This window comes from Anguilla rostrata, chromosome 2, assembly GCF_018555375.3.
Source record: "Anguilla rostrata isolate EN2019 chromosome 2, ASM1855537v3, whole genome shotgun sequence".
In the NCBI taxonomy this organism is placed as follows: Eukaryota; Metazoa; Chordata; class Actinopteri; order Anguilliformes; family Anguillidae; genus Anguilla; species Anguilla rostrata.
This window is the reverse complement of record NC_057934.1, coordinates 14,448,553-14,509,500: the sequence shown is the minus strand read 5'-3', so window position 1 is coordinate 14,509,500 and position 60,948 is coordinate 14,448,553. Positions and strand designations below refer to the sequence as shown.

Here is a 60,948-nt window from a genome sequence, read left to right as displayed (position 1 = left end):
ACGTGCCATCCAATGAGTTTTGAGGCATTTGTTTGAATCTGAGCAGATTCTCCAGATTTTTTCCATTTTGGTACAGGTTAATGCTCATCTCATCTGTCCATAAAACTTTGTTCCAGAATCCTGTAGTTTTTTACTGTACTTTCTTTTTTTAGCAAACTAACCTGGCCAGTCTGTTCCTGATGCTTACTATTGGCTTGCATTTTGCGGTGAAGCCTTTGAGGTTATGCTGGTATAGTCTTCTCTTTACAGGAGACTTTGACGCATCTATGCCTACATTCTGGAGAGTGTTCTTGATCTATTCAACTGTTGGAAAGGGGTGTTTCACAGTCCTCTACAGTGGTTTTATGTGGACTATATGGTTGTTTGCTATTGTTCAGCTCACCAGTGCATTCTTGCTCTTTCAATGCACCAAGCTTTTGATTTTTACACACCAAATGTTCTGGCTACATCTCTGAATGATTTATTCCATGATGGTTTGCTTTGCTGGCATTCACACTTCTTTGGTCCTTGTGTTAAGAGACAGCTGCGACAGACTCCAAATGCAAATGCACACCTAGAATCAGCTCTTGACCTTTTATTAGCTTTCTTTTGCATGAACTAATAATGCAACTACACACAGTTGGCCAAGTCACAGCTGAGCAGCCAATTGTCCAATTTTTTTTTTGGTTCCCCAAAATGGGGGGATGTGCCTTAAAAGGGCTGGAATTCCTACGTTGCTCACCTGATATGGATGTAAATGTCCACAAATTAAAGCTGACAGTCTGCACTTTAACCTCATATTCATTGTTTCAGTAATCCATGTGCTGAAGTAGAGCCAAAACAAAAAATGTGTCACTGTCCAAATACTTAGACTAAACAGCACACACACTCACACCCATATATACATACACACCCATATGTACAGATGTTTTGACACAGATCAGTGACAGTCAAATGTGCCCCAGGGTTATTTTGCATTTGTATCATGTTTGCTGATCCTCACATTTTCTGATACTACATTGTTACGCATGAACTTGGATGAAACCAGGAAATCATCCATCTCATACTTCAAAGCCAGGTGAAAGCAATGCTGGAGAATCAGGTTTTTAGTGACTGGCTAAATGCAAAGGAAACTTCTATGGTCCAGTTCCTGCGTCTCAACTAAGTAGCTGGCTAGTTATGTGATTTTGTGGATAGAGCTTTTAATGTACAGATTACCTTCTACATTAAAAGCTTTTAATAAAGTGTATTTTTATACACGTTGGTTTCACCATATAGCAATAACAGCATTTTTTATACATAGTCCCCCCCATAATGTTTTGGACAAATTGCTTCACTGGCATTTCTGATGAGTCAGGTGTTCAGTTGCTTCCTTGGTGCAGGTATAAGACTGCTTTCATCATTATCTAGCCTTGATTCTAGGCTTTTGCTTGCCTTTAGAGTCTGTTACTGCAGTTTGTAAAAATAAGGACCAGAGTTCTGCCAATGAAAGTGAAGGAAGCTATTATGAGACAGAGAAGTAAGAAAAACAAGACCAGGTCGAAACCTAGTATGTGGCTGGACCTAACACACTTCGTCCGGCTGACCAATGGTGTAACTTCATAACTCGGCCGACCAATGGTGTAACTTCATCACTCAGTCACAGACAATCGCGTTTGTAGGGCTGGCCCCGCTGTTGTCAGAGGCATAGGCCAAGCCTTAGGCTTGCAGAAATCAACTGATTGGAACATCATTAAAGAGCACTGGTGAACTTGGTCATTGCAAAGAGCCTGGTAGGCCAAGGAAGACCACCGCAGCCCCTGAAACAAGCAGGAGCTGAAAATGGCCGCAGTACAGGCCTGGCAGAGCACAACCAGAGAACACACTCAGCATCTGGTGATGTCTATGGGTCACAGACTTGAAGCAGCCATTGCACGCAATGTGACACGTGACAAAATACTAAACAGGACTAATTTAATTTATATAACATTAATATGCCCCAAACATTATGGTGTCCTGAAATGGGTGACTACATATAAAAAGTGCTCAAATTCCTACATGGTGAAACTAAAGTGTATAAAAATATCCTTAAATAAAAGCAGAGAATATGCAATTAACCACATGAATTATTGATAACACATTTGATTACAAATTGTGGACTACACAGCCAATTCAAGAAAAACAAATGTTTATCCCAAGGGTTATGATCTCACTGTATACAGGGTTATACTACATTTCAATAAAAGGCAACAAAATATTCCTATTAATGTATAGCAGTTTTAATATTTTAATGTTAATTTAAAAATAACACTCCAAACGTCGTCATACTTAACTTTATTTCTCCTCACATAATCCATCCTCTGCACAAGCATTCACTCAAAACCCAAGTATTGATGTTACTTATGTGTCCCATTTTGTCAGATTTGCATCCACTTAATAAACACAGAGTGACAATTAGGTAGTGTTGAAACTATGTGTCCGTTTTAACTAAAGAATCCCATGGAAACAGTGCATGAACAGTACTTTCCATCTATGGTATTAACACCAATGCACGCTATTCAAATCTCATTATATATATATATATATATATATATATATATAATCCCACCCCACCATTGCTTTGGTTTTGGACTTTCCTCTTTAATAACTATGAATAAACATTGGTGAATGTTCGGACCTGTCAAACAGCAAAAACAAGATAAAACAACAGGTGTCCAAGAAAAGCTTGATAACCCACATAGATATTTTTTGTGAAAGAACAAGATGATCTGACTGGTCTGGTGTAGGTCTGTCACCCACACCTCAGTGATGGAATGGGAACCGGTGTAATGATTTCAAAACATTTGCTGATTAAACAACAAAAATAATAAGAGCCTTCTAGACTTTTCTAGAAGTATAGATCTCATGCTCATATCAGAAGACGGGTTAAATGGATTAATCTGACCACTAGAAAGAAATCAAAAGGACCAAAAAAAGAAACAGAAATATGAGAACAGGACAAGACGTGGGTGATTCTAATTTAATATTAATGCATTATTTTTGTCATGTCGACATGAATTGGTGACTTCTCTTTTGTCCCACAAAATAAGCACCTAAGTTGTAACATCAAAATGAGGTACTAAATCACACATGAATAAGTAAACTTTTACAGATTTTTTTTTCCTCACAGCAAGAGTATGTATTTTTTGTGCAACATAAAATTCTTCAAGATTGAATTAACAATCAACAAAACCACAAAAAGAAAAAACAAAAGTCCAAAAACAGGAGAGAATAGAGATCAGAACCTCTGCCCGCTAGCCCTCCCAGACAAATAAATAATCTGAAATTCTTTTTCTCAAAAAAAAGTTCTTTTCAGAAGGCTTGCAAAAGGGTAAACAAGGGACAGAAAACTAATTCAGATGATCCCCCATCCCTAAAGAGAAAAACAAACTACCTTAAATCTGAAATGGGATATTCCTTTCCTTACCTTACCTTTGCACATTTGCTTTCAAAACTGGGCAGGTATACCTATATACAAATACATTTGCGTGTATATATGTATATATAATTTATATACATACACTAATTTGCTTTAATTTAACTAAGTGTGCAGTGTTTGCTCTCCAATATACAATTTCCTAAATATATTTTTCTCCTTTTAGGAAGAATGTGACCAGGGGCTATGACATTGGCTAGCGCCCACCCCCCCCGATAACAAGTGAGCCAATCAGAACTCTTCGACTCCAAAGGGGGGTGGGGGAAAAAAAAGAAAACAATCTCTTAAGGAAAACATCATTTGAAAATGTGCTTTTGTAAGTGCCCATAATAAATTGATATAAAGTTTCCTTTCTTTATGCTGGTATTTTTCCTATTACATAATTTCTTAAACAACCACATGCATTACATTTACGGTTGGAAATTTACACCTGGGGAGAAAAAAAAAAGGAAAAAAGAAAGAAAATATTTCGGATAACATCTCCGTAAACTACAATCCTTTATTTCAATTCATCCCAGTTCTATTATGCAGCAAAGTAGAGGTCTGTCAGTCTTCCATTCGTCCGCTTGCGTGTTTTCGCTTGCGTTCGTGCTCCAAGGTTGTTTTTCGTCTGCGCGGTAACAGTAACAGCTGTCGTCTTGGGTGCTTCTGAAATGGCGGGCCGACCGTCCCTCTACGAGGGGGATTCCGAGTTTCGTGGCGGGGCGGTTACGGGTGCGCGGGGGGGGAGGGGTGGAGGGCGTCCCTCGGCCCTCGCTCCGCCCCCTGGCCTCACTCGTCCTCGTCGTCCTCGTCCTCCTCGCCGTCGGACAGCGAGGCGCAGGGCCGGATCTGCCGGTAGCCGTCCAGCCACTTCTCCACCATCTGGGTGACCAGGGGGTGGTTCCTCCGGCGGCAGCTCTTCTGCAGGGCCACCAGCATGCCGCCGTCCGTCACGCAGCAGTCCAGCCACTCCCGCAGCAGCTTCTCCTGCTGCTCCTCGTTCCCCATCTGAGGGAGGGGGACAGGGCCTCACGGTTACCACGACTGCCAGGGACCCGCACATACACCTGGACTGCGCCTCAGATGGTCCACTACTACCCTATAGGGCACTAGCTAGGGTGACAGTCATTAGCTGGACATTAGCTGACATCCTATTTGCTCTGCTATATAGGGTAGTGGTTATCAAACCTGGTATCACCCTGTGTATGTTGGTTTTTGTTCCAACCACAACTGCAATCCCAGAATTTTAACAAGCTGTTCATTTTTCTTAATTGGTTGTATTTCATGCTTTAGAGGGATTATTTACTGTCTTCAACCACATTATGCCAGAAATAGCCATGCGTGCCACGAAGAACAAAATTCTCATTCTCATATTATGTTATATCGAGCTATATTGCAAACAATTAACAAAGGAAAAATTAACAGCTTGTTAAAATTCGGGGATTGCAATTGTGGTTGGAACTAAAACCAGCACACACAGGGGCCTCCAGGACCGAGTTTGAGAACCACTGATATAGGGAACTAGTGGACAAAGCCTGGGCGGGCCGCAGGGTGTGAGCCAAGGGTACTCTGCATGCAGTCTCCACGCATGTCACTCAAACTCCAGCACGCTCATCCCCTGCTACTGGGAATCTCCGCTCATATCCATCAAAGGGCTAATGCAAGCACATCACTTCCGCTACAGCGAGTCTTCAGTCCTGTCCATCAACGGGCTAACGAACGAACGTGACCTACTGCTAAAGGGAGTCTTCACGCGCGTCTATCAAAGGCTAGCACACGCACATACAGTACCTTACCGACACAAGGAATCTTTACTCAAATCACTCAAGTACACCCTTAGTGCTAAAGTTCTGAGCAAAGAACATCACACATGGAAATAATGGATAGGAACAAAGCCTGTGCATTCCTGGCTCTAATTAATCTGTGCTCACAGAAAGCGGCTGACATGCAGTAAACACTGGTGTATACCGCTTAACCCGTTTTATATGCTGTGATAGATCTCTTATGGCATTTCTGCTGCATTACATTCTACCACTGCTTTACACCAGGCCGGCCAGTGGAGGATGGGCTATTGCCAGGTTTCACCCGAGATTTCTTTCAATAGGAGAGTTTTTTTTCTCGCCACCGTTTGACGGTCTCGCCCCACTGGGAGTTTTTTGGGGTTTTTTTTACCTCATACGCTTGCTATTTCAGGGTTCAGGCCTGGCATTTGCTCCATTTGCTCTGTTTCTTGCCCTTTATTTTTTTGCTACTCTGTAAAGCATCTTTTCTGCGACAGTTCTCTGTGATAAGTGCTATACAAATAAAACCGAACTGAATTTAATTGGATTGAATTGGCATGCATGCAAACGTTCTCACTTGTACGTGTGTACATAGTACCTCTGAAGGACTCAGGACAAGTAATGCGCACAGGGAAACAGGAGCACGTTTCCATGGACGCCACCATTTATGAATCCTACAGGGAGACGGCTACGGCCCTGCACGCCGGCAGGCGCGAACACGCGTGTGATGTCACACCTACGGGGCCCGCACCGGCGGGCGTGGCCGCGGCCCCTGGACGCTGGCGTTCCGGGGAGGGAACTGACCTCTTGTGCGGATAGAAAGTGTATGTGCAGCAGCTTCCGGTCGCTGTCCACTAGTGGCAGGAAGGTGACGGTGACGTCGTCGTCAGTGTTGAGGTTGGCGCCCGCGCCTCGATTGTCGTAGCCGTCGTTCTCCATGGCCACCAGTGCGGAGAAGTGGCCCCGGGTGTAGCCAAGGGCGATGGGGCTTTTCCAGCAAAAGCTCTGTTCCCACAGTAAAGGCAAATACACGCCTGGAGGGGACACAAGCAGTCAAACCCGAGCACACACCGACGGTAACGAAAAGGTTTCATCGAAATGATTTATTATTAAATAAAACATCCATAACCCCCCACCCCATAACCTGCCCCCAATGTTAAACCGCAACACTTCAAAATATGAGAACTAAACTAATTATTTCCACAAAAAATTGCCCTGTTGAAAAATATTTATTTCATATTATATGACTTCATTTTCCTTTTTTGTGAGGGTAATAGCAAGAGGTCTGCCGCGGACCCTTCAAGGAAACAGGTGGCAGAAGAACAGCCATTTAATTACACCGGCTCCTTCGGGGACTACAGTTTCATTGGGCTAAACTGACCCCCAGTGCGATGACTTAAGTGGAAATATCCACCTTGCGACCGGGTATAAACTGCATAGTGGTGGGCGGGTGGGTGGGACATGGGGGGGTCAGATAATGGAGGACGCGATGCCGCTGAGCCTTTTGGAACAGTCCCGCGTTGTCCCCTCCGCGCTCCCCCCGCAGAGCCCCGCCTCCCCGCCCCCTCCTCCGGCAGCGCTCGCTCGCGCGCCCCGCTAATCGCTCCTCCATTAGCCTGACATTAGCGCCGGGCGGGATCGCTACGGCGAGCATTTATCAGGCCGCCGCCGCCGCCGCCGCTCCCTGCCCCAAATGAAAAACAGCGGGTCGCCGTGGCGCCCGGCGGACTCAATGAAAAGCCCCGTTTTCGGCGGCGCGTTCCTGGGGACGGCGAGCCGGCCTTCGCCTGCTCAGCGGGGCTGTGTTTCATGGCCGCCGGACGAGAACACTTAAAACGGCTGAAACCTGCTTGGCTTCTTTGTAATGTTTTTCAAATCTATTTAACTTTATTCATTTTTATTTACGCGTTATGGTTAACTGATAGCTGTGCGAGGACGCTTTGCTACAGGGATGAAAATGGCGGCGTTGAGGTCGCAGGTGAGCTTTAACTTGCCATCTTTGTCGATTGTTCTGGCGGAGTAGGTCTCCTTCAGATCAGACCGGGGTCAATTTGTTTTGAATTCAAATACTTTTGTTTGCTTTACTGATCTTGTCTGGTCTACTGGAACCAATGAAATACTCTCAAAAAGTGCAAACCCCGCCTTCTGGTCATATTGGCAGGCTCAATTACACCGGGCAAGATCAACAGAGCACAGAAAAGAATCTGAATCCAAAACAAATGTGTATTTGACTCGGGTCTGCGTCAGACACGTTAAAAAAAAACTGGTCAGACCGCTCTGATGTGAGCCGAGCCACAATGGCGACAGTGTACGTGTGCGCCCTGCCTCGCTCACTGGCCTCCATCTTAGCTCAGGGACTGAGGCAGTAACTGTTTTCACACAGGCTATAATTTGTGGCCAGTGGGTTTCAAACCTCCGACTGCAGGCTCCAGTTAATAGGCTCCGCTCCTGCGACGGCCAGGTGCTTCTAGTTAAACCATCAAGGGAAACGCTAGAGCCGGGCTAAATCTGCCTCAGAGTCCACCAACTGATCGCTTATGCAGGTCTGAACCCACGCCGCATGTTGCAACTACTCGGGCCTGTTCATTTTTTTTTAATTTTAATTACATGTGACTTGGAAACAAGAAGGAGCATTATGATCTGAAAACCAAATTCGAATGATACTCCCAGGTCAAAATAAAACAGATACACATACAGCCAGTTTAGCACATACAGAAAATATGCAACACCACACCCTGGAGACTTGGGGTGTGGGGAGGGGGGGGTGGGGGGGTGGGGTCAGGGCTGCTCACCTTGAAAACGAGTGAACCCTAACGTTTCACCACGGAAACTCTTGTAATACTTCACTCCGTAAACTATGATTGGTCTACGAAGAATGTGTGCAAGAACAAAAATGTGAGTCTGCTCCAAACTGGCACCAGGCTGCAAGAGGAAGAGAAGAGAAATTCACGTTACCATGCCGCTCACTCAAACTTCCATACAAGGCCGTCTCCAGACTCCACTCGGACAACTCGCCCTAAAAGCCAATGAAGACGCCCACACTACAAAGTACCCTACTCTAAAAGCTATGTCTGAATTTAATCTTAAAGTGGCCTTGCCTACTTGTGAGAAACCATCAATAAAAATACAGACTGAAAAAAGGCCCATTTAGTGCTAGTCCACTGGAATGGAGTGGGCCTCTACGCCTGTCCCAATATTTTAAATTCAACTGTCATTCGGCTTCTAAAAAGAATTTCCCCATGCACAAAACCACATCTCTGTATACTTAGAAGTTTTTTCCAATTTGTTCTTCATTTCTTTCCAACTCATCAGAGAGCTACTGACAGAAAATGTTTTCATCGAGGACGGCTGGATTCATCTAGACTCACAGGGCGTGGCTTAATGAGTATTTAAGGTATGTGGTAGAACATGGACAGCTGGCACACCTGACCGAGCAGGACGAGACAGCGCCTCCTTAAAAAACACGGAGAGGCTCTTGATTGGCTGGTCGTACCTGACTGGCCAGGGAGAGGATGAAGGCCCAGTCCTCCTGCCACTGCTCCTCCCTCAGGGAGAAGTGCAGTCCGAAGCTCTGCGAGTACCACGACTCCCACTCCTTCCAGCGCGTGTAGAACCTGAAAACCGGGCCGCACACACACCCTTCAGAAACCGCACGCCCCGCCCGGCCGCAGCAGCCGGCGCCAAGCCTTTCATCGGAGCGGCACGCAAGGAGACGACGCAGCGTGCATGACCGGGCCTGCTCTCAAATCCCGCCCCTCAGCCGCCTATTCCTCCCCATGCCCAGTGAACACATCAAAACACACACTTAAAGAGCCCATTTAAAAACTCTCACATTCAGAATCTAAAAACTCCTTTTTTTTGCATTTGAAGTGATCATTAATGCACACACTCATATAATATCACAGCATTGGTTTTCTTTCAATCTTTACATATAACTACTCAAAAATTAATCTAGTTCATTTCACTTTCACCTTGTCTTTAATCAGGACAGGTAACCCTTAAAAAGTTTCACATTATCCATCTTGTAAAACACAATTTACACATGACGCATCCTGTAACACACAAACACACAACACATCCTGTACTGCAGCGATACACGACACATATCGCAGTGCAAAGATCACACGTATCACAATGCACAGGCACGCATTACCAGAGGTGGGTAACCCGGCTTCAAAGAGTAAAAAGACTGACCATGCATTTGCTCCACCACCATGCACTAAACCAGCTGATTCTAATTAGCATAACTCTTCACCATGGTAGGAGAACTAATTATTGTAATCAGCTGGTTTAGTGCATGTTGGTGGCGCAAATACATGGTCAGTCTATTTTACTCTTTGAAGCCGGGTTACCCACGTCTGCGCATTGCACATCCTGTTTTGCTCTTGTGAAGGTGCGACAGCCTTTACGCCCGGCAGACAGCTGCCCACGCCCTCACCAGTGCGAGCAGTCGTGCAGGCTGTCGTGCAGGGTCTTGCGCAGGACCGAGTCCTTGTCGTAGATGCCCCAGGTGGCCTGCAGCACCGAGTCCAGCAGGCAGTCCCCGGCGGTGCGGTTCCACAGCGCGTACAGCCTGCTGTCCAATCGCGTGCCCAGCTCCAGAGACCAGTTAATGATCGGGGACTCCTCCTCCAGCTCTGAAAGGGGGGGGGAGAAAGGGGCGTTCCCCAATCACGAAGCTCCGCCCTCCCTCCGACCTCTCCGTTTCACACTCACGGTTACATTTTCGGCTCTTTAAATGTTTTTATTCGCTGCAAAGCGCTTTGTAGCCTCATATAAGCGCTATATAAATAAAGATTTGTCATTTTTGTTAAGTCTCTCCGGGACACAAACAAAGCAGCTGAACGGGACGCGGGACACCCAGCGAACCCGGCAGGGGCGTGGTGCGCCTCATTCAATCCTAAAACTCACACAGGGCCCTAAAGCCCAATGACAACATCAGCAGCGGGAGGTTGCACGGAAACAGAATGTACAGTGGAGCACATTTGCTCTGAAAAAATACTAAAATAAATCACATTTGGTTGCTGCTGAGGCACAGCTGCAGATAGGCTGTTCATTTCAATATAAAGGGTGTTGCTGAACAGAGAAAATTTAAGGAGATGATGCTTCACCTTTCTGCACGTCACGGTCCAGCACCTCATCGAACAGCTTCTCCTGAACAGTTGGAGGCAAGTCCTCAATATCTGAAACCACAAAAAGAGTTAATAAATGGGAAAATGCAAAAAACACATTAATAAAATACTGGTACTCATTTTCAAAAATAGCTTCAATGAATCTAACCAATGTCCCAATCTGTTCTTCAGAGTCAAGGAATTAACACCTATAGGGTGGTCTTTTGTTAAAGGGCACTGTCTTTCCAAAAAAAGATTCATGGTTAGCACTGACATTTAAAAATGTGCACACTCACGCAAATGCACATAAGTGCACACATACACGCAGCCACATACACACACACACACACGCACAGCCGCCCGCACACGCACGCACCCGCAGACACGCACCCACACACACACACACGCACACACACACACACACACGTACGCACACGCACACACACGCTCACACACGCTCACACACACAAAACCCAGGTGGCCGTTCTCTGGCACAAAAACAAAAGAACGAAAGCACAACCTCTGTTCGACAGAGCGCTCAAAAAGCAGCCTTCAGCTACTTCCTACATGCAGAGAAATACTTGGCATAACAGAAAAAAGATTCAGATATTCCAAGGAAGCCCAGATCATCTTGTCTCTAATGGCGGCGCTGCCAAAAGAAACACACTCCTGCGAACTCTTAACCCGACTGCTTTTTAAAAGTAATTCGTTGTACAAACAAGCCAAGGGGCACCACGCAGCATTTTAAGGTCACGCGCTGCAAACACCGCCGCCTTCCCATCCCAAATGCCAACATAAAAAACGCAGAAGAACAGCCTGAGGAACACATTATGAATTCAGCATTAAACAATACGCCTTACAATCTCAATCATTCCACAGCAATCTTAAAGTATAAATGCAGGCACAGTTATTGAATGCATTCTAAAATATGCAATTTTACAATTTAAGCTACAATATATGCAGGCTAGCAAGCCAGAACATATGCATGCAATTAGCTACACATTAAAACGGCCCCTAAAATATTAGATATCTTCCATATCTTTCAAATGGTTACATATTACTTTGTGTAAGGGTGCACTACATATGTCAGTGAAATGTCTATCCCCTATATGTGGGCTAGCAGACAGTGCACTTCATAATAAAAATAAAAGCGGTTTGGGGAGGTAATCCCAGAGCAGTCGTGACGAGCGTGATGGAACTGAAATTCATTACGCACGCGGCGAGGGTGTCTTTCCGGGGGGGTTGGGGGCAATAAGGCGGGGCGCGGGCGGCTTGCGTACCCGCGGGCAGCGTGAACGTGACCAGGTCCGTGAGGAAGTAGCAGGCGAAGTCGCCCTTGCGCTGGTGCAGGGAGGCGGCGATCTCCCGCCGGATCTGCTCCGTCAGCTCGGGGCACACCATGGCCGGGATGCACTTGGTCGCCTGCTGGGAGACCTGGAGGCCGCAGGGACGAGCGGGGGGTTAGTCAAAACGGGACTCTCTCTGACGCCATCACTGCACATGGAGCTCTGTGTCATCTCCCACACCGTTATCACAGATGGGATTCAACCTCATATGGTCTCTCTTGAAAATACTACTACTACCAATACATTAGTACTAATGGGATTCAACCTCATTTGATCTCTCTTGAAAATACTACTACCACAACCAATACTACTACTATTACAACTACTATTACTAATACTAATATACTAATACCACTGCTACTACTAATACTATTAATACTACTACTAGTACTACTACTACAATAATACAATTATTAATATAATTATTATTTTAGTACGTATTATTATTATTTGTACTAAAATAATAATAATAATAATAATAACAAAGCAAACATATGAAACATTATTGGAGAAATCATTCAATCCTAATAGTATTATTTAAATAATACATTACTGGTATTATGTTGGTTATATTTAAAGAGTCAGGCATGTACCCCTCCAGGGGCTCCAGTGCTCAGCTGGCAGGGCTGCAGATGGCCCACAGGCTGCAGACAGAGCCACTGCTCTAATACAAAGCCTGTAAGGTCATCCAGCTCACAGTGACCTCCAATCAAGGTCAGGCGGCAGCAGCGCAATCTGGCACCGCTAATCTCATCCCATTAAAACTGACATCCGCGCCAGGATGAAATACATACAGCAGGAATCATTACCATGAGTGAGGAGAACAAAATTAGCATTTTTTGCATTTGAAATAAATAAAAAAGTAAAGAAAAAGAGAACGGATGTGTTGTCTTTCCTGCGCTTCCTAATCTTGTCCACAGCACCGGAACTCATTAGCTCTGTGACATCACCTCCAGCACAGACCAATGGCTGAGCTGCACTACGCGTAATCCTTTATTTAATCCCAAACCCGGAGCGAAGCCCATTCTGGCATAAAGGCCGGCGCCTCATTACCCAGCAGCGCCGGCAGTAAAACAGTCTCGCAAATCATCTGGACTGCACTTGCTTTTAAAGGACAGGCCTGCACGGCCGCCTCTCCACTTTACAATAGCGCCTTTCCCCTCCCGGTCGCCCCGGGACTTTACAGGGGAATAAAGACGAGATTTATCCCTTTGTAATCCTTAAAGCGTATGGGGTCCTTTGTTCTCTGCAGGAGAGCAGATTTAAAAGGTTGCTGCAGTGCTTGTCCTCGCATTTACTTCCTGCGTCGGGTTCAAGCTGGGAGCCTTTATTTCCCCTATACCCGATAAGGAGGAGAACTCGGCCCGAATTGATCCGCAGCCGTATACAAACGCAATGGTCCTGCAGGGACACTCCACGCCAGTGGGGGGCGCAGATTCAGATTCTGCCGTTGATAACCATGGGAAACGCAGAAGCGACAGCATTTGCCACCCCAAATGCAGAAAAGAACATGGGCTGCAGTAATGGAGCAGAACGGATGTCGATCGTTTCGTTTGAGCTTATTTAGCGCTGCAAAAAAAAGAAAAGAAGAAGAAGACGGTATGTTCACCCGCTCAATCAGAGAAGGAGACGCGATGCAGCCGATGCAGCCACCCAAGTGGACCAATCGCAGGCAACCTCCGCATTGAGGTCGACAGGCGAACGTAGCGGCTAGTTCGGGCAGCAGTGATGAGCACACCGTGGTGGCCAAAGCCAAAGTGCAGTTTCCTTTTCTCAAACTAGCCAATTGTGAACTACAGCCCCCACGCACCCCCATTACCTCAGTTAGCAGAATGGCCAGCATGTCCTGCCTCTGGAAGCGAATGGCCAGGTGCACCAGGGTGAAGCCGTCGTCGAAGGCCGAGGGGCGGTTCAAGAGGCGCACCTCGTCGGCCGTCATCTGTCGGGCGATGTCCCCCCCGGACGACTTGTACGCCTCCACCGCCGCCAGGTCCCCCTCCACCACACCTGCAATGAGAGCCGTTCGTCAGCTAGCCTGTCAGTCAGGGCGCCCGCCTCCATGCAAAGGCTCCACTGATCTATATCCACTCACATTTAGGTATGCGACACACTTTCTTTTTTCTTCCTTAGGCCAACAAAATAAAATGTCTGAACAGTAAGCACAGGAACAAATAAACGTACACAGAGCACTCCAGTGCTCCCCTTTTAGGGGCATTTGCTGCCGAAATCTCATGCATCAACTGGAAAAAATTATTTAGGAGCAATAATCTACAAAAATTGAAAAAATAATCAACTAATTGTGATGCATTAGTGTTCTCCTAAATTTTTCAACTTAGGAGCACATGTGCTCCTTAGAAAAAATGTTAGCATAGCGCCCCGCATACATATACACACAGGCATATAAAAGGGTACATATATTTTTATGAGTTAAGCATTTCTAACGGCTGTTTGCTTTATCCTCAGAGCAGGGAAAGCTCTGCTAAATGACTGGACTAATAGTCATGTTTCTCTTTAAATAAAAGCCTCATCTCCAGTGAGACCAGCAGCTTATCATCTTAAGCCTCCACGGTCACTAGACAACGCACTCATTATCCAGTAATTCAGAAACACCACCACCACCACCGCATCCCAGTCATTTGGAGGACTGCTCTAGCCTTTTGGCTAAGTTAAAGACTACAGTGAACGTTCTATCTATGGTATCAACAATATTACAACAGAGCATATTATATTAAGCAGCCAGGTTGTATTACAGGACTGTTGCACCATTATGTCTATTTCTGGAAGCTCAACGCGCAGGTCTACCATTTTACTGATGAATTTTGCCAAGTCATAGCAGAAGCGTAATTATTTGCATTTGAACAGGCACCGGGCCTGGTTCCCAGGCTCAGTGAGAACCTGTTATGACGGAGACAGGAAGGACGGGACGGCAGAGAGCGGGTCCCGTACGATGGCCGCGTCCGCCTTGCCCCCGCTCCATTCGTATTACTGCAGCGGAATCGAATTGCCGCCCACGGTATCCTGAAGGGCGCTCTCGCTGCACGCGCTCCTGGGGGCTCTGCCTAATGAACACAGGCGGTGTGAAGACGCGTTCCTCTGTGATACCGACCCTCGGTAAAGCAGCGTTCCCATCGTCAAACCAGCCACCTGTAGCCAAGGGCAGCCATGCACCGGCAGCGAACGGCTGAGGTGGTGATGCAACGACGGCCATCTGTGAGGACAGTGTGTTCTCGCTTCATTTGAAGAGCACGCTTGAGGCAAACTCCCCACGACTGCTCCGGACAGAAGCGCGGACGTCGAGGGGTCAGAATGCAGGAGGCGTTCGGCCACGTGCTCTGAGCGGGTTAACACTGGGAATGGCTCCAAGCAAACATCTCTGTTTTGAACCCGATACTCCAGGCAGCCTAGTACTTCATTTCAATTCTGGAACAGGCGTACGAGTACATGGTGAACCTCGAAATACAAAATACAGTAATTGAGACGCAGTACTTTATTTGCGTTTCCCCTTCACCGTCATCAACTACATAATATGTAGTGGAAAGATTCAGAACATTGGGTACATACAATACTCAGGCTTGAATGACCCTTACACTTGTGCCTACAGACCTTGGGATCCCCAGGGCAACACTGATTTACACTCGCACCATCAAAATATTATTCTAACTACATGGAAAGCTAGCACAAAAAAGAAAACAAAGCATACTGTGAAATAAGACAAGCCCTCTCAGACACTGTATAGCTTTGCCAAAGTCACAAATGTGAAAAGTTGAGAATTAAAAACATTTCTTTTTTTTTTTTTTTAAACTTTGCACAGTTTGTATAAATGGGTTTTACCAAGTAGTGGGACCAAAAATGCAGTGACACTGTTCTCCTTTTCTGTCATACAAACTGTTGTGTTTTAGGTGGCTACTTTGCTACCAGTGAGGTCAGCTGAACAGATCTAGAATGGCAGGGCGGTGAGCTTCCTCGGTCAAACACAAATAAGACGGATGTCAGTCGCTGTGATGGCTGCGCGTTAGCCGCAGCAGCGGCTAGCTTGCGACGGAAGAAAAAACCATGGATGACGAAGCCTTTCACTTAGGCTTCCTGTATCTTCCGCTAGTTAGTTAGCAAGATGTTTACCGTCATGTGGCCAAATATAGTCATACGGTTCCAAATACAGGGAAGTACAAAATGCAAATACCCTCAAAGCGGTCAGGCTAAAATGTGGTGAATCTGTTTAACGAGAGACCAAAGTAACTAGCGCTCTCTGAACAACCTTGGTCCGATACAGCATACATTTTTCATTATGGGCATTTTAAATATATTCAATATTTTACAGTGCAGCTTAATTTTAACATTTCATTTTCTGATTTAGCTTAGTCCATAATATATTTTGGTGTTCAGTTCAATTCTATGTAGGCCTAGTTCACGTAAGGAAATTCTTACTAGAATTTCCGTAATAGAGTTCTTAATTTCTAATTTGTTGCAAGTTATGTAATTTAGGAATCTCTACAATCTCTATACATCTGGTATTTTATTTCTTAATGTAATTAATGTAAATTGTTTATTGAATTTCTTGTATGCTGGCTAATTCATCCGAAGTTCCCCCAGGGGAAAAAAAAGTTATTCAATTCCACTTTATTCAAGTTGTTCTAAAACACAGTAAATCACATTCACTTAGTAGACATTCGTATCCAGAGTGGCCTAAAGTGTAAGAGAACTAACATGATTATACATGATCATGCATGTATAACATATATGTATATGTATGAATGTCAATGCATATATTATTTTCATATTTATCAAGAGCACAGCTTTTCCCAATGGCATCATCAGTAAAACTTTCACCAAGTAATTGGCACTTTATCAATAAGGGCATAACACTTTTGTTTTGGGTGAATTTCTTTTAATTAATTAGCGTGGTCACATTATTATCAAAGACCAGTGGCATTTCTGATATTACTATTACATTTCATTCATTTTTCTGGGCTGGCAGAACAGCTAGATTTTGCATCGAAAACCATGTAACTGCTGCGTTCTCTGAACTACCGTATGAAATCAAGAGCGATTTCTAAAGTTTTACACCTGGAATGCTGTTGGGACACAGAACCCAATGTCACAGCGAATGTGTTGGTGGAGGAATTCAGCCGAAATAACCCGGTAACTGCACAGTCCCCAATCTGTTCTGCCAACCTAAACAGGGTCCCCCACCGGCCTGTCACACAGCTCATAGAACAAAAATCACATTTATCCAGACATTCTAAAGCTGGACTGTTACCAAGACTGCCCCCCCCCCCCCCCTTTTACATGCTGACAGGTGATGCACGTAAACCGATCCAGGACCACCCCCACGACCGTTTCCCTGGCAACCCCCCCCTCCACCCCCCAGCCTCCCCATCTCATTTCGCTTGCGTGACAGATGTTGAGGTCGCAGGACTCCTCCGGAAGCGCTGGCTAATTTTAACGGGCACCGAGTGTAAGCAAGTCCTGTTGCCAGAGAGTAACGGGTTACCCTGATACGTCCCAGCTCAGGATCTGTCAGAGGGTCCAAAACATGTCTTTCAGGCTAATGCGCCGCGACAGTTTATAAACAGGGGTTCAAGACACGGGGATCGCTTCAGTGTTCACATGCGTTTTCCTCAGTTACTGTTACTCATGGCACCAACAACAGTAAAGCACCAGTCAAATACTACACAACACAGGCTTCTGGCTTTATACGCTGGTTTCCAAAATAAAGCTTATTTAGTTTGAACAGAATTATGTTCAACAAACTGCAGACACCAGTCTTATTTCATGTGTCGCACAGTGAATGCTTTGGAAGCAAGTGGACCGTAGCCACTGCCCTCCACACTTTTAACTTTTAGCCCGCAGAGATGGGAACAATTGTACACAAACATCGTCTTTCCTTCCACTGCAAAAAAACTAAACAAAACAAAACTGGCAAGATCTCGTCAATTGCGTGGGAATGACCAAACTGTGTGTAAAAACAATCGACACAATTTATGGCTTCCTGCTGAAGAAAGCACACCACACCAATAACGTCAGAGTAAAGGAGTGTATGTGCGTGCATGTGTGTGTGTGTGCATGTAGAATCTCTTATATGGTTTCCGAGTCAGCTTTTTGTAAGAGTCAAAAAAATTTGCAGAATTAACTTACAATCCTTTTTTATTTGTAAAATCTGAGGCATTCCCTACACACCAGATCAACCCTGTGGTACAATCCACCCACTGGATATTCAACACAATACAGCCTCTCACACACCCCTACTCTCTTTGTTTTTTATTTTATATATATATAAATATATAGTTTAACCTTTGCTATATGCACATTTTGATGAATCATGAACGGTAATTACTAACCTTTAGATTAATGGCACCGTCTCCGGCATTATAAAAGGACTACAGTATCCTGTCCAGTTGAAAGCATCCTATTTAATATCAATATCAACGCATCAGGTTCTTCCTGTGAATCAGGACTTTCCTTATTCAACCAGCCTCCCCATTGTACCATTTTCCCTTTAGGCAAACATATCCAATTATCCCAGGCATCACACGCATTTCCACAGCCACACATCCTGGTGTCACACCATTGTTGCTGGAAGCCCTTGAGGAAATCTCGCTCGGAGTGAAAATGACAGAATTAATTGCTTCCTCCAATACAGGCACACGGCCGGGTCACATGATACCCTGCCCTCCCCTTCGGGGTTCGGAGGAGGCCCCCGATACGCGAGCTTCGCAGGAAATGTATATTCCTGGCGCCTGGCGTTCGATGCGACCGACGGCCCAGCCACACGGCAGTTGTGAAATGTGCCTTAGCATAACAGAACACTAATAGACACCCGGAGGTATGGACGCAGTTTGGATGGATTGATGCGCCTTGGAATGACTGACAGTTTGAAAGCGGGAGGGGGGAAGGGGGGGGGGGTAACACACCGAGCGGTAACACACTGTCCCTCGCAGAGAGTGGGGCCAAGGTCGGGACCGTGTACACGGCTGTTTATTTTTGCCCGCCGCACAAGCTGGGGGTTATTTTGCTCCGCAGAATGCCTGTCTCAGCACACGAGCGCCGCTGTTTACAAGCTCCCTTGACCGGGGAGTCAGCCCCCCACCCCCCACCCCCTGGCGACACCCCCTGCCGACCTCTCGGGCCCGTCCGGGCGGCGGGGAGGGGGCGCCGGCCGGACCTTGGCCCCCGTCGCTCCGTCCCGCCCGGTCGCACGCTCGTAAAGCGTTAGCGTTAGCGCTAACGTTAGCCCGCGCGGTTCTCGTCGTGTTGATGCTCTCGGCCCCTCGAGGTGCTAGCGCAGCGCACGCGAGCGCCTCGAGGGGCCGGTTCACCGTCTAGCACGCCGCCTAGTCACACGCACTCGTTCACTCGCTCAGTCCGTCCATCGTCTCATTGGCCACAGTTTTGTGATGTAATCGGTTTCCACTCCACATTACAACTGCTCCAGTTGTGCTCTTGCACTCAAAATCAGATGTAAAAAAAAGGACTCAAGACACCATTATTATTAAAGATTTTTATGTTATGAAGCTAAATTCCATCAAAAACTGGGTTCTCCTTTCCATTGTATATAAAAAAAACTGTTTTCCTCCTTAGTATTCCCTAATGAGTAACAGCACTGGGCAGGACATGCTGGGTTATGGGTTAAATCAACACAGTCTACTCCAAGACAAAGGTCAGCTTCTTACTAAACGTGGAATCGAAACTACCGTCTGGAAGCCGATTGGCTACGCTCTGTCTAAACACACGCGCGCACACAAACAAAAATCCATCTTCAGAACATCTCCATTTACAGACAGTGAGATCATCTGCACGGAAAGGAAACCGAATCCCCCCGTTTCGATGCAAACACAATAAAACGATTGCCTCTGGAGCATCACCGTTGGCCATCGCAGGGCATGACATCACAGAAGCAGCCTGAGGTCGCACAATGGCCGGTTTTGTCAGCAGGAGAAACAGTGGAGCAGGACAGAGTACTCTCTGAGCACTGTAAACCAATTGTCCTTCAGGCACAGGGGTTATGGAATACCAGCCCACAAACGGCCACTGAATTTGTCGTATTCTCTCTTTTTAAAACCCGCCCTCAATTCAATCAATTAATAAATCAATCAAATTTTATTTATATAGTGTATTTCACAGCTATTGTCACAATACGCTTCACAGACAACCCTGGCCTAAACCCCCACAGGAGCAAGCCTAAAGAAATTCAACTGGTTAAAAGGGCACATGTACACAAATTGGCATTAACGACGGCAACTTCGACTGGACGTGAACTCGGACAGCATTTCCCACAACCCCACTCACCTGCGCACGCGTTCAGGAACAGCCAGTCCGTCTTCCTCATCCTGTTCTTGATCTGTTTGAGCTTTTTGAAGTCCACCTCCTGCTCCTCCTTGCTCCCGACCGCTCCGGCCGCCAGCTCGATCCTCTGGAAGTCCATCTTGACCTCGGACTCCCTCTTGGAGGTGGGGGGCGAGCGCCGCTGGCCCCCGCTGCAGCTGCTCCTCCAGCGGGCGCGGTCCTCCTCGTTGATGACGGCGGACGGGTCCCCCGGCTCGGCCAGCTCGATGGCCTCCGGGGCGTTGGGCCTGGGGTGGTCGCACACCACGCACTTCCTGGTCTTGGGCCAGTTCTCGTACGTGCAGGCGGCGCAAGTCCAGTGCTGGGCCCGCGTGTTGAGCCGGTTGCGGTCGTTGTACTCCTCGCAGGGGTCCTGAGGGGGCGGGCCGGGCCGTGACCCGGACCCGGAGGTCTGCGGGGAGGAGTCCGTGGGGCTGCGGGCGCGCTGGCGCTGGCACAGGCACTGGGTGCAGCGGATGGCCCGGGGCCAGTTCAGGTAGGTGCACATGTGGCAGGACCACTTGCTGCTGGGCTCGGAGGTGCCCGGCGGCCGGACGCGGGGCCGGGCGCTGGAGTCCGGGCAGATGAGCAGGGGGGCGCTCCCGCCCTCGGTGCCCGGCGGGTCCCACTCGCGCCCGCCGTCCAGGCCGGGCCCGCTCTTGAAGGGCTCCTCGGTGATGATGGTGCCGCTGGGCCTCTGGGCGCGGCACATGGTGCACTTGATGGCCGACGGCCAGTTCTCGTACGTGCAGTACTCGCAGGCCCACTTCACCCCCAGCTCGGTCATCGTCCGACAGTTGCTTGGTGGAGGTAGGGCAGGAGTCAGGCTGCGGGAAACACAGACGCGCGCGCGTGCGCGTTCACTGAGCTGCGTCACACTCCGCTCAAAGGCAAACAACAAACAAAAAAATACAAACTGTCCACAACAAATACGCATCTATCCTAATGGAGAGGCCGAGCACTGGGCAGCACACCAATGGGACAAACTCCAGAACACCAAACCTGCAGCTGCAAAGAGATCATGAAAAACAATCCACTCTGAGATTTTTTAATTTTCCATATTCCTAAAAGGCCTACAATGTATAGGGCACTATGTTGGTGAGATTTCCACGTATAAAATAAAATTTATACTGGCCAGCTGCTTGAAGTCCCATTTTGTTTTAACCAGACTAAATATTTTGTGCAAATTCTACCATGAAAGTTGAGAAAGCCAAAAGAGAATATTATAATGGTATGAACATGCAAACAAAATACATGCAAATGGCCTTCCATCCAGACCCTTGCATGGCATAAACCTATATGCAAATCTGCACAAAAAGGACAAGGTCAAGAGCAAATGAACCATAGACGGCTGCTTTGATTGTCAAATCCTGCTTTAACCACCTGGACCTCTGGCGGCAATTTCTGCATCTGGCAAAGCACTAAATCCAGCACTTTCACGTTCACCCAGTCAGAATGGAAAAGCAAAATACTCACCTCTCCGTACAGAGAGAACCGCATTTCCAGTTAATATACAACCAAGCCCCGGTAAAAAACCGAATCAGCTCCACAAGCACAGCTGCTGCCTTTGCTTCTTTAATCTGGGGATGGACTGAAAGTGTAATTCTGGCTAAAGCTGAGCTCTGTGTCAGAGAGCCAAGACTGAAACTCCATATTCCACCCGTGAGTGAGCATGACAGACACAATAAACACAGCCAGCTCTGTGCACAGAACCTATCCATAACAGAGCTGCATAGCCTAGTAGCTGGGGCCCACTGGAATCAAATTCCAGGGCTAAATCACTTGGGGTGGCCAAGATTTCATACATTGAAACTCAGCCATTGGTAAATGTACACACAACTCCAGTTAAACAAACTAAATAGCCCATACAAATCAGACCAATAGTTTTGAATTATTTCAAGGAATACTGCAGCTGGAAAGTATCTAGGCCAATACTCCCAGATCATTCGTTTATTTAGGCTTAAAGTCTAAAGATAGGAACAGAGGATATTTTTTAATATGTTAAGGCATTCTTCTTCTTCTTCTTCTTATTATTATTATTATTATTATCATTATTATCATTTTTGTACTGTTACTATTTGAATTATTATTATTATTATCATTGTTATTATTACGCATACCTGTATATTATGTTTTCTAGCTTAGAACTGGTAGAGTTTTAAAAATACATTTCACGTGATTTTCAAAAGTTATTTCACTGGAATCAACAGAGAATGTAGGCCTATTTGCTGGTGTGACACGAGGTATTGTCCAATACAATATGAGAATGTGAGAGAAAGTGAGAGAATGGAGCACAGTGTGACAAATGCTCATTTTAACTGCCTGAAATGGCCAACCTTGAAAATGACAGGCAATAGTGTCACATTTTTCCCCCGAACGTGTTTCTTTCTTTAACTTTTACCATCCCGAAGCACCCACTGCACTTTAAGTAAAATACGCACTGCACGCATTACAAGAATAACCTTGATGAAACAAATTTAACAAGGTCACAGAAAATATTTTGTTATTGTTTTTCGTAAAATGTGCCAAGAATATTGCAAGACATTGAGTCCCGTGACATCAAACACCTGCTGAACGCTTGCACAACCGCATAACAAGTACTCATTAAATATTCTATACATAAATTATTTTTAAAAGGCAAACGTGTAATTGGAATCACGTCCAGACTACAGTTTTTATCCGGAGTAACGATGGGTAAACAAAGGCTATCAGAGTATATAGCCAGGTAACGGCAAGCTTGTAAAAGGAGCCAGTTCAATACTCACGTTTGAAGTGTAATCCTAATTACAACAACACCGCAAGGTTCTATCTCGTAGCAAGCTAAGTCTATATGTGTCAAGCTACCGTATTCAGGCGTTGTTGATGTAGCTTACAACAACGAACAACGGAAATATTGTTCGCTACTTCCTCAAAGCTAAAGGCAAAGCTAACAATTGAAGTAACGTTGGCAAACTAACGTGTGCAACTTAACAAAAATTCCTTTTTAATTTCATTATTTCTACCGCATAATACAACACGGAATGCAATAAAAGTCTATGAATTATGATGTTCAGACGATCCATCTCATCTCTGCAATTCGTTCCATTGTGGGCTAGTTAGCTGGCTAGTTAAATGACTACTGTATAGCTAACGTTAGTGACCTTCTTCAATGGCCAATATTATCAGGTTCAAGTTTTGTAATTTTATGTAGCTAGCTACATAGCAACTTGTCTTAGATTCAATGCGTGCTTTGACCTGGGTGTAAAGTTAATTTGATTCACCAGGAAATTATTTCGCCCGTCCTCCCGATTTTAGAAAATTGGTCCCTTGTCATCTAGTAGCAAGTTACTCGGGGCGAAATTCAATACGGTGCTACCATGAGACACAAACAGTGTTACTGAAGAAGCGTCCAGTTAGCTTGCTGTGTCTGGCTTGCTAGATAGTAAAATACCTGTAATCGAGCAGGACAAGAGCACCAGTTTAGCAAGATAGCTACTCACGTTATTGATAGAAGCTTTGGTAGCAACACTGACGTTGCCCCAACTACGTCAGTGGGGACACTGCAAGATCATTTTTAATCCCATTGATTCTAAATTTGCACATAGTTGAATATAACGATTCAACCTTTAAATTGTGTAATACAAGAATGTTTCGCAGCGGACGTCAGGCCATACCTTTTCCTGTGTTTACACTCCTCTCCCTGGTGCTCAACCACAACAAACCTTCCCCGAGCTGGCCAGTCCCAGTCCTCACGAGCTTTCCCAGATCCGTATTTACTCCGTTAATTCCGAAACCCTTCTTTAATTGCGTTTGCCATTCCCCACCCTGACCTCATTATCGTGTGGAAACCCCTCAATAAAAACAAAAATTATCGGCTTTCCGCCCGCTCCTTTTCAGATTTTTAAACCATTTTAATCCCCATTATCCACTGTGCTACTCTTCCTGTGTCACTAATGGCGGAGACTGGGAAACAGGAGAAGCCAAAATAAACCTTCTTCACTAAAGGCAGGGGGCTACAACGTCACACACCACCGGGCTCCGTCCACAAAATAGATTGGCTATCTATGACTGCTCTTGTTATAGGCCTATCAGAGGCTACGTCTTTCGTTGCTATTAGAGAACGCTGTCCGCAGAGGAAAAGTGAAGCTGAAGCCGTTTATTCCCATTTTGGCTCTGACGGAGAATTCACACTTCCCATTGCCGTGTCCATTCCAGAGCCAGAATGGCGATAGTTTCATAACCCCCAGTACTGGCTCTTCTGAATGTTTTCAGTAGTGACAGGATGATGTCACCGCCAAAAACTGCTGCAGTAGTGAATCTGCGGTAAAACAATGTTATAAATTAGCTGTCATACTATTAGCATGTCATACTATTAGCTGATTTATTTATTTCTCAAAATCATCATCAAAATATAATTGGTTGCTATTTTTATATGCGTAGTAGCTTGCTAGAAGTGTTCATTTGGAAAAATACTTAACTGGATATAAATTGTGATCTACTGGATTCACGTCAAAATTGGATGTGTAGGCTAATTAAATGGCAGGCTAAGATCTCGATCGATCAAAATAAAAAACGGAACGATCCGTTCTTTAATGTTAATTTTGGCTTCAGCTCATACCGAGGAAAAGAATCCCTTTTCTATTCTATTCCATGACATGCAACTGATGGCTTCTTTACAGGCAATTTAGTGCGCAATGTGGTGGGCTAATGCTTTTGATGCACATATGTCAAAATGCTGTAAGGATGTGATGATGATGATAATGATAATAATATATTAAGTACCTTGCATTCGATTAATGTCTTAATTATGAATGAAGTAGTCTTGAAGGTATTTGTCTGTGCACAACAGTGAACGGTTGTCTTTCTTGGCACAATATTTCCCTCAGGATTATTTTGTGTCTGCAAGGCGTGTTTGCAGCCTACTTGATGAGCTTTTGTGGCAACATCAATTTTTATCTGTAGAGCACATTTTATAGAGAACTGTTACAAAGACGCTTGACAGAATTGCAAGGCAAGAAGTAGAGCAAAAAAAAAAAAAAAAGTAAACAGCAAACACCAGGCCCGAACATCTAAATAGCAAGCACATGAGGTAAAATAAATAAATAAATAAATAAATAATAAACTCCCAGTGGGGAGAAATCCCTCAAACGGTTGCAAGAAACAACTCCCTGATGAGAAGATCTCGGGGAGAACCCAGCTATAGAGGAGGAGCCCATCCTCCACTGGCCGGCCTGGTGTAAAGTAGCGGTAGAATGAAATGTAGCAGAAATGCTATAAGAGATCTATTACAGCAAATAAAACAGGTTAAGCAGATATGAGCTGCACAAAATTTTAGACTGGATTTGACGTGTTATACATATACTGTCAAATATACATAACCAGCCAGATACACTTGTCAGGTATATACTATGATGTTCAGATAATAATTAGCCACAGTTGAGTTGTCAATACCCATGCAGAAAAAATATGGACAAAGTCACTGTGACGCAACCTGTTGGCTTTCCCTGGGCCTCAGAAGTCGTGTCATCATTCCCTTCAGATTTGTTTTTGAGACTTCCGGATCAAAAAAATTAAGCGAAACTCAGTTTTGCAGTCCGTGTGCACTATTTGGCACCCTCGGTGAAAAAAAATCTCAATGTGGAAATCCGTATTCTTGGTAATCTATACATTCGGTTTGGTATGGAAGCCCGTTTCTGCCACAGAAAAAAAAAAAAAAAACTGGCTGAATTGCAACTTTATGTCTCAATTGTGCAACCATATTCTGCATTTGGTCAGTCTCATAAGGTCAGAAAAATAATGTGACCAAGTCGTATAAACTAGGTGTTTGCGTTCGGGTGGTCATTGGCAACTGGTAAGTTTATCACATGAACAATAGCCTACATACAAACGGGTGACAAATCAAAGGAAAAACCAACATAAAGTGTCTTAGTAAGGTGTTGGGCCACCACGAGCCGCCAGAACAGCTTCAATGCGCCTGGGCATAGATTCTACATGTCTCTGGAACTCTACTTGAGGGATGGAATACCATTCTTCCAAAAGATATTCCATTTGGTGTTTTGATGGCGGGGCTGGCGAGCGCTGTCTAACACGCTGGTCCAAAATCTCCCATCTCCCTTAAGTGTTCAACTGGGTTGAGATCTGGTGATTGCAAAGGTCATAGCATATGATTCACATAATTTTCATACTCAACCAGTTGTCATTTGGATGTATTGCCCCCTTTACTGGATACAAGGTTAAGCATGTGTAACTATGTGCTTATTCATGTAGGATCTGTGTTGGACATTATTAGGCCTACTCATCATTGGCCTGCTGGCTAAAGCACGGTAAGCTGAGTTGTTAGCTAAAGCAAGTGGACGGTAGAAAGGCCTGTAGCTTAGCGCAAAAAAAGAAGCTGGCAGTGCAGCAATACAGTGGGGGTTATGACTAATGTTAGATAGGAAACTGCAATTACTGTGACAACAGATAATATCAATAGCCCAACATTTGAACAGCTACTCACCTAACTTTAAAGCTATTTCGTGAGGAGAAATACATTTAGCAACAAAGTGTGGCTAGCTGCTAACTGTCTAGATGATGAAGAAAACCACAGAGCCTTCATAGCTAAGAAAGCTATATACGATACCAGTAAGTTACGTGGACATGTGCAAAACTGACAATTTGTACACAATCATGTGATAGCAGTATCCAATAAGGGACGTCCAAAGGACACCTGCAATTGAAACAAATTAATGCAGGTTTTGCAGATCCAACGTTTTTGCAATTACACGAGGAAGTGAGTGGTTTTGGCCATAAACATATATACATGGTTTTGGCCGCTTGAAATGACCTGAAGAAGTCTACTGGCTGCGCACTGGTCTTATGTAGCTCACGGCTGCTTGTACGTAAATTCCGGATTCATAGACCGCCTACACTTTTACGTCACAAAAAATGGCAGCTATATGCCGGTTACACCATATTGCCCTCCACGTTAGAAACGTGGATAAAATAGCGTATGACCTTGTCTCCAAGTTCAAATTTAATTTATTCGCTGCGAGGCTAAATGAGAAATCAAGCCAGTTCGCCTTCAGGAATGGATCAGCAGTTTTCATCGTGAATGAAAGATTAAGTAATCCTTTTCTCGGTTTTGAAGATGTGGTCGCGCGTAAGGGACATCACACTTCAAGTCAAGGATTGAATGAGATATGCTGTCCCCCTTTTAGATTTGGCGACCGCAAAAATACGAATACTGAATGCAATTTCCTTTACGATGTTCATCCTAATTACTCCGTGGATACTGTAAGTAACGTGTGTTTTGAAGTGGAGGATGTGGAGAAGACGTTTAATGCTCTCCGCAACCAAGGGTGCGATTTCCTGGTGCCCCCGACAACTGTGCGGGATGAGAAAGGAATTGTTTCATATTCGATATTGAAATCAATTGTGGGGAATGTATGTCACACGCTAATTGACAAGACTCAGTACCAGGGGACATTCTTGCCTGGGTTTGAAAATGTGACAAAGAACGGCGCACGTGTCGATGAATTGGCACCGAGTGAGATTACTCACTTTGATCACATAACATATGCCTGTCCCAGGAGAAGTACGCCTGATGTCATGGGGTGGTACGAGAAGTACTTTGGCTTTCAAAGGTTTTTCATTGACAGGTAAGAATTCCTTGTATTTATACTGTCATAGTGAAGTCTGCAACAGTGTATTAATAATGAAGTGGTTGAATGGTAAATGTATAATAATAATAATATCATATTTATCATTTACTCAGGTTATGCATAGATGAATGTGTGTTTTCAAGTTCTTAGTGTTCTGGTCTCTGAACAGGGACGAGGATGTAAATGAAGGGTTTGTTCTCAACGAGAATAGCATTGGTCTGCGACTGACAGCCATGGAATACTGGAAGTGCAGTGAATTGGGAGTGATGCTCCCCTTTAAAGGCAAGGAGCCAGACTGCAAGTTTGTTATTGCAGAATCACTGCCTGAGCAAGGTAATCCACACACAGGTGTTTTGTGTTATATTTTGATAAAGTACAGTTTGATAAAGTACTGTTGCATATCATTTCCATTGGGTAAAGATTAGAGTATTAAGTCAGGAACAATGATTGCTTGAATATCACAATACCTTCTTTCAGTAAATCATAACAAAACATGCTGCTAAATCAACACAGACCAGTGTCTCCAGGTTTTTGTTTTTGGGATCACAGTTTTCCCTGAGATGATGCTCCATTGACATGATGTGTGGCACCATGTGTGGTTATTTAGGAAGAAACCAGGTGGATAGCTTCTTGGAGAACCACAAGGGGGCTGGGATTCAGCACATTGGTCTGTACACCCAGGACATTATCTCCACGGCACACAGTCTGGCACAGGCTGGAGTGGAGTTCTTCAGTCCTCCTCCTGCCTACTACACTGAGGTCAGCTTTACACTCTTCTTTTTAAATTTTCATTATTAAATAAAGAAGAAAGGATGCATTGTCAAGGGTTAGCCTATAAATGGATAATATATAATTTTCCTATTAATTTCTGGCAAATATAAGTATGGGTGAAAATGCTGTCATCTGTGTAAGATTTCTGAGGACTAAAATATCTGAAATGTAATGTTGCTTATTGAAAACTAACAGTCAGCTCATGAGTAGTCTGTATGAACAGTGACACCTACACAAACTGTACAATGAGCTCCATAATATTTTGGACAAAGACATATTTTTTTTTCTTGATTTTGCTCTGTACCCCACAATTTTACATTTACAATCAAACAATTCACAAGCTCGCTAGTGCCCTCTTTCTTCTTAATGATATTCCAAACAGTTGATTTTGGTTAGCCTAAGGTTTGGCCTATGTATCTGATAGTTCTTTTCTTATTTCTCAGCCTCAGAATGGCCTCCTTGAAATTCATTGGCACAACTGTGGTCCTCATGTTGACACATGCCAACAACAGACTCCAAAGGCAATCAAAATGTTGAAATCGCAGCTAGATACTGAAGGCTCTCTTATACTTGCACTAAGGAAGCAATTGAACATACCTGACTTATCAAAAACACCTGTTACACCATTTCTCCCAAACGTTATGATGCCCTGAAATGGGGGGACTATTGATAAAAAGTGCTGTAATTTCTTCATGTTGAACCTGAAATGTATTTAAAAAAAATGTTTAAATAAAAGCAGAGAATGTGCACTTTAACCCCGTGTTTAATTACAAATTTTAAATAGCGGATTACAGAGCCAAACCAAAAACATATGTCTTTGCTCCAAACATTATGGAGCTTACTGTATATCTATGCAATTCTATAGATGTTGCTGTGCCCACCACAATACAATTGGATCTTTAGCATACCAAAACGGGTGTGTCCTATACTCTTGAGTGGAAACTGCTGATTGATTAATGTCTCTGTGTAATCTATGAGGTGTTGGTCAGAAGTTAAGGCCGTGAAAGGCTGAATATTTTCGCTGTCAGTATACGCATCCATCCAACCATCAGCTGTCTACAGTACCATTCCTACAACAGATATGAATAAGCAGATATCCATTTTGACTCTCCCTGTTGCCTTGTCCCATTTTATGGTTTCAGGTGGGAAAGCAGCAGGAGATAGTGGATGCTGGTCATGACCCTGAGGAGTTGTCTCAGTATGGGATCCTCCTGGATGCTGACCTACACCAGGACTCTTCAGGCCCCCCCTGTGGTCTTGCGTCTGCTAAAAAGAATAGGTGTGTCTTTCGCTGCTGTATACATTCTCTATTGAACATGACCACCCTCTACTTCATGCTTATTGGTTGCCAGGTTACAATACAAGAGCTATGATACTGTAATAATTTTTTGGACTCCACCCAAAATTTAAACCATTACTCCTGAATTTTAAGTGCCAATGCATATTTCATGCTATTGCCTTCGTACAAAATGGCCCCAAAAGCTACTTTGTGCAAATGAGTAGTCATGTTGTTATAAGCTCCTGTGATGTGCACTTTTACCATGTTTGATGACCCCGCGAACTGCTCTGTGTACTGTATCAAAAACTGATATTGCTGCACCGAGCAATAACAAGATCTGCAGTATCGTGGCTAGGCTACATGCATGTCCATATTCACAGAATCAGACATTTGTATTTTTGCCTGCACTGAATATGGTATTTCGTTATGCACCTCACACCTCTTATTCTCTCTCCTTTTCACAGGCACCTGCTCCAGATATTCACCAAGCCCATCTTTGCGGAGGATACTTTTTTCTTGGAGCTCATCGAGCGAAGAGGGGCATCTGGGTTTGGGGAAGGGAACATCCGAGCTCTGTGGAGATCCGTGCAGGATTATATGAAGAGCCAAATCGAGGGAAAAATCGAGGGACACAACTCTGAGAGCGTTGCAACACAAACTCGGCAACACTGACACTGAAAAAGAAAACTGTTTGTAGAATTTTATGTTTAAGACTGCTGCCACATGAAGAAAGAGCTGATTAAGTGTGTGTATGTGCATCACAAACTTGAATTTTGAAGACAAAAAGTTTTACTTCAGAAATAACCTTAAAAACAACTTCCCTCAAAATAGCCTCTTTTGGCTTTAATTACAATTAAACTAATTATTGGAAGTCTATCCAATCAAAGTTGGAAATGGAGGGGTAATTAAATTGAGTAAAATCTTATCTACCTTGCTTTTTTTAAATGACAGGTAGCCTAATGCCTTTAGTGCAATTAAAATCCGCACTAAAGTTGCAAGAAATATGGCAAAGAAGGAGTTGAGCTTCAATGTGTGGGGCCAAGTAAACATAATTGTGGCATGAAGGTTATTCCCAGTGAGCAATTGCAAAAAAAGCTTAAAATTTCCAGGGGCAGTGTTCAGTATGCACTACAGCTGATGGGCAACAGCCCATTTCACTTACACTACAGGCCAATGGTATTGGGCTACCTGTGCTTTTAAAAAGAAAACTTATGGTAGATAAGATTTTGGCCAGTTTAACTATCCCTCCACCTCCCTCCCATCCTGCCACGTCCCACTTCGCAAAATGATTGGATAGGCTTTCAATAATTAGTTTAATTGCCAGAGGAGGCTATTTTGACAAGTCACATCTAAGATTGTTTTAGGTAAAACTCATCGCTTTGTTATTGCAGGGAGAACTGCAAATAGTTTTATTATTAAATAAATACTCATAAATTAACTGAATTCTTCTCTACCAATTTTTTTTTAAACAACAAGTGGCTAATACTTTTAGCTTGTACCTTATATATATATGTATATATATATAAATTATAGCTTATTCTTTAACTGGCTATACAGATGATTTCTAATTTAATTAGCTTAAAGGCACACCAGTATATGCTTTTAACAAAATTGGGGTGTATCACAAAGAGATTCAAAAGCCTTCACAGATCATCAAATATTGTCAGGACATTTTATAAAAACAGTGGGAAATGAACACAGGTGACTGCAAACCAAATAAACATTTCCTTTATTACCTTTTATATACAAATCCGTCTTAAGTGAACGTCTATAAAGTATTCCCGCACTAATTCTTCCAGCATCTGACCCATCTCGAGCTGTTGTTGCGGATGTTCAGAGTAAATGGTTGACTGCATTTTCACTGGACTTGTGCTTGACAGTAAAGCAGGTTCTCTAACCACACTGAGTACCTGCTCACACCTCTTGTTGTGCCTTCTACTGCTGTCCTGAATTTTAAAAGGTTTTACCGAAACGGTTATCACAGCCAAGATCAAGTTTATGCACGGCCTGTGTGGAAGTATTCACAATGCATTGTAGAATTAATATGCATTTAGGAGCAAAACATGAACAGCATACTTTTTCGAGTATCCAAACTCTTCAGTGCTGCAGTACCGAAAACCCCAAGGATTAGTCACATAATTGGGCCATAATACCCTGGCTTCATAATACTGGCCTTAACAGAACAGCATTAAGGGAGGCATTCTGCACTAAACAAGAAAAAATGAACCAAAGCTACTGTTTTTCACCTATGCCAGCACCCCTGCTGAATTCAGACCCACAGCAGCAGGCACAACATTTCTCTCTTTGTGCATTGTGCATATAGCCTCTTCACTATGGCTGTATTCTGTGTGTCTGACCTCATTCATGCTTAATGGTCCTGCTGCACACAGAAGGCACAGAATCGGGGGTCAGTGCAAGTCTGAGCACTGACTGGAGTCTATGAGGTCTGTTGATTACAATACCATAGCCAATCACTGGATTTCCTTCCCCAGCACAGCAGCCTATCTGTAAAGAGTTTCTCTTCTGTGCTTACAAAGCAGAACTCCCCATCCAATGTAACCACTAATGCAGTATCAGTAGTTGCAGTTCACAGTTGAGGTGGCAATTATACAATCTGGGGAGATATGCATTTTCTATGTGCTCTCGCGTTTATCACACATTTAACGATTTAACTTCAGAAAGCAGCTTCTTGCTAGTACAGTTCTTGTTTTGTAAGCCCTGAAGGTTGCACAAGAGTGAAAGCTGTGTTGGTCCAAAAGCCCGTGGCACAACTAACCTTGGGGGGGATTTCAGTTTAAGTGCACTGAAGGGTATACAATGTTAGTGGTATTAAAGCATAAGAAATTGACACTGTGTCATAATATTATGTTACACTGATCTGAGAGGAAAGAAAGCACCCCTTATTGTAGCATTATGTAGTTATGCTCAAAGTCACAGGCAACCTCTGGAGTAAGAAAACGTGACAATTAAAAGGTAAAAAGGTGTGGTAGACAAACGTGCAAGCTAAAGCAATTATAATCTTTGCTTACCATGGTCAGGTTGGAAACAAACACAAAGCTAACCACTAAATTGGCTCAAAGAAAACTCTGAAGGCCACAGACAACATAATTTACCCTTTTCTTTAGATGGATATGATAACAAGGCAAAACAGTGCAAGAGGTAATGGAACAAGTCGACTATCTAAACCATTTAGATATCTGACAGACTGAACCAGAAACGATGAGCGGGAGTCCAGGCGCTTCTCGTTGCTATGACCTGACCAAAGCAAATCGTGGCACCAAACGCCCCCACTTACTCATCCAGTAATCCATAACATATGTGCATTATAGATTATGGAAAGTATGTTCTCCTCTGAACAGGGAACAGAAATCTCCATTCCAAAGGGAAGCACCGAACAGGTTCCCCTGGGGAGAGTCCTCCGTATTTGAACCCCATCGTGTCTGGTTAAAATCAAGACCCAAAAAAAAAAAAAAAAACCCCCAAGAAAACTGCAGAACCATCTGTGCAGGAGTTTTACTGTCAGGGCTTACACTGATAAAAAGCCACCCTTCCCTCCTTGCTTTTATGATGTTCAGATTTTTCAGGCTCAGTTTGAGGCAGACCCCTCAGCAGTGCTCAGCTTTGGGAGGCCTGGGAGCTGCGGGCGTCGGCTTCTGGTCTCAGGCCCTGGGGCAGCGATAGCGCCCTGCTGTCGGGCAGCTCCGAGGGCTCCACGACCAGGCTCTCGTACTCGCTGCTGTCCCCTTCTTCGTCGTCATCGTCCTCGTCGTCCTCCTCCTCTTCGTCGTCCTCCTGCCCGGCGGCCTGCCTGTCCAGGAAGTCGTTCCTGGACCCGTCTCCGTTCCCGGGGTGCCCCACGCCGCCGAAGGCGTGGCCGGGGGCGGGGTACCCGGAGGAACCCACCGCCTGGGGCCGAGGCAAGAGCGCCGCGCCGGGCTCGGGGGACGGCGCTACCAGGGGGTCCCGGGGGGCCAGGTCCGAGTACGGGGGAGGAGTGTCCGAGGTGCTGGGCCTCTGCGGGCCGGGCCGCTCCGGGGCGGGGCCGTGGAAGACCACCCTAGAGAGGAGGGCGGGGTCCGAGTCCTCTGACGAAATCGGGTTCGCCCCCGTGGCTGTGACTGCTGCTGCAACTGCTTCCTGTAGCCCTGAACAAGCAACGGCAAGAGGACAAGGTCAGCCCTGAGCACTGAGCAGGAAAAAAAAAAGGGTCGGGTGAAGAGGTTCAAGAGCCAGCGGACTCAACCGTTTCATCTTGATAACGTCACGCTGGAGAAAAAAACCTGTAGAGCGAGAAGGAACGGTGAGGTACGGACACTTACTCCTGTCCTCTTCTGCACTCTTGTGTTTCCTGAGAGAAATCTGCTGTTTCAGTCTGTTCACTTCTTCCTGGACTTTCTCCTTCACTCGTTCACTCTGTTCAACCTCTCCGCACACAGCCTGCAACGGGAGAGATTTACCAAAAGGTCACTCTCAAGATTGTGACAGTGCGGTTTTTGAACCATGTAGCAAACAGAACAGGGAAATGGCCAACATAAATGGAAAATTTACACGGTAACATGACAAGGTTACATTCCGCCACATCTTGACAAAACAGAATATCATGGAAATCAAGAAATCATTTTAAACAAATCCAATATTTGCTTCTTACTCATCACAGTATAACAAAAATGTATTTACTGCTATGCAAATTGTGGTCTGAGAAAGAGTTCACATCATCATGTACTTGACAGTTATACTAATAATGTATAACTTACTTGAACCTTCTCTTGTAGCGCATTGTAGACCTGGAAGATTGTCCTGATACTCTTAATCACTCCATCTCTATCAAAGAACTCAGCCCTGCAACATTCACAGTCACTTCTGAATGAGGACACTTACTTCACTTAGTGACAGTAATGCAACACTGTAGAAGAGTCCCCATTGTCAGCTCTCCAATGGTACGAAACATAGCTAGATAACTGTGCAACCTACTACTATAAGCTCAGTTTTTAAATAAATCTACCACTTGCGTCCTTCGCTTATACAGTAGTCATCATCAGTGTAACAGTCTAGGTAAGTGGGAGCAGACACAATAGGGAAATCAACAGTTAATTAACAGATAGACATCAAACACACAGATATACTGTTAATTAGAAGAAACAAAAGACTTTGTGCGACACGCTCTCCTTAAACTGAAATTGACCCAGGAGCAAGCTCATTCATTTCCTGTCCAAGCAGGAGCAAGTGATCTTCACTAAGCCTCTCGTGGGCATAAATCCCTCTGAGGAGATATGGCTGCATATGGCACGAGGCCAGGCAGCTTGGCCGGGGTGGGGGGCTGCAGCACATGAGGTGGGGCGGGGGGGGCACCTCCACAGCACTCGTGGACAGTGGCCACCTGCCTCTGCCAGACACGGACACATTTCTCCGCACTTCACCTCCTGCAGTGGCCATCTCTACCCTCCATTTTAATAGCGGACGTCCTGTTGAGACTCCATGGAGAAGACACTGTTCTCCACAGGAACAACAGGCTGCTGTTTTTTTTTTTGTTGTCATGTTTTTATTCCCACTTATTTTGGCTCACCCTTGTTCCTTGATGACCGTGGCATAGTTCTGAGAGGTATTTGGGACAGACGACACCTTGTACTCCTGCTGGCTGGTGTTCCCCAGGTTAGGGATGGTAAGAGATATCCGCTGGTTATGCCTGCTGGTGAGGGACAATGATCAGGCACCACTAAAGATTCACATAGCGAGTGGCTTAACAAGATGTTCATGAAAATGAGCAATACACCGATCTTTTAACAGTTATCGTATGAACTGTTTCCTTTGTCACTAATTACTAATCCGGGTGTGCTAGATATATCAGCACTAGTTATGTGTACATTATTCTGAAATGTTTTGTCTATTGTTTCTGCACAATAAATCCTTCTTTTACATTTTGCATTAATATTTTCAAACACCTTTTAAAGCCAATTTTTTCAGTGATATCTGTAGGCCTGTACCATCTCTCCAACACCCCTGTGTCCTGCTGACATTGGCAGTCTGCAAGCCCTCAATATTACACATTGAATCTATATTTAAACAATTGTCTGAAAAGACTGCAATTTCAAGACAGCAACAATCTCAGGCATAATAAAGGATCTTGTGCAAATCTGGTAAACGTGTACTAAACGTGCAGGCAACCAACCAATCACCAATTAACAAATCTACAAGCATCTGAACATTAAAATGACCCTACAAGCAGCTACTCTGGAAACTGGGTTCAAAAGAAAACACCTGCTGTGAGGACAAGTTTCACAGCCTGATACGGGCCATACGGCCTGCATATCCAAACTTAGCAGCACGGTCTCTTTTACAATCAGATTCTGCATAGAGTAGCAGGGGGCAGATCAGTTTCCAGTACCGCCGGCCTCTCGCGCTTGCCTTGAGGTCCCGGGTCTGGTTAGCTCCTGCCCCAGCCTGTCTGTCACATCGTTCAGCCCCTCCCATCGCAAGCCGGATACTTGGGGACACTCGGTCAGCAGTGCAAGCAACGTACCCAAGCCTTTAATCCCTACAGTTAAACTTCCAACAGCTTCCCCCTGCCCTCCCTCTCTCGCACCCTTGCTCCCTCCCACCATGCTACCATTTCAGTATCTGAGAGACAGAGTCAAAGGCAAAGGACTCCCGGCTGGGCACCTGTTATTGACAGTCACAGTTGTGCCACGAGGAATGCGGGCAAACCGAAAGGTTTATTGGTAAAGCTACACTGCCAGAGAGGTGCGGGGAAGCGGTGACAAGTGGGAGGCTGCTTGTAAGTGGATCCAGGGCTTAACCATGGAAACGCTTGGCTCAACTAGCACGGACTAAGCCTGACAGGAGACACAGATAATGGAATGTCTGGTAGTGGTGGAGATGCTGACTTAGCAGGCCTGTGGTTGGGAGGGGACAGGGTGTTGATAGCTACTGACAGAGGATGCTAATCTGATCTGCCAACGGATCAGCTACCCCCCATAATACACTCCTAAAATACATCAGTACACTTCTTCGACAGATGAAATGGTGAGATCCCATGGCCTTTCACAGCCAATTTAAATTCAGCCTTTAGAAGCTGAATGAATATTCGCCTCAGGCTCTGACATGGAATACCAAGGACATTCAGCCCGGAAATCAGATGATGGTCAAACTGGCCCCACACAGCTTGTGTGACAGCTTGAATAAACACATAATTTAACTGACCGTGAGGGGGGGAAAGAACACCCCCCACCACGGTGAGCGGTGAATGGGGGGGGGGGGGTTTGAACATCACGCCTAACCTCCTGTTTGGCCTGAAGAGCACGTACTCCAGCGCGTGCGTGGAGCTGTTGGCGGTGGAGATGAAGCCGAAGAGGAGGAAGACGAGGTCGGGCATGCCCAGGACGTGGCTCAGCTGCTTGTGGATAATCTGCTCCCTGAAGGACATCTGCTGCTGCGTGTTCCGTCTGCAGCGGTACCAGCCGATGACGTTCTGCGGCAACGAGCGCAGTCACTCAGAACAGGCGCCGCGGGGCTAGCGACATGCTAGCAGGCTCCGACACCAAACAGGAGAAAAACGAGCCATCGACCTCTAGCCCGGGGGAAAAAGGGACTTACTTTTCTCCTTTCTTTGAGAATTCTGCTAAGGTTATCCTCGTTGACTTTGCCTGCGAAGTCGTAAAAACTGAAACAAAAGATTTCGAAAGGAAAGTGGGACTAGCATTTTCTTTCCCGTGACTACAGCAGTTTTAAGAGATTTTCAAGCACAAACGCTAAGCCAAATATAAAATGGACTAAAACGCAACAAAATTTATATAAACAGACTCCATACCGGAATTTGTGGTGAAACCCTTTTCAACCACCAATCCAATACTTGATTAATTGGTATGATAAAATGAACATGGCCAATTAATTAATGCCTCCACAGAAGAAAAGGATTCTTACCTAAACAGTTGTGCACAAGGTTCATGATTATGGACGTCTATAGGGAAAGAGTTACAAAAGTAAATTCATTACACATCCTACACTTCTGGTTCTATACACGTCACAACTTCCCTATATTAAAAGGTCTTGTCTAATGCTGTTTTAAACATGGGAAATTATATTCTTTTACAATACACTTCCTCTTTAAATTAATGCTAAATGTCACCCATCAGGGATGGAGGGAAATTTACTGGTATTAAAGGCACCGTTATGTAAAAAAGGTCTGGTTTATTCTCATTACGACTTTAACCTTTGCATTATCAGCTCAAATACTGAATATGTATTAGTGGAAGACTGCCAAGGGAAGCAGTATTTCTGCAGAGTTGCCAGGTACAAAAACCACCCAAACTGAACTTTCAACACCAATGGGGAATAAAATATGCCTCATTAACTCTGACTCAATGCATGCTGTTTAAATAGCTAATTAATTAATATTTTTCATTTGGGACACAAATCTGCTGTGCTCAAGAGTTTCTTTTTGGAACACCAAAACATGAAAATATCAACAGTGTCTTACAAAAACAAATTATAAGAGCTCCATATATTTGGATTCCCTTTTATGGAAGATACACTGCAGATTGTTGACATTTATAGCACTCTTCATTCAAGGAGAGTGACAGCTACAAGCGATTTCAGTGTAGTTAAGTGTCTGATGGGGACTGTAAGCCTATTTAAAAACAGGCATGCTGCCAGCATTCATGGCATGACAGGTTTTAAAAATACATCTTTCTGTACATCAGCAACAACAGGGCCTCTACGGGACAAAATATCCCATCAAATCAATCAACAGCCCAGAACATGCCTCTTTTCCAGATGTGGCTGAAATGAGAAACTAGCCTAAATCTACGGATACACAATAACATTGTGGCTATCCCAGTTTTGGCTGACAAACGCTTAAAGTCACTCAGTATCACTCAGTTAAAATGGACTGACAATGTCATGTCAATATTCCGCAGAGTTGGAAAATCCAGGTTCAGAAAGTAAAAGTCTTCCCCAGTATTTTGTTCCAATCACCTGGCTTTACCAATTAGAACAATTCTTGAGCCAGGAGGTAAAACTAATTAGTGAAACCAGTTGGCCGAGTTGATGGGTGGAAGAAAAACATGGCAGGACTTTTTACTTTCTGACCCCTGGACTTTCCACCTCTAACATTCAACAGTAATGTTGATAATACAAACACTGCCCCCAAAAAATTAGGCGTTTGATTATGCCAGGATTGTTATGGTTGCAAGCTTCTTTTGCAATTTGGTAAAATCAATAAGTATAACTGGGAGACAAATATTACACCACAAAAGAATGTTTGTCTTTCAGTGTTTTCAGAAAAACACAAAATGTGAAACACAACACTTTTGCAGAGAAAAAAAGCACATAAAGCACATACATACACCAACATATAAAATTCCATGCTAGCAAAATGACTTTGTGAATGCACAAATCATCAGTTGTCTTTGCCCGACTAGCTTTAACTTCTAAGGCTACTTCACAAATCAAATAAGAGAAAATGAACACATGTTCAGACAGAAACATGACTGGAACAAACCAGAAACAAAGACTAATCAATTTTCTAATACTGCATTTATGCAATTATGTAATTGTGCAACTGCAGTGCAGTTGTAAACTCACTTCAGTCTCAGCTGCACTTACCTGGAACTTGGCTCTGGACATAACATTCACAGACATCTTTCAGATTGCAGTATTAACCTACTGTCCCAAAACCGCAACGTAATATTCAGCAGAGCTGCTGTTCCTTCTAGCAAGCCAGCCAACATTTTCCCTCAAAAATTATTTGCAACACATAAACCATGAACCCTAGCCTCAGTCGGTTGTTGTACAACACGAAAAAAAAAAGGTAATAATGAGCTCCGGTCTGTCAAAAATGACCATCTTCTGGATAACTGCCCACAAGTGAGTGCATTTTTACAGAATAAATTCAATGTAATTCTATCAAATTTACTTGACGGACCTGGAAAAATCAAATCAGCAGCTTTTACTACGGACATTATCAAATTAGCGCTTATGTAACACATATCATTTTTCATTATTTATTAAAAATAACTCTGTACAATGTCTAGTGCATGTCTGAAAAGATAAAACACAACTGGACAGAAAAAAGTAGACAATGCCTGGCCTGCTCCTTTTAGGCTTGGATAGTCTAATAGGATTTGCTATATCATCTGTGCAGATTTTTTTCACACAAATGGAGGTCTGAGTGCAAGATCTTACCTACTACGTGCAGAAACTCAGTACTGCTAATCTGAGAATCACTAATGCTGAAACTCTCCTCTTGCCTTACTTCTCCAAAAAGAAAACCTTCCTACAAAAAAGAAAAAGAAACATAATTTGGTTAATGACATCAGTCTGTGATTCATATGCACCAATCTTGTATGAGACATCAATCTGGCGCAGTAACACGAGAGAAAATAAATAAATAAATAAATAAATAAATAAATAAATAAATAAATAAATAAATAATGCAGGTTTATCATAGCAAAATGTTTAATTATATTTATCATGTAACTATATTTGATTACATAAGAATTAGAATGAATGGATAAATAACAATCTGTATTTGTGTGTGCATTGATTTGAACATAACAACATATAGAGAAAAGCATAAAACACACAGAACGCATAATTTATGTTAACAATCACAGGTTTAGGCAACATCTTGTTTTACAACACAAATACTAGCTCGCTAGTTAACGTTAACGTTAAATGGGTGCACTTAAAGTTATAAGCCAACTTTCAGCAACTAGTTACCTAAAAAAGTCCGAAACCGCAGGAAAATGATTACAGGTCATTGCATAGTAAAATCAACAAGCTAGCCTACCAGCTAATGGTAGTTAGCCGATTGTCAAAATGTCAACAGAACTATGCAAAGAATGTAGACCATACAAATCATGACAAGAACAACCAGATAAACACGATCGACAAATTTGAAGTTATCCAACAATCTGTGTGCAATTTCAAACGCACATGCAAATACTTTTGCAGTGAATATAATGGTGTGTATCTGAAAACCAGCGAGATAGCAACAGCCATCATTAGCAAAGTATCTGGAAACCAGCTAACGTTAGCAGTAATAAGCATGAACTACACAGTACACTAGACTTGGCTGTCTGAATTCAACGGTAGCAAGCCAGCTAGCGCTGAGGCTGGTCATTTTGTCACGCGACACAATACAATGGTTGCTTGATCTTGATGCCAAGCTAGAATCCTTCACCCCACTACCTACGCGTAACTAACAACCTGACCATGGACATTGTGGGTTTTATCCTAAAGTCTGAGAATAATAGAATGACTATGAACCCGATACAGGAAAATGACCCTAAGTAGCTAGCTAGCCTGCGGAAACTTGATACTCGTCGGACCATGACAGGCAATGACATGCTGAAACTAGAGAAAACCTATTGTGCGGATAGACTGCACTGTTTCTGCTGACCGTTTTAGCATACTTACGTGATCAGAATTGCTGTTGGCGCTGTGATAACACACAGAACTGAAAGTGTAACCCGAAATGGAAGCAGCCATCATTGATATATCTCCACTTGTCCCACAATACACAGCGGTCGCATAGCTGGGTTGCCAGTGTGCACGAAAATTCCAAGCCGAAGTGATGTATTCCCTGTACAACAGAACAGAAGCCAAAACCCTGTCTTTGCCAAAACCTCAGCAAAATATATCCATAATAAAGGAAAACGATGTCAACAACACGAGTTTTGGGGGAAAACAGGCGTCTTGCTATAAAGTAATGTAAATAAGGCTATCAGGAAGAATTTTATTTCTTTAGAAGAAAACGTTTTTTTATTTAACTGTGGCTTATCAAACCATCAAGTCGGTGTAATTTCAATGGAAAATGTTACAATTTAGCCAACAGACTCGTTAAAGCCACAGCTGGTAATGCTATCGCACAGACGCACAAACATCCAGAGCCTTTCTCAAATATTATGGGAAATGAAGGCATGTTGTTACGGACTGTGACTACATAAAACTATTGATCATCGGGGGCCAGTTTCACAGACACAGATTAAGCCTAGTCCTAAACTAAATTACGTTTTTAACGGATATTCTCCATACAAAACTCAAGTTTACTCCAGGACTAAGCTTAATTTGTGTTTGTGTAAAAGTGGCTCTTAGTGTAATAGTTTTCAAACATGGTCTTAGTTACTGCTGGCTTTCATTCCAACTATTGCAATGAGGAAATACAGGCCCCTTAAAGAGGTGAAGTGACACATGGAAGCTGTAGTCCTAAATCAATGACCTATGATGCAGCTTGTTACTGTGGTCAATTGTTGTCTCCTCTATAAACAGGTATAAGTTAAAATACATGATTATGAAGAAAAAGAGCTTTATCAAAGGGTGGCAAACCAAACCAAATGTGAAAGAGTCAAAAGCAGGGTCAGAAGAGTCTGAATCACAGGCAATAACATGACTTTTAGACCAGAATTTAATGTAAATCTATCATGTGTCCATAGGTGGCAGCATTGCATTTTATTGATAGTGCATTTGTGCCAGAATTCATTACACCAAGGGGTTCTGTAATTTTGCCATCCTGTCAGGCTTCTCAGATGTCTGACTTTGCATTTACCATTTCTTTTTTGCTCCCAGTAGTCCCAAGCTTCTTCATCCCACAAATAAGGCAAATATGGCAAGTTCTGATTGAAATAAACATTCATTTAAATTGTGTATTGCTTGTCCATGATTGTTCTGTTTAATGCATATATTTAGTATAAATCATCGGAACTGAGCATGTATAGTGATACAAATGTAGTACAGGGTAAATAATGTACATTTGCAGAAGCTGAAAGAAAACAAAGGTTTTGCTGATCACAGCTTCCTTTGAAATGTTTTGGGACCTAATGTACCAACCTTTGTTTTTACACACTTCTTAAACCCAGGTGATGTTAGCGTAGCCCTTTGTGGTCTTCTGCAAACAGGCTGTCACCGACTGTCTGGTTTGTGTGAAGAGCTCTGAGCCGGTGCCATGGGCCAGCTTTCAGCAGTCAACACACACTGGCTCCTGGTCAGAAGCCAGAAGGAAACTGAGTCTTATTTGCACTAAAGGGGGAAGTAGATAATAGACAGACACTTGTTGTAATGGAGGTCAGCCCTATGTGTATATATACTAAATATTTACATATGTACATACTGTGTGTATGCCCACATACTGCAAAACCAAGTTTAAATTACTTGTACAATTGTATTATTTTTTGCTAACACTTTTTTTAAAAAACCAACACTGACCATTTGTTTGAGTGTGTAAAGGCTCCATATGTGAATTTGCTGAGGTAGATGCTCATGACAGTGGGAAGCACGGACTCTGCTAAATGGTTGGCATAGGAGCTACCCAGTGCAGATCTGCATACTGCTGCAATGTTTTCTGATGTCTTTAGGGGTAGAATGTAGACAGATTTGATCAGCACATGACAGCAAATTACTTCGCTGTAGTCCAGCAGTCTGCTTGACAGTTTCACGTCTCCGCACCTTTAAACAAACGTCCACATGAACCCAGCCTATCAAATGCAAGGGCACAGAGCATTCTGTTCAGATACACAGTACATATGTTTCCCCCTCTTCATTGAATCAATACCAAACCTCCTAAAAAAATGCAAATATCTGTTTTTAGTGTTCTGAGTACATGTTTACTTTTGGTAATTGTCCCAAGTCCCTCTTAAACAGCTGTTGTTTCATGCTTTAGCAGAAAAAATAAGCTCATTCATTGAATATATGTTTTAGCTGCTACAACGTTTTGGTTCTTTCAGAGAAGAACATGCACATCTACCATTCTGGTCACTGTTTGTGTTTCCCAATGTATTAACTGTCAGTGTCTATACCAACACTCCTTTTTGTTGGAACAGGTGTTTGTGAAAGGGTTGTTTGAAATTCAATCCATGCAAATCCAATACAATATGAAAAACGACTCAGACCACATTTTAATAATATTAGCACCTTAGAAAGGTCGACCAATAGAAACATGGAGGGATTATAACATAGTCATTATGATATCTTTACCCATCCTCTGTTTCCTCAGAATAGTACATTTATTCATCCTCTGAGGCTTTCTATGTTTTTTCAGTACATGATCTCCTTTAACAGCTTTGGGCCATATTATTCTAAGGATTTAATATCAATGCCTGACTATATCAAGAAGCTCCTCCAGGGGGCGTTGTGAGAAGGCTCATTCTTTGTATCCTTGACATCAAACAGAACTAACACGCCATACAACTGCTAAAAATAATTATTTACTGTGAGCAGCTTCATAGAAAACTTTAAATATGACATTTTATCATCATAGAAAAGGTTAAATATAACATTTTATCAATTGATCTAGTTTTCTTGATCAATGATTGGGACTGTTTCCTTGTGGCCTAAGTTGTTTCTAATTATGACTTTTAGAGTTGCTGATCACTGGGTCCTGCTTTGCCAGTGAGCTGGGCCACAAAACTGGTGCTGCATCTACCATAGGTGCTGCTGAGGCAATTTCGTCCCCCTAGCCGGAGACTGAGAACAACAAAGCTCAACAAAAGACCCTTTTCTCCTGCAGAGAAGCCTTGTGGGGGGCAAACTCACGGCTGCGGTCATCTTCAAAAAAAGCTCCCAGGATTCCACTGGGAGTGGACCCATAACACAAGGCAAAAGATCACCCAGACACATCCTCCTGTCTGACAGTGCATTGCGAGGTCGGGCCAGTAAAGACTCATGGCAGGGGCGAAAAGGTGTTTTCACTGAATCGCTGTTGGAATTGAGCTGTTTGTTCACACAAATAAAATAGTCCATTAATAATACTTGTTCGAGATATCAACAGTTGGATTGAACACCAGTAAAACTGTAGCATAACTGGACTCAATCAGGGACATGATGTGTTATTAATCATATCCAGACTGTTCCCAAACTTTCTTTGAGGGTGTTTAAAAAAAGAGATATACTCCAGTTTTAAAAAAATATATGTTTCAGGCTTCATTTTGAGAGTGTGAATATACCAAAATGCATAGCACTGCAATAAATCAAGTCCTAAAATCAAATTTTTTTCTGGGAGAGGACTTGGACCATATATTCCCAAGGTTATGAAACACTTAATTGAATATTTATATTAAGTGAGCATAATATAAAGTTACACTATATTTCGTTGCAATTTTGGGGGCTATTCCACTACATTCTGTATTCAAACTAAACTACTGACTTAGAGTATACTTTGATGTTCTCATTCACAGAAATGACATAAATTACCCTGTTACATTACACCTTCTCCCAACAGAACATTATTAAACAATTCATGTTGAAAGATTGATTTCAACTAGCTCCTAAAATACTCTATATTTTAAAAAATGTTTTTATTCCAAGCAATAGCCATGTGCTGTGTTGAGTAACAGCAATCTGTCACCCGAAAGAAGTAATCAAGACAGTTATTCCCAAAGTCAACCAAAAATCAGAACATGGTATCTGTCTGGACTTGAAATGGCCATTGCCCTCAAAGGCATTTCTCATTATGCAATTATGTAGGTGGGTGAAAGAGAACATCAGAGACTGTAACTGTATCTCTCCCAAGTATTACTATGAACAACCTGGGCCATATCACTAGAAACATGAGAGCCACTCTACGGCAGGTAAAGAAGATCCCTACCCGTCAGCTCAGTTGTGTCACTCAGTCTACAGCACATCAGATTCAATGTCTTCACAATATACACTATATGCATTTATGACATAGGCATATCAAGAAGTATTGGTAATGTGAGCTATTCTGTAACATGCTAAAAACTTACTCATGGTAGTACATATATCTATGTCAGTATCCCTTCTGTAAGCACATAGGCTCCAGAATGAATTATTGGAAAAATGAAGGAGAAGGTGTCCCTGTGATTCCCTTGTGACTTTACTGTAAGCACAGTGTCACAGTATATCTTCAAAGAATCAATAACCCACAAGAAAGTATCCTATGTTCAGTTATTTATGGAGACAAAGTCAGCATTTAACAGCAGTGTGGGTCATGTAACTCATCATGTAATTGCCCATCCTTGCATAAGCATGGAAAGCTATGTGAAAGGAAAGCTGTGAAAACAAAAGGCCAGACAATTCACACTAATGTTTCTGCAGACATAACTGCCACAATCATCAAAGTATATGGAGGGAAAACCAGAATCTGATTTCTACCAAAATCCCCCCCCCCCTCCCCATAAACATTATTTAGCATGAATAAGAGGTAATTGCATTATATGTATATTCTTTGCTTGTAATCCATAGTTCACAGCCTCTACCCTGAAGTGGAATGTGGGCTGATGGCCTAGTGGGTGTAGCCTTGGCTACAGCCTGAGAATGAAAATGTAGGGCACCACAGGTAAAGACATCCAGTATTTAACTGACTTACATTTGACTAAATGTATTCATGTTGCAAGAAGAGATTGACAGTATCCTCAGGCCTTCGCAATGAGTTCATGTCAGACTCCCTCGCCTGTACTGTTTCTACATATGCATACTGGGAGCTGCTTGGTTCTACCGTATGTCCAGTGGTTCGGCTTTATGCTGACACAAAGGTGCCATCCATGAAGAAACCTTCACTGAAAACCATTCAGACAGCTGCTGTTGAGGAAGTTGCTAAGAAACGGTGCAACAAATATGGAACAAAAGACAGATACTGTAATCCTATCAGATACACCATGACGCATTAGTCTGGTCAAGTCAGTTTTTCCAGATAACACTCTTGCCAGGCTTTATTTTTCGAAAGCTAGTTTCATTCGAAAGTAACTTCTCAGTTATTCCACTTTGCTCATTTGACTTGAAATGTTCATTAAAAGTATAAGATATATACTAGAATTCCAGCTAGGCTGTTGATGATGTGAGCTACCATTGGACACACAGGGTTTTGTTTACCAAAATCCAATTTCAGTTTATGGATGGTGAATGGGCCAGATTTTTCCCAATGAGAATGAGCCATTCGAGCCATTGTGTATCGCATGGCCCCAGAGTGTTTAATGTTACAAAAATACTTTCACATAGGGAATTTCAGTGGTGGGTCAATGTGATGCTGATACAGACCACTGGTACACCTGAAGCTTGGTGTCGCAGACGTACAAGGCATCAACAGAAATAGAGCTAGATCAACCATATGCATTTCTAAGACCCAGAGCATTCTCCCGTGCAACTGAAATAAACAACCATGTATATTTAACAAAGTCAAAAATATGGACAGGCGTGCCTGTTTTGTGTGAGGCTGCTAATGCTAGTGAGCTCTGGTGTTGAAAGCACATGTCAAAAAGCAGTGAAAATAGCTGTGAAATGTATAGATTTTCACTTTGTTTCAGGATGGATGTGATTTGTTTGAACAAATTCAGAGGCCGCTCTCTGTGCTGACACTTGGATGAAGACACTGCTCATAATGATAATTGAGATTTGACAGCTGCTTTTTCAGGTTCTGTGCTGTGAATGCAGCTCTCTCTCTCTCTCTTCAGTGTGATACAGCAAATATTTGTGCTTTCTTACTCTGTAACCAGGGAAACTGTTTGAAACGTCTTAATATGATTTTCAAGTGCTGATGAAATTAGTTGTGCAAGAAGCTGTGCTATTTTCCAGACCAGGGAAACCACACGTATGTGAAAATGATTCTTCCTGGCCCTATTGCAACCACTCATAATATGTTGAATGTAACTATCTCAGTGTTACTGTATATTTACATGGTTTAACATTATCATTGCAGCAGTGTAGTACAATGGACAAGCTACAGGCTACTATTCCAGAGAGGTGGCTGCTGCTGTACCCCTGTTCAAGACCATCATATTAAATTTGATGAGTTTACATCTGCTGTATAAATGGAGAGTAGTATGTTAAAACAGATAACATCTGGATGTTATTCTGAATAACGTGTCTGCTAAGCAAATAAATAACTGAAATTATGTTGTTAAATTACATATAATGTTATATTGCTGATTGTTTTGCCTTGCGAGTGTAACTTTTGTTTGTCTGATATAAATATAATACAGATTTTTGGAGGGATGGTCAATGTAAAAATGTGCATTTCTCTTTATGTTAAGGGTGTGCTTGTTGTGTTTTTACTGCACAGATCTTCCATACATTTTTGCAGGGTTTTCAAAAGGAAAAAAATAAAGTAGCATTCCACCTACAGCCTATGCACAATGATACTGGATACACAATGTCATACACTATATGTACATAATTTACAAACACCCCTGACCCCTTTAACTTTAAGTTTGTTATTTTGGCATGTTTGTTAAGTTTATTTTTTTACACACTTAAAATGCAGTCGAAAAAAACACAGGACAGAGAATATCATTATCTCTCCAGAAATGTATCTGGCAAGGAAACTTTTGTGAACTGAAATACTATGCAGAGAGGACGCACAGAAACTCATCAACTAATTCAGAGTACAATGCAGGGCTTCAGATGCATTTAATGAATACGAAGACCAAAATGCCAAGCAGATTTAATCATCAATATGTTTTCCTGCCAGCATTTCTACGCTCAACTCCTGAAACATCACACCGGCATTTCGCTTGCTAGTTACCTCCTTATACTATTGTTTTCGATAACTCCAGAGTAGACGATGCCAAGCACAAAAGGTAAAACTGTTTTAAAGAATTGTTTAATCTAAGGGAAATGTCACAGTTGGCGAAAGATAATTTGCTTGTTTAATTAAAATTTATATTAAAGTATTTTAAGAACAAAAGTTACTGAAGCAATGTATTATTTTTTCGGCTACTTGTACGACTACATACACGCTCCCCCCTCTAGTAAATGAATGGTTCGACTGTGTGCGGATACTGTTACAATGTGTACAGCGAAGGAACTGGCGTAATGTTTATAGAGTAGGTCAGTCTAGTGTTGCTGTAACGTGAAGTAGGGTGTATGCAAGTGCTTTCTGCAGAGCTAGTCTTTTGTTGCAGCAGATGAAGATGACTTAGTTTGCTTTCCAGCTATATAGTTAACTCCAACAGGTTCTACAGTTGGCGAGTTCAACATTGATCCCTTAGAGATTAGACTATTTCATCTCATTGAGAAATCTGACAGTATGCTGCCCGATTCTTGTAAGTATACAGTTTGCTGAAGTTAACTAATGTTGGTTAACTTAAATGACTAACAGCCGGCTCTTTGTTATTACGTTACACTAACTAGCTACACAGCTAGCAGTAGTAGCTAACAAGCTGAGTCAGGTCTGCTGTATTTTTGGCATGTTGCTAGATAGCGTCTAAGTTTTGTGTGTAACGCTAGCTAGCTAGCTATCTGGCTAGCTACTATTAAAGGAACAACTAGACTAGGTAACTATGTAGATGCATTGTTTTAGCTAGCCAGACAAGTCTGGCACATACAATATAGTTTACGGTATGACAGTTCAGCATCAACACCTTGAAGTGGAACAATGACATGTTTACCTTTGGTCCTGGAAATGTCATGCTTACCACGAGAACCTCTCTTCATTGTTTGCAGTTGGCTAATTGGTACTAGTGAAGTAAACGATGGACATGGGTAGGATGGCCTACAAATTGAATGACATTTTGGCAACATAAACGCGTCGAAATCCGGAGCTGCATCTGACTTAAGACAGCCAACTAAGTTAACTAGATCGTACTTGGGGAACTCTGAGTCAACATGTGATTTGTTATTTTGATTGTGTAGTGAACTAGCTAACTTTATCCAGCCAGTTATGACAATATCGAAGTCTCAAGGACGTTGAAACACAAATGTTTTCGTTGGTGTGGTTGTTTCTCGGTAATTGAGTTGTTGACTTCCTTCCTAGATTACAATGCTGCACTCAAGAACAATGCTCGTTAAAATGGAGCGAAAAGTATGGCTGAACTGCCATGTTCCAGGTTACTGCAGTATAGCGCGTGGTCACAGCTGTTGCATAAATCAGACTCCAAGTATGAAGTAGTGAAGAGTTGCTTGAGAGATCATTCGCTTTGTAGCGGGGCTGTGCAGGGCAGACGGGACAAAAGCTTTGCTGTGTGCAAGCTCCTGCCATGGGCCCCGCTCTGCTCTGTGAACAAGGCAATTCAGGCTGAAAACCTGACTCTGCTGCTTCATAGTTTTATGGTGCTACGCTGCAGACACGCACGCAATTGTATAGAATAAGCCATCACTGCATTAGAGTATTTTACAAGAGCCCTGTTTGTTTATTTCCTTGTAAAAGGTGTAGCTAGGTTTCTGTAGGGCTTGTATGTCAACTCAGTGTGGATTTATGTCTTGATATATATGTAGCCTATTTTGAATGGAGATGCCGTAATCTTGCCTCTCCCAGAAGCACATTCCTGTTTTGCCTACTTCTGTGTTATCCACAAAACTGGCAGGTTGTAGTGCAGGTTGATTTAGATTTGTTCAGACTCATATCCTTCATTAAACATGTAATTATCAATGGTTTGCCTCTATTGTCTCTCTTTGTTGCCTCTGAAACACAAAAATGTCATAGTCTTTGCCAAATTAAATACTCATTGCAGGATTGTCTCATGAGATTGTTTGTGTTTTTTGCGCTAAAAGCATTTATTTGTCTTTTCCCAGACCATGCATGTTCACCTTTTCCAGATGTCTGAGAAAGGCCCAGTGCTAATTCAGGGTTGTCAGATGGGGAATTTCCCTAAAAATGAAAGAAAAGAAAAAAACTGCAGGAGTAAATATGTGTGGGAGTCAATGATAGATGAGGGATTTTAAAAGAGGAAGTCGTATGGGATTCACTTGTGTGGGGGATTAGAGGAATATATTTGGGGATAAAAATCACAGGCATCTGGCAAAATATTGTAAGTATCTGCTCTCGGTGGAATTCAAATTCCCCCCACAAGAAGCTTGTGTTACGATGGCTGCTGACCTTGTTTGTGCTGAAACAAGAAGGCAAATGAGCTCATTGCACAAAGTGAAATGCACACGACACGATGCAAATGTTTTGAATGAAATGTCTTATGCTTTAGTCTTGCTGAGAGGATGTGACGGCCATCGTGGGTGGATCATCCTGTGGTCGCCAGTTGCGCCGGGGCAGATTTCCCTGCGGGCTCCCGGCTTATGTGTCTGTGGTCACATTTTCCTCCATTTTTTTGAACTACCTTTTCAGCTGAGAGCTCGAGGCAAAGCAGGGCCGGCTTCCAAGTTCCCAGCATTCAGAGCCTGCTTGTCGTCTGAAATTGTTTCCTATCGAGGGGTTGAGCCAGCGAAAGCTTTAACAGTGGGGTAGACGTGAAAGCAGCTGTTCGTAGAAATTATTGCGTGTTTCTCAGTTGTTTTATGAGAGCCATGTTGCTTAATGTTTTGTTGTCTATGGACCAGAAAACCCCAAAAAAACTTTCAAGCAACTTTGTTATCAGGCAATTCTCTGTAGCCTTCGTGTAATATTCTGTTTCGCTTGTGCAACCCTAATCTGCTTGCTAAACTCGTTTCCTTTTTGCTGAGTTTAGAGATATATATTTTTGAGAGGATGTTTGTGTTGGTAAGTTGGGCATACTGGGGCAAAGAGCTCTTCAGAAGAGAGAAATGAAAGTCCAGAGAGAACTGGTTTTGCACCGAGTAGGCCTGTCTGAAATGGCATGGAACTGGCATGGCAGCAGTGTGAACTCTTTGATTGTTATCTCACCGTGACAGACTGAAAGGCCCAGGCCATCTGCGTTTTCAATGAGGTCTGTTGTCCCTCTCATCCTGTCTAATGTTTTGCCCTGTCTTGAGGAGCCTTATAAAGTAAGGAAGGGGGTGTTTGTTTAGGCTTACTTCCTTCTTTAGCTGCTGTGTTCTCAATGTGTGTCGCTTAAATCATTTGATTCCATTTTCTACAAATAGGGCCTGTAGCTAGTTTCTTCTCAGCTAAATAGGATACACGATTATTGTCTGTTAAATGTATATCACTCACTTATGTGTAAGGTAGTGGTGTTGATGGTGTTTCACTTAGAAATAACATGCTTTTGACAGCAAAGGGAAGTTCATGCTTTTTCCCTCTTGGTTTCTAAAAATATTGCATTCCTTGATAGCCAGTGTTATCTTCTACACCACCCCTACTGTCTGATTACAGGCTTGGTGCAATATCTGTGTCACTTGGTAAAAATCCCCTTATGCAATTGGGAGTATATTGAACTGAAATATATTATCAAGATGTCGCAGCACTTTGCAAAATATATGGGAAATATGTTTATTGTTATATTTTCAAAAAAGTCCCACAAAAGGTTCCTATTCTACCTTGGTAGGAATTGGCCTTTGTCCAACTAAAAGGAGCTTTCTGAAATTGTGTAGACTACCTAAATGTGGCATCTGGAAAAACAGAGTACAGTACACAATTGAAGCTATTGTAATTAAATGGATGATTCTGAAGTTTGGTTCATGACAAAAACATGCGTGTGTAATTGCAATGTGCGGATGGGCTGAAGCTGATTTTAACCCGGTTCTTGGGCCTAGGGGATCATAATGCTAACAGCTTATTCCATGCCCCACGCCCTCTTGTCAGGGAAATCTGCTGTTTATTGCAGTAGGTTCACTGTCAGCTGGTGTATTATGGTGTTGCGTTTTTCCTCATTGTTTAGAGTGAAAGTCATAAATCAAACATGGCTGTACATATTGTGTAATACTTGTGTACACATCACATCTCTATTTATTACTCACTGTGTTGTGGTCTCTGTGAGTGTAATTGGAACACTCGTGAAACACGATGTGCAAAAAATGATCCCCAGTAACAGACAGTTGAAAGAAGTTCGGTTTTAAAACACTGTCTACAAGGAGGCGATGCATTCTTTGCCGCCAGCAGAGCACTGCCCCTCTTCCTTGAGAGGGTGGAAACATGGCGGGGGAAATTTTTACGAGCCCATCAAACGAGAACGACTGTGAAGAGGTGAAAGATTTGCTGTTGCGTTCACAGCAAGTCTCCCGGGAAGATTTAGGCTAATGAATTATCTCTGCCAGCGTTTTTATGAGTGAGCGGATTCAGATTGTGACAGGTTTTACAGTGTGCGGGCCTGTTGTTGTTGTTGTGGGGCGGGCGGCGTTATTACGAACCAGGTGTTTTCGGGTTCGGGCGAAGGCAGGTGCAGTCTTTGAGGGAGGATTGAGGCCACGCTAAGGATGTGTGAAACTGACACCGAATGAACAGGCCTAGACTTCTTTGTATCAGGTATTCAGAGCTCTGGTGTGGGGTAGGGGTGGGGGGGCGGGGGGGTTGGGGTTTAAATGCAGCACTCTACATTGTGAAGGACCTTTCATGCCATTGCTTCGCCGGGTAACTACTTGACCATGCACAGTCCGGCGCAAGTTTAGACTTTAACTATTTACTGAAAATAGCGCGGGCTACAAGAATAAAGCACACAAACCACGAGGCACTATAATTCTAATAAAGGGACTGAGTGGACAGCATTGATATGTAAATTTTTGTATTACCCTGACAAGTAGGCCTGTGGTTTTTTTTAGAGGCCTGTATCTACAGACCTCTACAGACCTCTTCTTCTTTTCTGAGCGCAGGTATACAAGGACTGCCTGAAGTAATTAAGCAGAGTTGTTTTTTAAAAAAAGCAGGCCCCGTTTGGCTCCTGCATGGTTAAGACACACAGATTTGCAGGGCCTTTGTGTTTATGGTAAATGGCTCTATTGGGTCCCGGTTTGTGTGGGCAGCTGTGGGCTTGTGAAACCGTGGTTGTGCCCCCCGCCACCTACAGCTCAGGCCTTCAGCTCCTTACCGCTTTGCAAGGCTACAAAACTTGTTAGCCATGCTTGTCATTGCCTGTATACCCACACATTTCATTTTAACTACGCCCTCTTGCTCGCTCGCTCACCCTGTGTCCTAATTGTTTGTATTGAATTCTGGTTGAAAGTGAAAAAGCAGGGCAAAGAACTCTGAATTCTGGACAAAAGGGTGAGAGTTGATCACTTTGTGTGTGTGTGTGAGTGCATGAATATTACATGCACACACACACACACACACAATGCACAATAATACGTAGGCTATACAGTTTATATATTTGCTTATATGCTTTTTTGTGTCTCCTTATTACCATTTAGCATTTTTTTTAAACTGGCATCTGTAATGTCCACAAAGTTTATTGACTTATGCAAAGCCCGTGACACTGAATCTCCTCTGTTATTTGGTTTGGTTTGGCTTTAAACATTTGAGGGCCTGGAGCCAATGGAAGAGGCGTATGGTTTGCTAATTGATTGACTGCATTCTCAAGGGCACCGTAACCCTTGCCACAAAGCAGCTAGCTTTCCCAGAATGCCTCAGTGAGCCGGAGGCCTGCGGACCAGCGGGCTGTGCGTTCCGGAAGATTTATCGTCGCCCGTGAGTGACACCCATCGGGAAAGCGCCGGCGGACCGCTGGAGGCTGTTCTGTAATTACCCTCCCCCCCCCTGTGCGGCGGACGGGTCCGTGCTGCCTGGGTGTGTACTGCTGGTTGGGGAAAAAAAAAAAAAGAGACCCTGTACTTGGTTTGTGGAAGAGTAATACAAACTGAAAGAATTACACTGTGTGGATTGAACCCAAGGAAAAATAAACTAGAAAAGGCACGAAATTGCTTCCTGGTTTCGCTCTGTTTTAATAGCCCGGGTGAGTCACACGCTTTTTAAGTAGCCGATTCTGTCCGATAATCGCGCCGTAAATTGTGGGTGGCTCCGCGATGGCGCGTGAGACTTGGGTGGGACCGCGGGTGAGGGTCAGAGAACGGGACACGAGCTGTGGCCCCTCCTGGCACAGAGGACTGCACGGGGACTCCAGCAGCCCCGATGGGAGGGGGGGGGGCGACGCCCGCCTCACCTCATCCACCACCCTGGAAACGACCCTGGATGATGATTACAGAGGTCACGCCTCATTGCATTTTCCTTTCTTTCCGTCATGAAAACTTTGTTTGGAATTGGAAACCGTTCTTCTGCTTATTTTCCATGGCTTCCATTCCATCCTCCGGTGCTCGTCAGTACCACAGAATGACTACGCATACCACCTGCCCAAGTCATCGCAAGTCTTCCTCCGTTCCCGATTTCACTCAAGTTCAAAGAGCTGTTCCTTTCCCCTCTCTCCTCTGACGCACGTCCTGCGCTGCTGCCATTGAAAGTGAAACCGCTTTGCAGGGTCGGTCTGCACTCTGGACTCCGTCACATCCTCCCTGTCCTCCAACTGTCATTTTTTTCGTTGTACACTTTCAGTTCAGACAATCCTCCCTTCAGCGAGCAACGATTTGACCTGCACAAAGCCAGAGAGGGATCGTTTGTCCACAGAAAAAGGAAAGAAAGTCGCAGCGAAATCTGCGATGGCTCCAGCAAGGCCAGTGAGTCGGTATGTGAGGCGTTTAATGAGAACCTTTGTGCGGCCGCAGATTTGTTTGCATCCTTTCCTTTCAGTCCGGAGGTCGGGTTTCGGCCCCGCGGCGCGGCGGGTCTCGGGCGCCTGAACGAAGGGGCAGCGATCTGCAGGCCGTTGAGTAGAGGCGGAGGCCCTGCGCGGTCTGCAGTTCTGACCCGGCTTGGCGCACGCGCTCTCCGGCGTAGAGGAGGGGAAGGGACCGGGTAAGAATTCCCTTTCCGCTTCACTGAGCTCCGCTCGGCGAGCTCGGGTGAGGACCCGCGGGTGCGGCCGCCCCGGGTGCGGAGTTTTACGCGTCCGAGCGGCCCCGGGGCGCATACCTCCACGCGTCTCCCTCCGCGGGAACGGGGTCACGAGAGACCGGGCGACGGCGAGAATTTACGCATCCCAGCGAGCCCTGGATCGAGCAAGACGGATTACCGCGATGGTCGGGCCGAGAGTCACAGGGCTCTGAGGTAGTGCGTCCGTGCGGATTAGGACCCCGGCAGTGGCCGCGGAGCAGACGCCGCAGGTGAGGGGAGAGGCCGCTGCTGAGGCCGGGTGATTAGCCAGCCTGTCTGATGCGTGGAGAGGCCAGGGACGCGTCCCGACGGGGTCTGGAGCACCAGGCCGGGCCTCGTGCACCACCGAGACATCTCAAAATGGGTCGCGGTAGCAGTGGACAAATGAGACGGTGTTTGTCGAGGAGCAGTGAGATGTCTGCACTTGATCTTCCGTAGGCATATAAGGTCACGGTCCGCCCTCTTCTGTACCCCACAGTGGGGATTAGTCCAAAAAATGTGATTATTTGACTATGAGAACACAAATAAATCATATAGATTAGGATTCTTAAGTAATTAGATGGGTGTAAACAAATCAGAGATTTATAAGCTGTGTTTACATCATGTGGAGTGCAGTTCTGTTTGTCATTACATAAAAATTTCTACTGAAAGACCGAATAGTAAATTGTGAATTGTTTGAATGAAGCAGGATTTATGTTGTGATATTCATATCCATGTTATTAAGCATAAAACCCCCTGCTGATAGTAATTTAATGATTTATTTTCTGCATCCGAAGTAGGAGTAAACCTATATTTCTTTCTGGGAATAATTTGTGTCAGTTATTAAATATATGCACCATTGTCTCCTACAGCAGTGTCTTGATTAGTACCGCATACCTCTCTAACAGATGTTTGCTTGGCATCATATTCTCTGTTAACCCACTGTACTGAGGCATGGGGGGGGGGCTGTCATAAGGATTAGCTATATAGTGAATTGCATGTGGACCATAGCAAGTGTAGCCACCAAGTTCGATCACTCATGGAACTCATGCAGACAAAATGACGCTCATTTTGTCCCTGTTCCTGCTGGCTTGCAGTGGAGCCAGAGTGAAGGAATCAAAAGACAGTCATCAGTTTCATCCGGCCCAGTGTGCCCCCTCTGGGTTTTTCATACAGTTTGGTTGTTTTGGTTTATTTTTACAACCCAAATTCGTTGGAAGTCGCGATGAGACCGTGGGAGAAAAGTGTAGGCTGAGAAGTCTCACCAAAAGGAGGGGAGGCCATTGCCACTGCTGACCAACCACGGCCCGAGGGCAAGTTCCTCAGAAAAGGTGCAGCTTTTATCTTTGTGCCGCGCCCCGTGTCGTCACGGCGACAGCCGCTCTTGGGCAGATAAAGAAGCTGTCAGTCTCCGGAAGGTTTCTCGAGCGGGTTCACTGCGGGGAAACGGAGCTGGGGGTTTTTTTGCGCCCAGTGAGAAAGCAAAACAACGCGCGCGGAATCCAGTTCGCCCGCATTTTTCCTGCTGCACTTACGGCGCGAAGCGCGAGGCGGGACGGGCGCAGGACTCGACGGAGCCGCAGCCGCGCTGGAGCGCGTCCGGGTATGCTTCGCCCGTCCTTTCTGCGGCCCGCGTCGCTACGCGCGACGGCGAGATTTTCCTTTCATGCTCCGTGTTGCCCTTGAAGATACATCCTTTAAAAACATTGCACTGAATCACCGGAGTTGACCTGAAATGCCGGCGCTTCCCTACCCTTTATAATTTGCTGGCATAGCAGTCCACCTCTAGATACTGTGTGTGCATAAATGCTTAGCAGCGGGAGCTGATACTTTGGACCTACCAAAGAGGAAATGGGCTTAAATTTGCTTGCTGCTGCAACTCTAAATATAATGATGATTAATTATATGTATTTGGTGCCAGTAAAGAATCTTGAATGGCAGAAACCTTGCAGCAGAATGCTCACCGCACATCAGGGAGAGCCAGGTTGAGAATGTGGCCCGCATACGGGGAACACCCTGTGGGCAAAACGATAAGTGTGATAAGCGTAGCTGGGAGTCCCTCTGCAACTTGGCAGCTCTGTGGGGGAAATAAAACCCAGTGAAAGCGTTTGGTTGGGCATACCATTTAAAAATCAACATGGATAGGAGAACTCACTTAGTGTATGCTTAGTTTCTTGGCTTGATTTTGAAATCAACTACCAATTAAAAACTACCATTTGACCATTTGACCTACCATTGATCATTGTCAACTACCATTTCAAAGTCTTGAAGAATAACATTATAATTTGCCTGAACGCAGACATGGCTGCAATTTTAACTAAAGCCTACAAAGTAAGACTAAGTTCTGAATTTAAAAGGCTTTTGGAGTGATGTTTTGTCCCCATCGGTGCTGTTTCCATTCAAAGTTATTGGGGACAGCTTTGAGCTTTCAGGATCACAGCAGTGCGCATGGACTGGAAAAGGGCATCGCTGAACACCCGGTTTCCCCTGAATGCTCCTCTGAAGTCCCCTACTGAAGACACCTTAAACCTGAGCCTACCACACCACCTCAGACAAGCCACGCCAACCGGGGCCTGCTCTTCCCTCCGAGGGTTAAAAAGCTGTGGTCGCGGCGGGGTGGAATCCTCAGATAATTTGTGAGCGTTTGTGTTGACGGTGCCACTGGAGGCGGTCCAGGGCCCGGCGTGACGGACGGCTCGGTCTCCTGGCACCAGCGGGGTGCTGATCAAAGTTTAACTGTTCGCAAGTATGCGGCAACCCGACCCATGCCGTTTGCGGGGAAACCAGATACCGGGGCGAAATCCGAGAGGGTCCTGTTCATTTCACTGAAGTGATTTCACAGTGGGTGAGACGCTCCTGAAATGCATGCCCTGCGGAGCTATTGAGAATCGTGTAGCCTAATACGATGCCACAAAGCGATGAGTAGAACCTCATTAGCATTCTCTGCGGTGGCCTGGATTAAAAAGTTGACATAGTTTCATAAATGAATAATATCTATCTATTAGAGTTGAGTGTCTGGTCAAATTCATCGAGAGTGCAAACTTGAAACTGTTTAATGGTATCATTTTAAAGCAGGCTTAATATAGGATTTGTAATAACCTCTCATTCCTCCCAAAATATTCTGTTTTTTTATTACTCCATGGCTGTTTTTATAGGCTGCATTTCTAAAATCTAAACTGTAGTCATGTTAGATTTAAAGAGGTTCTTCTAACCCTTTGAAGTGCATCTTTTTTGGATAGATCGTGGCATTCGTACACATCAAAAGTCCACAATCAGCTCTAGTAATCAGTTCTGTTAGCATCCTGAAGGGTAAAAATGTTCTACTCAGTACCACAGTGCTCCTGATGTCCCATAACTGGAGATGGGATTATCAGTGTCCTCATTGCCCCAATACATCCAGTGGCCCTGTCACTTGTGGAGTGCCTTCTCAAATATAGATGCTGCCTGGTTGCCCCCCACCCCCGGAGATAGATAGCCGTGTCTTGCTGCCTTTGATTCCATTAGTCATCTCCAGGCAGTGAAGCAACCTCAGTAACCGCGAACAAAAACTAGCCTCTGGAGCCCTGCCTCGTGTTGTTTACTTAGAGTGATAAATGTAAGTAATGGAAATCATATGCTGCTGGGAGTCAGCTGTGACAGGACGGAGATGAAACGCCAGCGAGCCGCGCGGCTCCGAGCGGCCCGACCCCGTCCCGTGACGATGGCCGCCGGGGGCTCGTGATCCGGCCGTGATGTCACCTCATTGTTTCCCACGGTATTTCATCATCGGCACAACGGCCCCTTGTCTCGCAGGCACCCGAAGAACCAGGGCTAGGACAGCTCTCCTCTTCCTCCTCCTCCTCCTCCTCCTCCTCCTCCCCCTCTCCCTCCTTCCCTCCCTCCCTGACCGAACTCTCTCCTTCTCCTGATCTCCTATTACTCCTTCCCTCCCTTTAGTCTCTTCTTCTCCTTCTGCCCTCGGCCTGGCTACTTCTTTATCTCTCTGCAGAACTCTTATCTCCTCTCTTTTCTTACCCATCCGGTGTTTAGAAAGCCGTCGCCTTACCCGATCGCGGCTTTAATTAAAAGCGTCGATTTAAAAACGGCGAGCTTTACATCTGTCTCTAATAAGACAGTTTACAGCGTATGGACCGGCGCTAATGGAAGTCTGCTGTTTGGATAACCGCAAGGTCACAGCTATTCCAAGCTCGCCTCCGAGGATTCTGTTACACCACTTTGAGTTCCCTCCGTGTCGTGTGCTGAAAGTCGAATATCCCAAGCAAACATGCCCGCTCTTAGATATCCGATAGGCCTCTCTGGGTGAGAGAAATGTACGCTAGATTTAAAATGCTGCATTACAGGGTCCCTGCTGTAGGCACGGAATGGCACCGAATTGTGTAAGTTTGCTTATTTCCTTTTTTTTTAGTGGACAAGCCAGGGCTGTTCCCTATTAGTAGTTTCTCACACCATTAAGCATTTACAGAATTTAGTTCTTTGAAAAGTGAAAATGCTTTGACATGAAGTTAATGGCTTAGGTTGGTGGGTGGCAGTCTAGAATAATGGTTAGGTAACAGGGTTTATAACACTGAGGTTTGTAGGGCTGAATTCCAAGTTGGGCTATTGCTGTTCCACACCCCACATTAAAAAGGCACAGTCCACTTCATGGTGGAAGACAGTCAGTCCACTTTAAGAGGGCTTTGATAGCCAAGTTCAGCTGCATTACAATGCTCAAGCCACAGGAGAAACCAATCTGCCAGTCCCTACACTGTGTCTTGGCTGGCCTTTGCATACAAACCTGAAATAGTGAATGGGTCCAGTGTTTGAGCCCACCTGGCTGACAGACCACACCAGTAAAACCCAGTCCCCCCCTGTCACCCCGGGAGATGGCGCCGCCCCTCGGCCGCATCAAGGCCCTTGGTTACCGTGTCCACGCAACCCAGTTTGTGACGCGGGAAAATAGAGGCCCTGGACCTGCTTGTGATTGGTGCGTCTCTTTGTGTTTGTCCAGGGATCAGAGGAGGCCCGTGAGACGTTTGAGGAGGGCGCGAAAGCGTTCTGCCAATGGGAATCCGGACGCGCGTCCAGCCTGCTCACGCCGCGACACCAGCAAAGATGCCTTCCATTGGCCTTTGCCTGCACTGGAGTGGACTGGGGCAAAGACATGTGTTACCATGGTGATCATTCATACTAAAACACTGGAAAAGAAGAAGGGAGTCGATGATGTAACTTCCATAGAGTCAGACTTGGAGCTGGTAAGATGTGTTTGAAGAGTTCCAGTAACCAGTTGCATAATACCAATGTGTATGTTATGTATATGTTACTTCAGAAAGTAAGTTGTGAGTGCAAGGTATAAGTCAGAATTTCTGAAATATCAGGAAAAAAGGCATTGGCTACATTTTGGGAAGATCAAAGTGTGTAGGTCGGTGGTTCCCAGGGCTCTCCCAACCCTGTTCCTGGAGATCTACCGTCCTGTAGGTTTTGTCTTCGCTCCAGCCGTAACAAAGCACACCTCATTCAACAGTTAGATATTTAATAGACAATTAGTAGAATCGGGTGTGCCAAATTATGGTTGAAATGAACACCTACGAGGACGTAGATCTCCAGGAACAGGTTTGGGCGCCACTGGTGCTGGTTTTCATTTGTTGCGACCTCAAGATAATAATGTGCATATAAATTACATTCTTCATTGAGTGAAAAGATTGTAATTAGTGACAGGCAAATCATGCACTTCGATCAAAAAGCATTTTCTTTCATAATGACAAGGTCTAGAATAGCTTGCAAGGTCATATCGTTAAGGTAGAGTTCATGTTCAGGTTTGATGCTTTGCTGGATACTCTCTAGAGACATGATGAAA

At 44.1% G+C, this 60,948-nt stretch overlaps 4 protein-coding genes across 9 annotated transcripts in view; 2 read left to right on the top strand and 2 right to left on the bottom strand.

The window, feature by feature from the left end:
* Window positions 1-2,277: 2,277 nt before the first annotated feature.
* zranb1a (zinc finger, RAN-binding domain containing 1a) lies at window positions 2,278-23,982 on the bottom strand. Its single transcript, XM_064320713.1, has 10 exons — window positions 23,629-23,982; window positions 19,940-20,802; window positions 13,473-13,660; window positions 11,588-11,741; window positions 10,308-10,379; window positions 9,635-9,833; window positions 8,690-8,810; window positions 7,989-8,118; window positions 6,001-6,230; window positions 2,278-4,423 (listed from the first exon to the last, which is right to left on the bottom strand). The coding sequence occupies exons 2-10, from the start codon at window positions 20,760-20,762 to the stop codon at window positions 4,205-4,207; spliced, it is 2,136 nt and encodes a 711-aa protein (XP_064176783.1). The 5' UTR covers window positions 20,763-20,802; window positions 23,629-23,982; the 3' UTR covers window positions 2,278-4,204.
* Window positions 23,983-26,714: 2,732 nt separating this feature from the next.
* Window positions 26,715-31,085, top strand: LOC135247360 (4-hydroxyphenylpyruvate dioxygenase-like protein). The gene is made up of 5 exons (XM_064320714.1): window positions 26,715-27,594; window positions 27,767-27,930; window positions 28,205-28,356; window positions 29,511-29,647; window positions 30,112-31,085. Exons 1-5 carry the CDS (start codon window positions 26,882-26,884, stop codon window positions 30,317-30,319), a joined length of 1,374 nt encoding a protein of 457 aa, XP_064176784.1. The 5' UTR covers window positions 26,715-26,881; the 3' UTR covers window positions 30,320-31,085.
* Window positions 31,086-31,359: 274 nt separating this feature from the next.
* Window positions 31,360-41,460, bottom strand: LOC135247361 (BRISC complex subunit abraxas 2-like). 3 transcript variants are annotated; one of them, XM_064320716.1, is made up of 9 exons: window positions 41,063-41,460; window positions 39,827-39,917; window positions 37,565-37,601; window positions 37,238-37,304; window positions 36,922-37,112; window positions 35,211-35,330; window positions 34,402-34,486; window positions 33,967-34,084; window positions 31,360-33,792 (listed from the first exon to the last, which is right to left on the bottom strand). In XM_064320716.1, exons 1-9 carry the CDS (start codon window positions 41,135-41,137, stop codon window positions 33,263-33,265), a joined length of 1,314 nt encoding a protein of 437 aa, XP_064176786.1. In that variant the 5' UTR covers window positions 41,138-41,460; the 3' UTR covers window positions 31,360-33,262. The 3 variants fall into 3 exon arrangements, with proteins under 3 accessions (XP_064176786.1, XP_064176785.1, XP_064176788.1); XM_064320715.1 differs by having other exon boundaries at window positions 35,211-35,333; window positions 41,063-41,459; XM_064320718.1 differs by having other exon boundaries at window positions 35,211-35,333; window positions 37,238-37,287; window positions 41,063-41,113.
* Window positions 41,461-48,062: 6,602 nt separating this feature from the next.
* fam53b (family with sequence similarity 53 member B) overlaps window positions 48,063-60,948 on the top strand; it is a 25,426-nt gene continuing 12,540 nt past the window's right edge. The window contains exons 1-2 of one of the 4 annotated variants that reach the window (XM_064320706.1): window positions 48,063-48,171; window positions 60,103-60,346. In XM_064320706.1, coding sequence (XP_064176776.1) covers window positions 60,266-60,346 — 81 coding nt within the window. In that variant the 5' untranslated portion in view covers window positions 48,063-48,171; window positions 60,103-60,265. Of the gene's footprint in view, window positions 48,172-48,366; window positions 48,637-54,688; window positions 54,829-56,524; window positions 56,719-60,102; window positions 60,347-60,948 lie in introns of those variants that run through there. The other 3 variants (XM_064320705.1, XM_064320704.1, XM_064320707.1) reach the window with 3 other exon arrangements.

Excerpts from the sequence above, each read along its gene's own strand:
- zranb1a (XM_064320713.1), bottom strand. The coding sequence starts at position 20,762 with ATGACCGAGCTGGGGGTGAAGTGGGCCTGCGAGTACTGCACGTACGAG. Across the intron at positions 11,742-13,472 it reads TGGCCATTCTGCTAACTGAG|GTCTCCCAGCAGGCGACCAA; the intron begins GTAATGGGGGTG and ends TGCGGCCTCCAG. Across the intron at positions 6,231-7,988 it reads AGGGTTCACTCGTTTTCAAG|GCGTGTATTTGCCTTTACTG; the intron begins GTGAGCAGCCCT and ends TGTCCCCTCCAG.
- LOC135247360 (XM_064320714.1), top strand. The coding sequence starts at position 26,882 with ATGGCAGCTATATGCCGGTTACACCATATTGCCCTCCACGTTAGAAAC. Across the intron at positions 27,595-27,766 it reads CAAAGGTTTTTCATTGACAG|GGACGAGGATGTAAATGAAG; the intron begins GTAAGAATTCCT and ends GTCTCTGAACAG. Across the intron at positions 27,931-28,204 it reads AGAATCACTGCCTGAGCAAG|GAAGAAACCAGGTGGATAGC; the intron begins GTAATCCACACA and ends GTGGTTATTTAG.
- LOC135247361 (XM_064320715.1), bottom strand. The coding sequence starts at position 41,137 with ATGATGGCTGCTTCCATTTCGGGTTACACTTTCAGTTCTGTGTGTTAT. Across the intron at positions 37,305-37,564 it reads CCTTGTGCACAACTGTTTAG|TTTTTACGACTTCGCAGGCA; the intron begins GTAAGAATCCTT and ends CTTTTGTTTCAG. Across the intron at positions 34,085-34,401 it reads CGCTACAAGAGAAGGTTCAA|GCTGTGTGCGGAGAGGTTGA; the intron begins GTAAGTTATACA and ends CTCCCGTTGCAG.